The sequence below is a fragment of the Ruditapes philippinarum genome, unplaced genomic scaffold (assembly GCF_026571515.1).
Source record: "Ruditapes philippinarum isolate M1 unplaced genomic scaffold, ASM2657151v2 ctg4917_1_1_1_1, whole genome shotgun sequence".
In the NCBI taxonomy this organism is placed as follows: Eukaryota; Metazoa; Mollusca; class Bivalvia; order Venerida; family Veneridae; genus Ruditapes; species Ruditapes philippinarum.
The window spans coordinates 1-72,089 of record NW_026864838.1 but is presented as its reverse complement, the minus strand read 5'-3'; the positions used below and the strand labels follow the sequence as shown (position 1 = coordinate 72,089).

The 72,089-nt window shown below is 31.7% G+C and overlaps 5 protein-coding genes across 6 annotated transcripts in view; all 5 read left to right on the top strand.

Annotated features, from left to right (window-relative positions):
- The window catches only part of LOC132726990 (sushi repeat-containing protein SRPX-like), a 6,470-nt gene extending 886 nt beyond the window's left edge, over positions 1–5,584 (top strand). Inside the window, exons 2-7 of the mRNA XM_060712403.1 lie at positions 82–259; positions 700–843; positions 1,637–1,763; positions 2,024–2,148; positions 3,471–4,797; positions 5,324–5,584. Coding sequence (XP_060568386.1) covers positions 82–259; positions 700–843; positions 1,637–1,763; positions 2,024–2,148; positions 3,471–3,685 — 789 coding nt within the window. The 3' untranslated portion in view covers positions 3,686–4,797; positions 5,324–5,584. The remainder of the gene's footprint in view (positions 1–81; positions 260–699; positions 844–1,636; positions 1,764–2,023; positions 2,149–3,470; positions 4,798–5,323) is intronic.
- Positions 3,843–6,152, top strand: LOC132726989 (sushi repeat-containing protein SRPX-like). Its single transcript, XM_060712402.1, has 4 exons — positions 3,843–3,905; positions 4,608–4,797; positions 5,324–5,584; positions 5,938–6,152. Exons 1-4 carry the CDS (start codon positions 3,843–3,845, stop codon positions 6,150–6,152), a joined length of 729 nt encoding a protein of 242 aa, XP_060568385.1.
- Positions 6,153–12,131: 5,979 nt separating this feature from the next.
- On the top strand, positions 12,132–19,872 carry LOC132726985 (sushi, von Willebrand factor type A, EGF and pentraxin domain-containing protein 1-like). Of its 2 annotated transcripts, XM_060712398.1 has the most exons (10): positions 12,132–12,173; positions 12,687–12,857; positions 13,127–13,330; positions 13,836–14,108; positions 14,668–14,850; positions 15,656–15,811; positions 16,153–16,188; positions 17,958–17,986; positions 18,070–18,116; positions 19,169–19,872. In XM_060712398.1, exons 1-10 carry the CDS (start codon positions 12,170–12,172, stop codon positions 19,440–19,442), a joined length of 1,377 nt encoding a protein of 458 aa, XP_060568381.1. In that variant the 5' UTR covers positions 12,132–12,169; the 3' UTR covers positions 19,443–19,872. The 2 variants fall into 2 exon arrangements, with proteins under 2 accessions (XP_060568381.1, XP_060568380.1); XM_060712397.1 differs by lacking the exon at positions 17,958–17,986 and having other exon boundaries at positions 18,041–18,116.
- Positions 19,873–45,486: 25,614 nt separating this feature from the next.
- LOC132726980 (sodium/potassium-transporting ATPase subunit beta-1-interacting protein-like) lies at positions 45,487–54,648 on the top strand. The gene is made up of 4 exons (XM_060712393.1): positions 45,487–45,592; positions 45,984–46,196; positions 47,086–47,146; positions 50,444–54,648. Exons 1-4 carry the CDS (start codon positions 45,491–45,493, stop codon positions 50,893–50,895), a joined length of 828 nt encoding a protein of 275 aa, XP_060568376.1. The 5' UTR covers positions 45,487–45,490; the 3' UTR covers positions 50,896–54,648.
- Positions 54,649–59,468: 4,820 nt separating this feature from the next.
- Positions 59,469–66,198, top strand: LOC132726988 (glutaminase kidney isoform, mitochondrial-like; the record flags this gene model as incomplete). The annotated part of the gene is given in 6 exon segments (XM_060712401.1): positions 59,469–59,857; positions 61,121–61,574; positions 62,121–62,217; positions 64,401–64,546; positions 65,137–65,266; positions 66,119–66,198. Coding segments are annotated over 5 exon segments (902 nt in total), but the record flags the coding sequence as incomplete, so codon positions are not given.
- Between the last annotated feature and the right edge of the window lie 5,891 nt (positions 66,199–72,089).

The window sequence follows — 72,089 nt, the reverse complement described above, 5'->3', positions numbered from 1 at the left end:
TTTATGCTTGTCCTTTGTAAAGAAGTAAAAATGATTTATTTCTGAGGCATAATGTGCCTTTGAACTCTGTATTTACTGCAGTGTTGTGACTTCTCTGAATTATCTGGTACTATATTGGGATGTGTACATGATGACAAGGAAGTTCACATCGAATCTGCTCAAAATGGTACAATCGCAACAGGTTCTGTCTGCATCGTTGAAAACTCACTTGGTGTTCAACACATTCAATGTGATGATAAACAATGGATCATACATCAAGGTTAAATTTCTTTATATATTGAATGAGACTAAAAAGTGTTGAGGCACGACACTCAAACACTGTAGTTAGTTAAATCCTTATATATTTATCATAAGTATAAAGTTTTTTGACATGTATTAGCTGCATTGTACATGTATATAACCACTGCACAGAGGTCTTGGTCATAAAAATTATGAATGAACAACTAAATATACAATCTTTTTTTTTTCATTCCTAATACCTAGAACTTTCTTGACTTTGTTTGGCATTAATTATAACATTTACCGGTATATTTACTTTTTGTAATCGTAAAATATTCCGTGCAATACATGTAAAGAGCAATACGCTAGCTGCTGAAGAGTGTCACTTGGTACCCATTCCCGCCCAAAAATTAATTCCCGCTCCCGCCCACCAAAAATAGTAGATCTGATCATAATTGTAAGTTTATTTACATAATTCAGAGGTCATTGATAATAAAAGCCACAGAAGACGAAAAAGAGGATTTTGGCGAAGATTAGGGCGATTTTTTGGTAACGTTTTCAAAGGAGTCGTATGTGTTGCTTCACTTTTTACAGCTTGTGCGTTCGGTGACAGGCGTCCCTCTGGTATGTGCTATTTTAGAACTGTCATAGTTTTCTTTTTAATTTTCAACGAGGCTTGAGGGATTTTTGTTCTTTTTTGTTGAGGGGGGCATCAAATGTAGTGTGCATTAACTACAATTTCAAATCACAGACTTAATTAAACTGTTTTCTTCAAGTTTTAGGAGTTTTGTTTATACCTTACAGCATGATATATAACAAACGCTCATTAGTATCAACTCAGGAACGCCCAAACTTCATATAAAGACTTGTGACAAAGCTCTAACAAGAACTAGAGCAGTGTTGAGATTCACGCGTCATTAGTTAACAGTAACATAAGGTCACGGCTAATGTTTTTTGTGTGCTAATTTCTCGTTATATCTTTCAGTATTTGAATAACAAATATAAACCATGTTCAAGGGAATTTTTTTTCAATGTAGCTTTTTGAACTTTTTCCAATATGCTTGCAGAAATTGTGACCCATATTTCTATAAAAATGCCGCATAGAAACAAAATCTACAAGCATAACAGGAAAAGAAAAAGTTACATTAAAAGTTATACGTCTATACCATTGGAATTGGCCAATATATACCTGGAAGATGGTGTCTGTTTAGTATTCAAATAGTGGAATATCAAACGAACAATTAACAAAAACCCTAAGCGGTGACCAAATTTTACCGTGAAAAAATCACCCATCATGTATAGTTCTTCTTTACACATAGCAAAAATAAAATCGTTTATTTTCAAGAAGATCTTTTGAATGAACAAAATTTACTTCAAATAAATGTTTATATCATTTGAATGCTGGTTCTTGTTACAGATAGAACGCCCCCTGGAATGACATGCGCACCCCCGAAAATATTTGTAACAGCGGAACCGTTTTCTTACGTTGCCAGGGCGACTTGGCAAGAACCTGTAGCTTCTGATGAAACAGATGGGCGAATCACGTATGTTACAACAATTTCTCTTATATAGTATGTAATTTGTATACGCTCGGATCCTTAATTCTTGTAAAGGTAGAATTTTGATTGTCTTCACACAATAATGTAATGTACTAAGTGTGTGGAGGTCATACCTCGGCTTATTTGGTGTGATATGATGATGATGTTTTGGTCATTATACAAAATTTTGTTTTGCTGATACATGTACTTCTTTATCTCAAAAGAAATATTTTTTTAACATATAATTTATGCATTTTACATTATAGACCAAGACTAATACAGGGATACCCGCCTGGACATAACTTTCCCGAGAACGATACAACCGTCATATATAAAGCCACAGACAGAAGTGGAAATTCTGCATATTGTAAAATCATTGTCATTGTAAAAGGTACAGAATTTGTGTACATATGTCAGACATTAACCAAATATTCATTCTAAAGAGTTTATTAGATAGACCTATTTAGAGATATTTTTGCATAAACTACCATAAAAAATTAGCGTGAATGTTGTTAACAATTATCATTGTCTGCAGTTGTTGTTTATTTAACGTACAGAGAGACTCTTTATCCAAATGAGCGCCAAATTGAATGATAACAATAACTCAATACTGTCTGACGGTCTTTAAATTTAGATGATTCAAGTCTTAAGTTGTTCACACTTATTTCGAATGTGTTACCCCATCTTTATCACACTATCACATTTGTACACTAACATCGAATGTGTAATCACTATCACATTTTTCTATGGAGGCGCTTTTGTCAACTACTCTGTGTTTTCTATTAAGGGGCTTTGTCAACCCCATCGAGGTTCTTTTGTTCATTTTGTTGTTGTTGTTGTTTTTGCACTTGATGGGATTTGGGCCATTGTTCACTTTTCATCTGGGGGCTTTTGGTATTTTTTCTTAATTTAAATTGACGGACAATTGGTCGAGGAGCTCTTGCTCCAAGCACAAAGAAAAAAAGCGCACAGAAAGAACACGTGTTTACCACACGTATTCACTGTGTTGTTTTTAAAGCGGTTGTTCAAATTATTAGCGTTTTAGCAATCTAGCTTGGCTAAAAAATAGGACAAGATGCTACATTACATATATTTGATGTGCTGATGGTATGCTATTTCGACCCTGCCATACATGATATTTGTCGAGATGAAGCCCTAGCTGTCGTCATTGGCCGTCTTGCTTGATAGCACAATGCCAATGTGCTCAAAGGATAATGCAGAGGTTGGCCTCTCTGTAAATGTATATGTCCGACATAATAAATAAAGCATAAAAAGTAGAGAAAATAAAACTCTTAAAAATAAAAAGTATTGTTTTTTCCCTTGAGTGTTATGTCAAGTTCGGGTTTCTATTGTAAATGAGCTCACAAGAACTAATTTGATATGTTTTAAGATAACAGTCGTACAAACATGCCGATGTTTCTAAATTCAAAATTCCACCATTAGGATGTCTACAATGAGTAATTCTACTTCAGCCGGTGCTTGAGGGCGTATACTGTAGCTTGCAATAACCACTTCCGTCAATGAACAGGCTCAATCAAACCGAGCCTGCTATATTTTCATTTTTGCTTTTATGGGCGTTCTTTAGGATTTCTGTTTTTCTATATGATACATATTTATCAATTTTGTTCAGTCTATTTTTAGTGCCAATTAAGATCTAGCAATTTAGACGACCGTTGTTGACTTTGTTAACTAACCAGTTAATCATTGTTTTAGTTGTACGCTGTGATCCACCAAAGCATATAAACAATGGCTATTTCCAATGTTACCCTGTAACAGAACATTTGAAAGGAGGGACATGTAAGTTTGGTTGTTACGAGGGATATGAATTAGCTGGCGGACCAGATCACGTGTACTGCAAGGACAATGGACAGTGGTCAGACTCCCAGCCTTACTGCAAGCGTAAGATGAAGTTTGTTAGTTTGACGTGATGGAGAGACATCTAAGTTACTTTCCTATATGTTTGCATGTTTCAAAGCGCATACTATAGTTAGATTTATAATCCATTTATAATGATATTTTTATCAAATATATATGCAGTCATATACTTGTAGACACTTTATACTGCCTCTGTTTGGTTACTGAATCATGGTAATTGTCTCAACGGATAACTTCTTGATATTCAGAACTAAACAAACCTGCAGAACAAATGTTATCAAATGCTGACAGCTAAGGCGTGTGTTAAGATCTTGAAACAAAGTGATCCCTCGGAAGCATTTTTTTACAACAAAATTACATGAAAATTGCAGATTTACTTTGATTGAGTCTGTACATGAGGGATAATTCATGAATAAGGGCAACATGCCTGGAACGTAAATGCTAATGTTTTCAATAGACCTCTTTTAAACACAAAAACGTTCAAAACCGATTTTTGCAAAACACTTTTACAAATCAGATCAGCAAGAAGGTTGATTTTTTATTTCATGCTGAATTAGTATATCTTAAAAGAAAACACAAATCATAGATTAGTAACGCTTGAGCCATTACATAAAAAAAGCTTCTCATCTTACTTGTAAGCGTATTTATACTTAAATCATGTCTGCGGGTGTTTTTAAATTCAAATTTCGCCAATATCTTCTTCAATGTTTATGCCGGTGCTAGTGGGCATGGACGGAAGTTTGCAATTACCAAAATCGTTCATTAAAGTGAACCTGCAATATTTTCATTTTGTCATTTTCATTTCGTGTGTTCCTTAGGGATTATGTTCTCTGATTTAATTTGTGTAAAATAACTGTCTTTAAAGCAATATATGCAATATTATAATATATATCTATATGATCACGTTAACAAACACATTTTAGTAATATACAAATATACTATACTTCTATTTTTACCTGCAATAACTGATTGTAGCTTGGAAATGTCCATGCATTACCCCGATTAGAGGGAGCAGGAGAACCAAAGTGTACAGATGGGGCCAACTTTCGTAGCGTTTGTTCATATAATTGTGGTTCTGGGTTTGATATGCCACCAAAAGTGAGTAAAGCACTGGTATGTGACAAAAAAAAGTCCTGGCGAGGGTTTGGTACACCAAAATGTATTGGTAAAAACTTTGTTATTCTGTAGATTTTATTTCATGCGCATAATTAATTTAATGATGTTTTAAAAAAAACCTTTGTCATGAACATTCAGTTATTTTCATTTCTTTAAGTATTTTATTTGAGAATGTTTTGATATCGTATACGTTTATATTTCTTAGAGAAAATATGATTTTATACGATTTTATACATTCTAATATAATGTTATTTGTATAATTGAAACTGCTTAAGCAATAGTTCTGCACTCAAATAACGTTATTACTGTTTTGAGATCATCATGTTCAATTTTTGTCTCTGTTGGTATATACATCTTCATAAGGTAAGGTCAATGGTCCTTAGAAATTTTATCGTCAAAGAAATTTTATAACTGCAACTTGCCACATCTGGACGAATATGCTATTTCTTATGCTCTTTGTATGGGTAACCATTTTACGTTTAAGGCATCAGTTTATCTATTTTGTCTTGTAAACCATCAAATTCAGGTGAATTAAGTACATGTATACAATTCGGTAATTACTATTTATGTCCTAGATGTTGAACCACCGACATTTAAGAATGGAACGTGTCCAAGTATTGTTATAGCAGGCACTGATACAGGTCTGAACTCTACCAAAGTTAGTTGGACACCGCCGGAAGTGATTGATAATAGCGACAAGACTGTTAGAGACAGCCGAACTATTTATTCACCGGGTGACACACTTACTGCCGGCATATATTCAGTATGGTACGGAGCACGAGATGCCGCCGGGAACATCGCTTTAAACAACTGTTCATTTAAAGTTATTGTAAGAGGTTTGTAATGAAGTTACTGAATTATAGAAAAGCCAGAAGTTAGATTCCATATTAAGAAGACAATGAGTATTTTACCGCGTGTTATTTACGAGTAAAAATCGAAAATATCTTTGTATTTCTTCTATTTTAATATGTATTTTTATTTTATTATTGTACTGATACAGTTTTAGAAATTATATTAACAAGATGTTGTTAAATTTAAAAACTATTCATTTATTTTGACGCTCAGTCGAGTCACAGTAGTTATCATTTTGTTGTCCATTACCCAGACTAAGTAAAAATGAGAATTATGTCATTTTAACCTATTCTTACCGATACTTATTTATAATATAATTGTACAATTTCTGTTTCAGAAATAAAATGTTCTAAACTTTACCCTACACCATACCTTCACATTGATTGTCCCCATGGTTACCGGTCCGGTGCAAGGTGCAACATTTCCTGTGATCCTGGAAAGGTGTTGGTCGGCTCAGATGATGTCGGTTGTAACAGACACCTCACACAGTTATATGGTGTCTGGAACTGGAAAGGAAAAGAACAATCTACTTGCATCAGTAAGATATTTTAAGTGTTACTTTGGTATAAATATATCAGTTATAATGACGTTAAATGGTGAAGCCATGATTTCTGTATCATATCTATGAATACCTTCTCTTATTCAATCCATTGTTCTTGCTTCTTTTTGAATTGAAACGTGGGTTCTACTTTATTCAAACGTTAAGATGATATCAGGGAGGAAAATTGCCCCTTGGAGGGCACATATGTCATCATCGATTAGTTAGTCATAAATGATATGTTGAAGTCTATGAAACTCAAAGGGAAACATAACAATATGAGGATGGCGTAATATGTGAGGCAATATTGTCAACAAATTTAACAAAAAGGCAAGTATTTTACAATTTTCTATTTCAACCCTTCGAAATAATCTTCTCCTGCACAAACACGACGTTTCAGACGTTTAATCTTTCATCACAGTTCACATTAGGTTAACATTTAATAACTGAACAAATGGCCGACCCAAGTCCACCTCTACTCCTGCAAGATTTTTTTAAAGTCTATTGCACTAAGTACGCAATAAGTGATATAACAAATTGGGACATCAACTTTATTTATTTTATAGGAATGAAAGGCTTTGAATGTATGTTTGTAGTATTTTACCATCAAGGTCGATACTTCCTTCCAAGTGCCCGTCTGCCTGTCTATTGTTTTGTTATTTCGTTTGTTTAAATTTATATTGTTTTAACCTTATGGCAAAAGGAAATACAAGAATGAGATAATTATGCATTTTACGGCTGATAAGCAGTAAAATAAGTAAAAAAACTGTAATAGTCATTTGTAACAGATGTAGTTTTGGTAGTTTTGATGACAGTGGTGATGATGTTGGTAGCGGTAGTTGAAAATATTTGTAATCGTTAATTCTTTTGCTGTTGTCGTTTAATCATTTATTCAGTGTATCGATTATATCTTTATATGCTTTGCGGTTAACAATTTAGTGAAAGTTTTGCATCAACATCTTGAACAACATCGTCCGAACCCCATTACTCTGACATAGATTCTGGCAATATTATGATCCTTTTTGAACAATTATTGGTTAATATTTTGCTTGTTACACAAATTTTCAAACTACAGAATGTATTTACTTAAAACTTAATACATGTTGTCATTGGGGATCACCATACAAGGATTATAACTGACGTAAATTGAGTCGAACTTATGACCATTTTTAACTTAGAAAGATTTTCTTTAAAAGAAGTTTTGCAAACAACATTAATCTTCAAGTCTACTAAAGATATTTCACGTTAAATTTAATACATGTCCTTGGCATCAACGGCCCTTAACAGAGCATGAATTTGACTGAATAATAGTCTTTGGAAGATTGGATGTCAAAGTTATGCGTGCAGAATCAATTTTCATTACTATTTATTTCTTCAACAACGACTTGAACCTGGTTACCAGCGAACCCGCAAACGAAAACAAAGTAATATAATAACGGCGATAATGATTCAAGTCCGTGATGAAAATTACTGATTAAAAATTGTCGGTGAAGGTTTCGTCTGTTTTATGTCAACCCCTGTTTTAGACAATCACATTTGTAACACATTTTACACGTTACAATTGAGATCCCACACGTGTAACAAATATATTCAATTACTAATGTTCTCCTATAATGCGTTCACCTCGAAACAGTTGCATAAGGTATGCCATTGTTGCCATAAATATTACAAATATCATTAAAACTATTTATAGAACATTTTCATATTTTTTAGATGTGAATAAAAATTTTAACCTGTTGACTACACACATAATTTTGTTATCATTTGTAAGAAGAAGCTTCAAGCTTTGCACAGATTACACAAAATCAAGAATCACGAGCTTTATTTGAAAATTTTTCGTCATATTACATATTGATCAGTCCTCGTATTGTAACATGAGAAAGAGTTCTTTATCTACTGTTAATCAAATTTTGTGGTTGTCAGTAAGAATTATGCGTCTTATCATAATATGTTTCTTAATATCGCGAAAATATACTTATGGACATGTTTAAGAAAATCATTTAAAGAGTCTTTTCCAGATGGTAGAGCGTGTGTAGCTCTTCCGCCACCTACAAACGGTGCGGTAGTGTGTGACAACTGGGAAGGAGGACAGTTTTGTCAAGTACAATGTAAGAATGGTACACAAATGTCAAGCGTAAGTTTAAATAAACTGTACGTGTGTCAAGATGGGAAGGGTGAATGGTCACGACAACCACCAAAAGTAAAGACATGTAGAGGTATAACTAATTGTTTCTCAAAAGCGACTCTTTCTAAAGGTTTTTACCTGTGGGTTTTCAAGATCTTTAAAGGCCTACATGCCTCAATATTCAAATCTTTCAGTTTTTTTCTAAAAACCCATTTTAAATATATCTTGGGTGTCCTATTGAGGGGTTTGAAAAAGTAATTCAAGGTAAAATTTTTTAAAATTGGGGAAAAATTTAAAAAAAATTTTTATTTTTTAAAATTTTTTAAAATTTGGTTTAAATTTTAAATTTTTTTTTTTTTGAAAATTTTTTTTAAAATTTTGGAAAGAAAAAACGGATCCAACAACAATTTTTATTAAAATTTTTAACTCCCTTTTAAAAGGGGAATTTAATTAAAACACAAAATAAAAAATTTAAATTTGGTTTTTCAATTTTTTTTTTTTCCCCTTTAAACTATTTTTGGGGGGATTTTTAAAAGAGGTTGTGTAAAAAAATAAAATAGATTTAAAAAAAATTTTTGGTTAAAAAATTTTGGATTTTAAATTGTAATTAAAGATTTTGTATTTTTATCTTTTTTTTGGGTTCAGTAAAAAGGGGGTTTAATTTAGTTTTCTTTTAAAAAAAAAAAATTTCCAAAAAATTTTTTTAGTTTCTTTTTTTTTGGATTTTTCTTGTTTTTTTTTGCCCAAATTTTGTTTGTGTGGGATTTTTTTAAAAGGGGGATTACAAATTGGGGGTTTTGAAAGGGAACTTTTCAAAAAACGTATTGTCCCAAATTTTTGAAAAAAACTTTTTTTCCCATCTTTCAGTGTAAAGGAAAAAAAATTTACATCCCTTTTTTAAAATTTTAAAATTTAAAAAAAAAAATTTGGGTTTTTTGGGGTTTTTTTTTGAGGTTTTGATTTACAAAAATTAGTTTTAAAACTTTTCATTCTGTAAGGGAAGGAAAGGGGAAAATTTTTTTTTAAAAGGGGCCATTAATTGTTTTTTCCCAAATAAAACAAAATTTTTCCCCTTTTTATTAACTTAAAGGACCTTTTTTTTTGTAAATTTTAATTAATTGGCTTAAAAAAATTTTTTTAAACCCCTTTTTTTACCCAAAATTTTTTAAAAAAAGGGATTTTTTTTTCCTTTGTTTTCCACAGGGAATTAAAAAACATTTGGGGGGGAAAAATTTTTGGCCCCCATTTCTAAAGCCATAACTTTTGGTTTCGCATCCGCTTTTTTTTTGGGGATCAGGTTTTGGGAGTTTTTCTTTTTGGGGAAAGAAAAAAAAATTTTTTCCCTTTTTTAAAAAAATTTGTTTTTTTCCCCTTTTTTCCCTTTTTTTAAAAAGTATGTTAAGAAAAGTATTTAAAATTTTTTTTGTTTTTAAGGAGTTTAAATTTTTTTAAAAAAAAAAACAAAAATTTATTTTTATTTTGTTTTTTTCCAAAATTTAAAAAAAGGAATAGTTTGGGCTTTTTTTTTTTTTTTATAAAAAAATTTTTATGTTTTGTTAGGGGAAAAAAAAGGTTAATTTTTTTTTTTTAAATTTATTTTTAAATTTTAAATTTTTTAAAATTTTAAAAAATTACAAAAAAAAAATTCCCCCCCAAAAAATTTTTTTGATTTTTCAAAAAATTTTGAAAAACAATTGGTTTTTAAAATTTTAAATTTTATAATTTTTTTTTAATACCTTTCGGAGGGGGGTAAAAAGGGGAAAAAAAAAAAGGGGGTTTATTTTTGGGTAAAATTTTAAAATTTTTTTTTTTCTTTTCAATTTTAAAAATTTTTTAAAGCTTGTTATAGGAATTTTTAAAGGGTTTTTAAAAGGTTTTTTTTTTAAAAAAAAAAAAAATTTTTTTTTATTTTTTTTTAAAAAATTTTTTAAAAATAAAAAAAAAAAAAAATCCCCCTTTATTTTTTAATTTTTTTAGTTTTAAAAAAATTTTTTTAAAAAAAAAAAAAAACTTTTTTTTTTTTTCCCAAAATTTTTTTTTTGGAAAGCGTGGCCCTTAAATTTTTAAAAAGGTTTACCTTAGTTTTTTTTTCTGAAAGAAATTTTGCATACATTAAAAATTTTAAAAAAATTTTTTTTTGGTTTTTTTTTTTTTTTGGGGGGGTTTTGGGGCCCAAAAAAATTTTTATTATCATTTTTTTTTTTTTTTTAAATGATTTTTTTTAAATTTAAATGTTGGGGTTTTTTTTTGGGTTTTTTTATTAATTTTTTTTAAAATTTTTTTTTGGGGGAATAAAAAAATTTTAAAATTTTTTTTTAAAAAATTTGGGGGGAAAATTTTTTAAACAATAATTTTGGTTTTTTTAATAGGAGAAAAAATTCAAATTTTTTCCCCCCTTTAATTTTTATTAGCACTTTGTTTAATTTTTTTTTAACTTTTTTTTTTTAATAAACCCCGGGGGTTTTTTTTGAAAAATGGTTTTTTCATTTTAAGGGAAATTACCCCACCACCCAAACGGCGTTTTTTAATTTTTTTATAAACCCGGGCCTATAATTTTTAAAACTTTTTTTGGGAAAAAATTTTTTTCCCGTGTTTTTTTTTTTTTTAAACCAAAATTTTGTGAATTTTTTGGGTTTAAATTAATCAACTAACGACATATTTTAAAATTTTTAAATTTTTTATTTTTTTTTTAAAAAATTTTTTTTTTTTTTTTTTTATTTTTTGATATTTCCCAATTACAAAAGGTGGGTTCAAATCAGTTTTTTTGGGTTTTTCTTTTTTTGGGGTTTTTGAAAAAAAATTTTTCTTTTGAGGTTTGCAAAAAGGGGAAAGGAAAAAATTTGGATGTTTTTTTTTAAAAATTTTTTTTGTTTTTTTTATTAAAAAATTTTTTTCGGGGAAAAAAAAGTTTCAAAAAAAGGGTTTGGGTCTTTACTTAAAAAAAATTTAAAAGGTTTTTTTTTTAAAATTTTTTTAAAATGGAATTTCCTTTTTAAACGATGGCCTAATTTACCTTTAAATTTGGTTTTTTGGGGATTATTTTTGGATGGTTTTTTACCTTAAAAAAATTTTTTTTTAAAAATTTTTTGTTTTTTTAAAAGAAAATATTTAAATTTTTAATGGGAAAAAAATTTTTTAAAAAAGAAAATTTTTTTTTTAAATTTTTTGAAAAAGGGAAAATTTTTTTAATTTTAGTAAGTTTTTTTAAGAAAATTGGGGTTTACCGGGAAAAGGAAATTTGTGTAAATGGGGTTAGAAAAAATTTTTTTTTTTTTTCTATGGGCCACAATTTTGATTTAAAAATTCTAACACTTTTTTTATTTTAAAAAATATTTTAATTAAAACTTTTTTAAAAAAAATTTTTTTTTTTGTTTTTTTTTTAAAAAATTTTGTTATAAAAAAATAATTCAAAAAAACCCTTATTTTTTTTGGAATTTAAAAAAATTTTTTCTTTGTTTTGGGAAATTTTATTAAATTTCAATGTTTTTAACAAAAATTAAAAAATTTTTTTTAAAAATTACCTTTTTAAAATATTATTTTTAAAAAAAATATAAAATTTTCACGGGTTTTTAAAAATATAAAAAAAAAAATTAAAACCAAATTTTTAAAAATTTGTCTTTTTTTTAACCTTTTGAAAATAAAAAAGGCATATAGGCCCCCAAAAGGAGGGGTTTTTTTATCATTAAAAAAAAAAACCATTTTTGGTTTTGGGGTTTTTGGAAGTTTAAAAGTTTGGGAAAAATTTTTTGTTTTTTAAAATTTTTTTTTAAAAAAATTTTAAATTTTTTTATTTTTGTTTTTAAATTTATTTTTTTTCCCCTTTGTTTGGGTTTTTAAATTTTAATTTTTAATTACTGTGATGGTTCATGCACATCTAACTTCACGGGACAATATTGCGAGATAGAAATGGGTAAAATTACTTTTTTAAAAACAAAGCGTAAAACAACATTAGAAATATGATGATCTGAAATAAATTTGTGTCTCTCTACTTTTTCTTTAATGCCTTTCAAACAATATAGTTTGCACAAATTGTTATTGTTATTTATTATAAACAGCTAAGCATTATGCCCTTCTAAATGAAAATTTGAAAACAGATAAAATAAGTCAATATTTTGCAATAACTATCTTAATTTTGTATATAGTGTATATCAAATATACATAGATAGTCCTTATTAAATGGTGATGGAAGTAATGTTTTATGACAAACTTTTATATACAACGTGTTGTTTGTGTAATGGATTGTGAAAATGAATATCGTTGATAAAGTGGTCTTAAATGTAATTTCCTCAAACATTTTACATTTCTTACATCTTGATGCTTAAAGTTTTGAATTATGAAAAGTCTTAATTCCAGTACATCAAGGGTTATTTAATTGTATATTTCAATCTTATATTGTGTATTCTATATACGTATGTATATTAAGTGGATGGTGAATGGAGTGAGTGGGGAAACTGGTCTGAATGTTCAACAACATGTGGTGATGGAGAGAAAAGAAGAAAGCGTCTATGTAACAATCCTTCACCAGATAACGGAGGGGAAGATTGCCATGGAGACACTTTTGATTTTATAAACTGCAACAACACCGACTGTCCAGGTAATGTTTACAGCATAAATAAATATTTCAGTATTAGGTATCTACATCGGTTTTGCTGAGTAAAATTGTAAAATTACTATGTATTTATTTGATTTTCAATGTCATATAATGCCCCAAAGTCCTTTCATATAAATGGCACATATGAGTTTTGTAATGATGTAATAATGGAGTAAGAACCTGTGAGATGCTTGATGTGTATCAGCTGAAGAAAAGAAAGATAAAACACTGAATATATGATATAATTGTTCAGTATTATTTTCCTTCTTCAGTATGTCGCGAAATACAACCTCCAGGAAATGGATCTATTGAGTGTGTCAATGATACAGATAGTATTAACTGTACAATGTCTTGTGATGACGGTTTTGACTTCGATATTGAACCTCTTCCACTATATTACTGCGGACCTCAAACATCCCAAGAATGGAACTTTCAGAATGACGAAAACCCTGACAGAAGGATACCAAGTTGTGTCGGTATGGAAACAAGTTTTAAAGCGGCCTTTAGCTTTTATTTTAGATTTGAAAAACAATTCTTTACTGTCTATCAAGGAAAAACATCTCTGTTACAACATCATATCAGATATAAAATTATATACCATTATTAATAAATTATATGATCTTCATACTTCAAACGAAACAATTTAATCAATTTGCAAAGAAAGGTAATCTCATATTTAATTTCAGAAATTAAAACGTATTGCATTTTTTGTGAACCCTGTAATTGCAACGTTTAAAACAACACTGTTGAACAGAGCAATGAATATAATTGGTACCGCAAAATAGTAAACATGGTACATTTAAGGTTGCTCATCAAGGCAAGATTGATAATGTTGAAGGGTCAATTTGATTCCGCTTATTCGTAAATAGGCGTGGCCTATGTCCCATAGCGTAGCGCCGATGTGAAATGTGACCTAATTTACAATGTAAACTCATATATAATGAATCAATAGTGTGAACTGTTTACTGTCATTAACTGCAGAAATAAAAGTACCAGAAGAGATAACGGTGATGTACTCTGCACACTATGAAGATCTTTATTGTGCAAATCAGGACCTTGAAGACTTTGCAGTAGAACAGATAGATCTCACAGTGAACATGGTTCTGTCAAATGTAGCATGTTTAGTACAAAACACGTGCTCGTTGAATTACGTAAAGACAATTGATTGTGACAGTAAAAGTAATGATCGAAGGCGACGCTCTACTGGAACTACAGCCGGCTTCAGTTTACAGATAAAAACTAATCCAACTGAAGGTATGGAAGAAATGGATTTCGATGAATGAAATAAAAAGTGGATTGGTGTACAATGAGCACTTTTTTCATAAGAATTTCAAATATTGATAAAAACAATAGAAATGTATCGTTTAGATATTATTATAAAGAATTGCTTGGAATAAAATGTTAATTAAGTTCTAAGAGACTAAATATGAGCACTGCATGATGAAAAAAATATTTTGTTCTAGAACATTTTATTATTATCTGCTGTATAAATATATGTAACATCGGATCTTGTATCTCAAACTTGCCAAGAACTTCCATGGATAATTTTTTCATAGTTTGTTATGTCTGATACTAAATACTATCAACGTATTTTTTTATCGAATTACAGACCTTCTAATTACAGACCTACAGACCAATTCACTTTATATATTGTGCCTTTAGAGAAACATACGTATATGTCCAAATAAAATCTAAAAAATATATGATATTAGATAATAAGACAAAGGTTTTAAATCATTAAACTCAACACTTGTTTGCTGTTAATTAATGATACATTCACAAATGAAAGTCATTCAAGCACTTCCTATTTTAGGAAATCAAAATGAAACGCTGCAAGACCTTGAGGACGCTTTTAAAAACATCCAGAATGCGGCAGATTCCGGTGATCTCACAGTTCAAGTTCTTGACGATGACTATGAATTGAGGAGCAATTCTACTGAAATACAAGGTGACGTCAAGTGTGGACCTGGACAAACAAAAGTCAAGTTTTATTGTGGTATGTTTATATGTTTATCGTTTCACATCCCCTGCATTGTTAGATACGGGCAAGTATTCGTTTTCGCTTATTAATATGTATTTATTTAACTGTCTCCCTTTGAATGTTGGGCATATTGTTGTCTGCTAAAAGTGTTGTCTGCTTAATTTTGAATTTTATCAAATTTTCTAACAAGTTAAATACATGAATGCCTATCCTTCGGCTTGGTATATGAAACATCGCTGAGGTTTCTGGTCAGGTACCCGACAAGAAGCTAAGGTTTTAGTCTGGTACCTGCTAACAAATTAGACTAAACTGGGGACCCCCGACCCAAAACTGTGGGGGTTTTTCACGGTATCGCAAGCGAGGGATTGGTTGGGGACTTGATAAAACGTGATGAATTTGTCTTGGGAACCCAAAGCTAAGAGTTGGTCTGGTACATGATAGAACGGGGTATATTGAGGTTTGGCCTTCTACTTTTGGTTTTTACAGACTACTGTATCTCGCTCGGCAGATTAAGCGTTAAGTTTTGTTTATAACAGTAGCCTTCATTTTTAAAAAAAAGTCATAATCATGACTTGGGCCAAAAAAATATTTTAAATTAAGTTTAAATTTAAAATTTAGAAAAAATTTACGATAATTGCTTTTTTTGAAAGAATATATTCAGAAAGAAAAAGCAACTACGAAAAAGACCATATCAGATTTTGAACTGAAAATAATAACACTGTTTTTGATAGACCAACATTTTCGTAAAACATAATGACAAACTGGTTCATATACAAACAATATTTAATAATACATGTACAACTTTCTGTTGCTGTTACAGTTCCATGTGGAAAAGGTTCCTATCTGAACATGGATATATGTAAACCATGTCCAGTAGGAACTTACCAGTCTCTTGAAGCACAATCTAGTTGCGTGAACTGTCCAACAGGAAAAAGTACCATTGGAATTCAGTCAACAACTATTAATGAATGCACAGGTACTTCGAAATTCTTACTTACATATTTTGCCATTGTAGAAAATAATTGGCATGCATCTTAAATAAAGATTTCAAAAAAGGCCTCTCATTGTAATTCAAAATCATTTCAGATCAGAAAAAAAGAAGCAAAAAAAAAAAAAAAATTTGGACATGCATTTTATACAAAAATGCTAAAAATGGCCTAAACAGTACCAGCTTATATGCGTAAAAGTTTCCATCAAGAAAATTAAATTTTCATTCGTAGACTTTAAAGCAAACGTCCGGAAACGCACGCGCTTGTCGTTTCCATAAATGTGAGATTTTAATTTTACTAACCACTTTTTTCTAACCTTACTTTTCAGTTAATGTTGTAGTGCCTATTGAGGAAGGACTGAAAGGTAATATGAGCCGCGTCACGACAAAACCAACATAATGGGTTTGCGACCAGCATGGATCCAGACCAGCCTGCGCTTTCGCGCAGTCTGATCAGGATCCATGCTGTTCGCTTACAAACTCTTTAACAAGTAGAGAAACTGACAGCGAATAGCATGGATCCTGATCAGACTGCGCGGATGCGCAGGCTGGTCTGGATCCATGCTGGTCGCAAACCCATTATGTTGGTTTTGTCATGACGCGGCTCATATCTTTCTTCAAAAGCTTCTTTTATACACATGAAAATGTTTAGAACAACAACTATATAAGAGGAGCATTGGATTGGTGGTTAAGGTGTCTGCCTTTCAAACTAGAGATTATAGGTTCGATCCCTACTCGGGGTCACGGACATGTTTCTTCATATGACACCAGTACTGGTTCGTTCCAGGAAGCGGACTCGAAAATGATTAATATAAAGTGCAAGAACTTATTTCGCAGTCGCGCTTCCATTTTCACTATAAAAACGCAAACCAGTTTAGTCAAATTGGTGTATTAAGCTAATTTTCTAGACTGGAAAATGTGATGCATCTGTATCAACTACGAAATAAAGTTGACGATTGTCTGGTTACATTATAATCTCATTTTTAGACATTCTTCATTTTAATATTTATTATTTTTATTTGATCAAGTTTATGTATGCGTTCTCTTCTAAATTATTACTGTAAAGATATACTTGGCTCAAATTTGATATTAGAAAATATTGATCGTGACTACACAGTCTCTTTATAAATATAAAATAAACATGTTTTGAATTCAAACAAAGTAGATATGCTATGTTTTAATCTCTACATATTATATGTGGTCACAGTATGAATACATAGTGTCATTAAAAAACTGGTAGGTTTTTTAGGAAAAGACTAACTTTACTTGACCTGAATAGGGAACGCAGCTTCCCATACATAGTTTATTCGTTCTGTTATTTCAATTAGACATATTCATTAAGAATTTCATAGATTTCAATAAATTTCTGTGAGCATAGTATATCTTAAAACTAGGCTGAGCATAGTATATCTTAAAACGAACGAAATGTTATATGGGTTAATGAAATAATATGCATGTTTTTATGAAAATTGTATGTATATTGTAGTCACTGGTATATGTTTTATTGTAGTCACTAATATATGTTTTATTGTAGTCACTTGTATGTGTTTAATAGTAGTTACTGATATTTGTTTTATTGTAGTCACTTGTATGTGTTTAATTGTAGTCACTAATATATGTTTTATTAATGTCACTGGTATATGTTTTATTGTAGTCACTTGTATGTGTTTAATTGTAGTCACTAATATATGTTTTATTGTTGTCACTGGTATGTGTTTTATTGTAGTCACTTGTATGTGTTTAATTGTATTCACTTATATATGTTTTATTGTTGTCACTGGTATGTGTTTTATTGTAGTCACTTGTATGTGTTTTATTGTAGTCACTAATATGTGTTTTATTGTAGTCACTAATATGTGTTTTATTGTAGTCACTAATATGTGTTTTATTGTAGTCACTAATATATGTTTTATTGTAGTCACTAATATATGTTTTATTGTTGTCACTGGTATGTGTTTTATTGTAGTCACTTGTATGTGTTTAATTGTAGTCACTAATATATGTTTTATTGTTGTCACTGGTATGTGTTTTATTGTAGTCACTAATATGTGTTTTATTGTAGTCACTAATATGTGTTTTATTGTAGTCACTAATATGTGTTTTATTGTAGTCACTTATATGTGTTTTATTGTAGTCACTGGAGTCGTAGTTGGGTGTGTGTGTAGTCATTAATATATGTGTTATTGTTGTCACTAATATATGTTTGTTTTATTGTAGTCACTGGTATCATAGTTGGTTGTGTGTGTGCTCTCGTTGTCATAACAGTAGCCATATTTATATACAGAAGATACAGGTAAACATTTTAAACTCGTCAAAATACTGTAAAACTCGTCAAATGTCGCGTCTTATAAAAATAGAATTAAAGGCCAATTAAGCCTCCAAAATGTTGTCAGTTTTTTTTTCTATCAAAAGCTGGTATCTTCTGACCGTTTCCAAAAAGTCACTATATGACAAACGATCTATAGTTTGATGATTATTTTGCTCTTTAGCAATTATTATAGTCATAGTGTTATATTTTTTGTATGGAAGAAAAAATATTACATTTTGCTTTTGTAGTTTATTAACATTTTGCTATCTTTACGACTCATAACGACACATTTAGCACTTCTTTCTTTAGTTGCTTAATTTCTAACATTAAATCTATTATAATTAACACATGCTTGACCTATTTAATTAATGATTAAAATACTGGTTTCTGCGGCATAATGTGCCTTCAAACAAACATAAGTATAATGAACGAGTTTTCAACTTAATTCAGAACTAGGCCTTATTTAGACACCAGTTTTTGCATATACATTGTATAATGAAACAAAAAGAAACTTTCTCCAAGTTTTAATGTAGATATGTTAGTACAGTTTTTTCAATCCTTTTGAAACTCGATTTTTACGTTGAATAAACATATCGGGCTTTTATACAGGCTGACCAATTTTGCAAACAAAACGAGTTTTACAAGCTACTACATGTATATAAGTGTGTACATCTAAGTGGTACCCTTGAACAACTGGCACATACGTTGCGAAAGTTTCTTTTTTGGTTCAGTATATATCACAGAAACTGATATACACACATATGATATTAATTTACGGCATTGGGGACACTTCGCCAATAATCAATTATCAGTAAGGAAACAATATTGATCGAAATTAAATTTTGTGGTCACTTTAAAAAACAAACAAACACAAGACATATTATTTGCGTGTTATGAAAGGGATATCGAAAAATATCTAACGGAAACTGGCGTTTATGAACCTATTTGCATTAATTTATAGAAAGATTTATATATTTTATGTGAAAAACAAATTGTCGAGAAAGTGGGACTCATGCAAATGTTGTGTCATGTTTCAGATCTACAAAAGCTAAACTCGTTGAGGTAACAGATATTAACATGGTTGCTCGGCCAGAGTCCAGTCTTAGCCAGAGAACTAGCGATCTTGGTCCTAAGAATAAACATTTTGAAGTGACTTCCCTCGCTTGTCAGTCAAACTCGTCTCAAATGCCACAACTTGACACCGAAAATGGAAGGATCACTCATGAAACTAGGACAGGATATCACACGAGCAGGTCGAACACATCTGTATCTGAAGATGGAAAGATTCTTCATAGTAAACCTTGGAGATAGGATGTTATTGCGTCATGTAATTGACGATTTAATTGATCAATGACGTCATTCTCAATCGAACTTAACGTTAACGGATAAATTACGTATGCTGAACTTAACAAATAAAAAATCCTTGACTCTATTTTGTTGTAGCCAATTAGTGTAAACCGATTAAGGCTTTTGTGAGTGAGTGAGTGTGTGAGTTGGTGAGTGAGTGAGTGAGTGAGTGAGTGAGTGAGTGAGTGAGATGGTGAGCGTGTGAGCGTGAGTGAGTGAGTGAGTGAGTGAGTTGGTGAGTGAGTGAGTGAGTGAGTGAGTGTGTGAGTGAGTGAGTGAGTGAGTGAGTGAGTGAGTGAGTGAGTGAGTGAGTGAGTGAGTGAGTGAGTGAGTGAGTGAGTGAGTGAGTGAGTGATTATTATAGTGACAGGTGTATATGTTAAAACAACAACATTAGTCATATAATAAAACATCCCATTCAGTGGGTCTATATGACATTTTTAAGATAAAAATATTTCAAATTATGTTCATATTATTTTATTAATATCTGTCATATTTTGCGGATTATATTGTATTGTGTTATATTGAGGTTGAGATATTTTTTAGACACTAAACCAAAAATAATAAAACTTGTATATTTTAACAATAACTTGATAAAAAATTACATTCAAACTTGGCGTGTTAAAAGCTTTAAATCTGCTCGTAGTTAACAAAATAAGTGTTTTAATTTTTGAAAAGATATATAATTCCATAATACATAATTTACAGGCCTATGATTGAAATATGATTGTATAATTATTTCTTTAAAAGGAAACTGCGCATATACAAAATTATAGATAAATGGTTAATTTCTGACTTTTAATAGCAGAATAATGTTTTGTTCCGGAGCATTTTATTGCTTTAGATCGTACTTGATTGGGTAAAGGCTACAACATGGATTTTGTTATAACTATAATATTGGACTCTAGAAATGGAAATGGGATCACTTTTCCTTTCGCTGTACATCATATATACCGGACGGAATCCTACATGAATGTCACGTGATGAAGATTGTTGGCTTTTGTGATCATTTTTGTGATGTTTTAATAGGAATCATTATTGGGTCCAATCTTATCAATTAAGCTTCCTTTCCATGTTCAAAGCCCAAATAATCCATTTCAAATGGATATCATACCATATACAGCTTTTTTTCATTTCGAGAGTCCGAAATATCGACATAAATGCATAATGTGCGACATATAGCCCGTGTTTTCATTTTCAGAGTTCAAGGAATGAATATCAAATGCAGAATGTACTTGAAATAGCCTCCGTTTTATTTTCATATTTCAAAAGTTCATGTCAAATTCTTAACATGCTTGAAGTAACAAAGTTCTGTCAAAATGTCATAAAAGTTGAAATAAAGAAATAACCACAGTCTCAAATTGATGCCGGTTTCAGCTTATCGAATGCCCATGTCATTTGTACTTTGATAGAGATTCATCAATGTCCAGATATTTTCAGAGATTCATTTTGAAATGTACTTAAGGTGTTCCATTTACAATCATGACACAAAGTGAACAACATGTACAACAAAACACGACTTCATGAATACTTTAATTCTTTCAATAAGACAACAATTAAAGTGATAGATATTATACTGAAGGAAACAAAATAGATTAAACTGTTCACCTTCAAGAAATTTGCAGACTATCCATTGATTTTGTGATTGTATATATGTATGTATGAATGAATGTATTAATGTAATTGACTATGTACTTTGTATACGTCAAAATAAACTTTCTGTTCTGTTCTGTTCTGATATTCAACAATGAGATTCTATCCTTCGCATTATGCACAGTACAACAAACAATATCAATGCTAGTCGTGAAAAAATATAATATTTAAATCAGCAAAAAATAACGTACACTTAATTCATCGTAAACTTAATTCATCGCGAATAAAACAGGTGATTAAAAATAATTAAAGTAAAGCATTAACATTAAGCTTGCAAAGTGACTGGGAAAATATAGGCTATTGTGTTTAATTATTGTATGAAACGATGCAATTACATGTATATTGTACTTTTAAAGGTAATGACTACAAAATTATATAAACAAAACAATCTTTCTTATCTCATATCTCCTATTTATTTATTTTTTATTGAAAATAAATAAAACTGCAGGGAAAAGAAATCTTCAAACAATTATAAAAACTGTAGGCAAAAGAAATATTCGAACAATTATAAAGACATTGTTTAGATATTTGTTATAATATGTGGCCTTAAAAAAGTTATAATTAGTTAACTACATCAAATATATAATGCCTAGCTTATAAGTATGATATAGTTTTAGAGGTGTACTAGTATTCTGAAATAAATTCACGGATATCATTATCATATCTACCTGATCCCAGATTTTTTTCCAACCACAGATGTGACACATGCCTATTTTGAGTAATTATGTTGCCTTTTCTTTTTTATATTGGCTGCTGTAAACATGTTTAACTGGGGATTTTGTCAACTTTTTAAATAAATTTAAATTTTAAATTTATCCCAAACATGTTCAAATATCACCTATTGGTCAAACACCATTTTAACAGTCAATCTTTTGAAATATAAAGTCACTTCAGCTCAAATTGACTATGAAAATATTAGCATAATGTCACTTTAACTTGCTTAATACTTAAAACTGAACATGAACTAAGCATAAAGTTTTAAATTATATTTATGTTAACAACACTCAGTTTTGGGTCTTAAGCATACATTTTAAGCATACAATGGCTAAAATATAATACCCTTGAATCATAAAACATAATTACATTGACAAAGTGAAAAAAGGGAAAATGAAAATGAAACAAAATTAGCAGGCATATTTCACATAAAAATGATAATTCAAAGAACACATGTAGCGAGTTGTTTCAAGATTGATATTGACATAAAAATTAAAGTACATGTAGATGTTTAGCAAAAATTTAACCCTTTATAACATCACACTTATCTTATATATAAAATATGTCAATACTATTTAGAAAATAGTTTTGTATTTTTTTCTTCATTTTGAATATTACAAAAAATATATGTTCAGATAATTCTGATCTTTAAAACTTTGCCCCAGGAACATCATCTTATGTTAACTTTACAGAAAATGCTATCATTGTTTACATGTGAATGTACGACCTTCTAAGATTGTGTGTATACGTAGTCCACACAGCAGTTATCAGTGACGTGGTGGTAAATCTCTCCTATACAGTAAAATATCTACATGCATATCTGTCTTTAAAAAAAAAAATTTGGGGTCAGGTGCAGTAATTAATATATTTGACGAAAATGTATCGTTGGTCAAACGTTGGCCCAACATCTGTTTTAAAGTACATATTTATCGTTATTGGGCCAATGCAGAAATGTCGCTGGCGTTAACTTATGGTTGGTTCGACGTTGGGCCAACAACTGCATTTATAGTACATATTAATTAGAGTTGGGCCAACCATGGTCCAACAACGATTTTCCTATGACGATTTTCCGTGGTTGGCCCAACCACTGCATGTTTACAGGGGGGCGTGAGAGATGTTGCACATTCTCATATTCCCTCAGGCACGTATACAGACTCAATCAAACCGAGTTTTTAAACATATATACATTAGTAATATTCACACATGCACATACATGTATAGAGAATTTGACTGTTTTGAAATTAAATTTAAATTAGGCTTTTAACGAAGCGTTAGTGGCTCAACTTAGTGCAACTAAAATGTTTATCAATCAGCATTCTTTAAGAGTCCATCATATAAACAAGCAGATAAAAAATAAACAAAAATTAATTATGAGTGTAAGTAGTTTTACTTTTAAACAACAACAATTAAAAAACAACATTTATTTCAAACACACGTATTTAAAAATCAATAAAAAAACATACAAAAATATAGCTATGCTGCTCCGCAAAATTCTGGCACATTCTCTGATAAAAATCTGGGAAAAGACTTTCTTGTTTCACGACCGAACTTAAAGCGCATTATGCCTTAGAAATGATTTTATTATTATTTCTCAAAGACTTCTTAATTTTGGTGTACATTTATAGAATACAAAAAGTTACTTATTGGCCAATTACTTGAACCCAGCGTTTTCATCTTTTGCTTTTTGGCAATAAGTACAGTTATAGTGAATTATCAAGAATCTAATAACATATTCGTCAATGCCACGTGCATTTTATACATGTGTTTTGAGAAACAAAATAATTACTTAAAATGTTACAAGTGCACAGCCATTTTTTTCCAGTTAACCTCGCCGTCGTTTAAATTCCATTTATGTATTTTGGTCTCAGGTTACATCCATTATACATGAATTTGTTCATTAGCGTTTAGGTAGAGTTCACCTCGCAAGCGTTTAATGTCCATTCGGAAGTTAATCACTATATATTTTCATTTCTGTTTATAAAGAGTTCGATCGTTCCCCTCTCCGTCGTTTATCTTCCATTAATGTATTGGTCGGTATATAGTTAATCATTATATTTGTTCATTACTGTTTTGCAAGAGTTCACCTCGCCGTCGTTTATTCTCCATTAATGTATTTTGGTTGGTAGTTAATCATTATATATGTTCATTACTGTTCTGCAAGAGCTCACCTCGCAAGCGTTTAATTTCTAATAAAGTACTGGTCGGTAGTTCTTCCTCACATTTTGATAAAAACGATGAAAGTCGTCTAGAGTGATTGTTCCTTGAACGCCATCTTTCTTCAGAATGGCGCCCTCCAAGAGATGGTGTAGGCTTTTGACCGTTGTTGGAGAAAGAGGATTTTTCTATGGCGCACGTATCGTTGACTCTACCAGTAGCAGTGCAGAAACTCTTTCGTCTATATGGATCGAGTTCTGTAGGTTTAGAGAGATGAGTTTTTTGCGTTAAGATTTCAATGCTTTTCTTCAGTTCACTGGTTGCGGAGGCTAAACTATTGAGAGTATTGCTTTCACCATTGTCTACCTTCTGCTGTTTGAAAGTTTGTTTTGTTAAACTTCTGTCTTTGTTAAGAAGGATTCGGCCAACATCAATGCTGTGCCTCTTTCCTAAATTCGAGTAGCTTTTTAACGTCACTGTGTTATGAACAAGGTTTTCAGCAGAAAGTGTATTGCCCATCATAGGTTCACACAAATTGTTATTATTTGCATTAGCATCATTACACTTGCTATCATTAGTGTGTTCTTCTTTACTTCCCACACAGTATGTATTCAGCTTTGTGTCATAATGCTCAGATGAATCTTTCCTTTTTGACTGTATTGCCTGTTTGCCTGTAGTTCTTAAGGAAGGTAACATTGTTTTGGCAGATGTTTTGTTGAAATCGCTTTTCTCCAGTTCTCTTCCATTAGAAAACGTTGATCTGAACTCCGAAGAGTTTGACAGTGGCACTAGATCTGGTGTTACAATTATTCTTGGCAAATGGTTGCATGCACTGAATGGCCTTGCTGAGGTCTGTGTTTTCGGTCTAATGTCCGTTTCGAGTGACCCAGACTGTTTGGAATGTGGCGACACATTTGAATTTGCTTGTAACATTCTAGATGGTGATAAATTGGATTTTAATGGCGATTTCCGAACCTCTGGTGATACAGATCTTGAAGGCGATACGTCTTGTCTCCGAACTTCGGGTGATATAGACCTTGATGGAGATACACCGTGGCTTAACAGCGATCTCCGAACCTCGGGTGATATAGACCCTGATGGAGATACATCGTGGCTTAACAGCGATCTCTTAACCTCGTGTGATACAGACCTCGATGGTGATACATCGTGGCTTAACAGCGATCTCTTAACCACGGGTGATATAGACCTTGATGGAGATACATCGTATCTTAGCAACGATTTCCGAACCTCGGGTGATATAGACCTTGATGGTGATACATCGTATCTTAGCAACGATTTCCGAACCTCGGGTGATATAGACCTTGATGGTGATACATCGTATCTTAGCAACGATTTCCGAACCTCGGGTGATATAGACCTTGATGGTGACACGTTGTATTTTAACAGTGTTCTTTGAATCCCGGGTGATATAGACCTTGAAGGCGAGACATCTTTTCTTAACAGCGATTTCCGAACCTCGGGTGATATAGACCTTGATGGTGACACGTTGTATTTTAACAGTGTTCTTTGAATCCCGGGTGATATAGACCTTGAAGGCGAGACATCGTTTCTTAACAACGATTTCCGAACCTCGGGTGATATAGACCTTGATGGTGATACATCGGGTGTAAATGATACCCTCTTGTCTGCTGATGTTGGTGATTTAGATGGTGATATTTCAGTTTTTAATATCGATTTCTGTTCCTCCGTTGATTTTTCACACATGATTGAAGTTGCCAGTCTGTGTTTCGATGAAATAGACGAATGTCTAGATACCGTTACTGGTGTCTGTTTCTGTAATGCCGTCTGCGTGATTATTTTATCAGGTTCTGGTTGATTTCCATTTCTTTTGGGTACATCTGTTTTTGTTTTACCAGTCGACTCATTAGATCCATTCCGAATGTAAGCGTCTTTTCGACTACGGCCTTTTGTCGCGAGTCGCGATTTATCCGACATATTGACAACCGGGTGTTTGCTTTCTTTACATAATGTAGAATTATTTGAACTATGTAAATCCATTTCACTATTATTGAATCCTTGAATACTTGAATCTTGAAACGAATTTCGACGTTGAGGTCCGACATTGACTGTTTGTTCGAGTCTGCACATACTTCTGCTGCGGCTTTGTTTCGCTACTTTTGGATCCTCATTGTTTGAATCATTTTCATTTCCATCAACATCTAATGTATCTCTATGCTCATTTAAAGAAGATATAACACTATGGAACTCCTTTGACATCTTTGTAAAAGGCTCAGTAGCTTTCACCCTCTCAAAATGTTCCATCCTCTTTTTTTTTATCTTTTATGTAGTTTATGCAATTATCCGCTATGTTGAATGTCGATAAGGTTTATAATTAATTCTGTATATAGAGATGTTTAATGTTTGTGATTTCAAATCACAGTGTCGTTTCTTTTTGTATTTCTTTCTTTTTTGGATCATATATGCGTGACTAACAATGACAGAGATCATATCGTGGCATTTATATAATTTTATCTATAATGTATTGGTAATTTAACAAAAGAATATGTCCACTTTAAGAATGAAAATTTACCAGCTTTTACAGTATATATCGCAGTGTGACAAACTTGCCGCCACATTTTGTTAAAGTCAACTTACTTTTATCATGTATAAACACAATTTTATATATATTTTATCAATATTTTTATTATTATTTTTAATCTTTTGCAACATTAGAACATAAAGATACAAAATAGCAAATAACGATTTAACGAAAAAAATATCATTTCATAAAATTAATATTTTGATTTGAATTGAATAAAAAATATGGACAATAATGTAGGTTAAGGCATAGATTGCAATTATAAAAAAAACGATTGCAATTATAAAAAAAATCACAGATAAGATTATGATTACAACAAACCAAAAACAAAATAAAACTTGGACCACAAAAATATTTCTATCTCTAAAGATTTATTTAAAAAGGTTACTTGGTTAGATTGACTCTTGTATACTTAGGTTGGCTCGTTGGGACGGGAGTTGAGTAGTATTGTGCCTAGTATTGTCCATCCGGTACACGACGTCTGGTAGAAAAAATTGAGCCGCGTCACGACAAAACCAACATAATGGGTTTGCGACCAGCCTGGATCCAGACCAGCCTGCGCATCCGCGCAGTCTGATCAGGATCCATGCTGTTCGCTATCAGTTTCTCTACTTGTAATAGAGTTGATAAGCGAACAGCATGGATCCTGATCAGACTGCGCGAATGCGCAGGCTGGTCTGGATCCATGCTGGTCGCAATCACATTATGTCGGTTTTGTCGTGACGCGGCTCATTTGTATTTTGGCAGCTGTCTATATGATAGTAAACCTTTAAAGGTCCATTATGCCTCATAAATGCCGTCATTTTATTTCTCAAAAGCCTTTTATATTTGGTATTTTGTTACAGTTTCCAAATAAAAATCATTTGCTATATATAGATGAAATGTCTTTTGCTTCTTTTTGTCTGTTTGGTAATTTTTATATTTAAAGTGATTTACAATTTTGTATAGAAGTCAAAATACCACTTTGTTTACATTTTGCAACCTGTACGACACATTTCTGCATGTTCAGTGCTACTTCTTTCAGTCGTTAAACATCTAACATATGCTCTAGCTTAATCCATGACTAAAACCTTCTTAAATACATGTTTGACATTTCTAAAGAATACAAAAAATATGGATGTATGGGGCATAATGTGCCTTTAAGTGCCCTTTTCATTTATCATATCTTACCATTTACTCAATATGCAGGTAAAATGATATTTATCTTCAATATCTAAATCATTACAACACAAACAATCTATGTCTTAACAACGATCAATCATTTTAAATTCTTACAAATCTACCAGATTTATTGTCTAAATGCTAATTAAGTGTATGGCAAAAGGGGTCGGTGATCTGCAAGCAGCATGATCGTACAGGTGTCCGTCTGTGAAACCAAGCTAGGTTCCTGGACCCGAAGCCTATTAGGCGGACGATCATGTTTCCTTATTATTATGACACCAGTACTGGTAAGTTCCAAGAAGCGGAGTCCAGAGCGAAATTTTCTTGAATTAATCTATGTACAGCTTTCTTCACAACTAAAGGTCAAACAATGTTTGAAATGAACACATAACCATTTGACATATCGTTTTAGAATCACTATAAGTAAGGCGAGTTATGTTCCGATATAAATCACCCTTGTTTTCATAATCTTTAAATGCGGTATCTTAAAAGATGTTATTTTTAGACCATCTGTGTGTTAAATTTATATGTCTACTTTCAACGCAAAATAAAACTGTTTAAATTAAGTTATCAAAATATATCCAAGAATCTTTATCGTTAAGAAACACAATCATTAACTCTTAACATAACTTAATTGCTATTATCTTCTTCCTTAAAGGTTGTCCTCTTATATCATTGTTTATTTATTTAAAAACGTTGTTTATAACTTGTATTTTTCCCCACCTGCCATGTGACTATATTAATTTAATCAAATATTTGTCAACAAGACGATGTACATATGTATAGGTCTGTAAATAAAATTATGTTCTGTTCTGTTCTATTTTCGATATAACTTACAAATGGTCGTCATGTTTGTAGGAAGAATTTAAGAGCCGATGATGTATGTCAAAGAAATAATGACAATGATGACGGTGTTGACGATGAGGATATGTCATGATGATGATGATAACATGATAATGATATTATCTAACGATGATATAATATTTATGATGATGATATTTAAATGTGATTATGATGTTTGGTTTTAAAATAGTTATAAATGAGAGGGATATTATAATTATGTATAATTATATGATGAGTTTGATAATGAGAGAATTATAATAATAAATATGATAATATTAAAATTATGAGAATATAAGGATTGATTTTTATAAAATGGTGAAATTTTTAATAATAAAAATGATATTATGATGATAAATGATGATAAATAAAATAAATTTTTGATTATATTTTTATTTTTAATGGTAAATCATAATTAGATTTTTAGGAATAAATAAATTATATAAAGTCAGATAAAAAAAAACATCAGCAAAAGGGGTTTAGTGGGGCTTTTTTAAAATTTTTTAAAAATTGGTGTGATGATAAAGATGACTTTTAGTTTCAAAGAAAACAAAAAATTACGTAAAATATTGTAAAAAGGGTAAAAAAATGTCCTTGTTAGCCAAATAATCAATTTTTATATGGGGCCCGTAACTCAGCAAATTTTTAAACTTTTTTTCCATATTAGACAATGATCGGCCTGGCGGGACTGGGCTGCAAGTTTCATAGAAAATCTGAACTTAGTTTTATGACAAAAACTGATACAATTTTGCCTTTGAAAGAATTTAAAATGTCGTACATGACTCCTATGCTATTGCTCATAGCAATGAAGATGAACATTTACACATTATAAATTACATTATCGCATGGTTTGGAATTTTTCCTTTGTTCTTACTAGTCCATTATACTCGATCAGTACACTTCAACGAGCATTTCAAAACTGTATTGATATATAACAGTACAGTTTTTTCATTGATTCATATAGGAAAAAAACTCGACTGTTATATATATCGGTCGAGTTTTTTTCGCACCTGTTATATATCAATGCAGTTTTTTTTCATAGAGGCTCCACCCAGCAAACATTACATATAGGACCGATGTCGGCCCGATATCATCTTCAATGTCGGCCCGACATCGGCATCCGAAGTCGGCTCGAATCGGATGTGCAACCCGGCTGAAAGTCGGTCCGATATCGGATGCCGATATCGGGTACCGACTTACAGCCGATTTTTTACCTTCATTCATAATAAAGCTTTTTTATTTCTTACAAGCATATTGTGTTTGCTTTTCCTTTAACATATAACAGAACATTTATTTATTTTTGCGATACCCTTTATTACGTCAGCAAAAATTAAACATTCATATTACATAATATATTTTCATAATTTTTACACATACATATACTTCCAATGTTTAAAAACCATGTATGTTTAACTTACGATTTTTCCTTGCCTAACACACACAATAGAAATTTAAACATTAATCTTTACATGTTTCCTATAAAGATCAGTCAAAATTAAATTGTTTTAACAAAAATACTTAAGTCATATTACTGGCATATACAACCTTGCTATATTCATACTACTTTTTGTAGGTCGAAACCGGTAGATAATTAAATAATACAAACATCCCTGGTGTTGACGTGTAATTTTCTTCCTACTTTACCTTATTTTGATACTTTTTGTTTAGATAAAATAAGCTCAATGGCATCTTTCTAACTTGTTCCTTTGCTTTTTTACATCCTGTAGACTTAAAATCTATCTAGAAATTCTCAAGCTATTATCTCTGATATATTTAGTAACTGTATTTTAGATTTTCCATATTAGACAATGATCGGCCTGGCGGGACTGGGCTGCGCGTTTCATAGAAAATCTGAACTTAGTTTTATGACAAAAACTGATACAATTTTGCCTTTGAAAGAATTTAAAATGTCGTACATGACTCCTATGCTATTGCTCATAGCCTAACGGCCTCGCCATTTTTTAGCAGAAACACCCCTTGATGTCGCCCCAGCCAGTGTTATATCCTCGTAACAAACTCGTTTCATGTACTATAACTATTACGTATAGTGCAAGCCAGATAAATTTCTTAACTGTCCCACAGAGCTATATATTTATTTATATACAGTAATTCTCTGTTCTAAATCAAGAGAATGAAATTAATTTTAAAAAATCTGTTAAAGTGTTTGACTATAGTTAAAAAAAAAAGGTTTATTGAAACATTCTGAAGACAAGTTAGTCCCAAAGCTCGGTTATGTCTTAGCACTAAGGACATAATTAGGGTTTTCTATAAAACTCAGCCCAGAATGTATTTTGTAATACATTTTTTAAATTCGCTAAATGTTATTTGAATTCCTTGATGAGATTTTGTTTTTATTCCATATGAAAATTTAGTCGATGATTCGAAGAGATTTACACCTATAAATATCGCTTTACCAGGATGATTTAAAACCATTACCCCAGAAGGCTTCCGTTTTTTTCAACTCGTCTCGATGTAGCATGATTGATATTTTTTTACCCGAAATATAATTAATCCGCAAACTAGCAACGACGCACTCACTTTGCTAAAATGCGAAATTGACAAATGACATAGCATTTAATTTAAAATAATTAAAAAAAAATCTCCTCTCACACGTTCAAAATACATAATATATCTACTTTTTAACACGAGTAACAAATAGCTTTACGGCTTCTGCATTAGTTTTTTTTCAAAATTTGCAAGAGAGCAATATTGCTTTAGAACTATTTTAGCGAGACTTAAGTTTATCCTGTACGATATGAAAATGTTAGGATCCAAAAATTTCTAAATGTGTTATGGATCCGAGAGAAAGAAACTAATTGAAGAAATACATAACCATCGAATATACATCATCATATTTATTTCTCTCAATTGAGGTTGTCCCCAAGACAGTATTGACAATGTGAATATCAGCAAGCAAAAAGTTATTGCTGGGGCTTCTATCGAACAATTTATAACTACCACGATTATGGTGGATTTTATCCCTACAATTGGTAAGAATGTTCATGCATAATTGTTTGGGTTCAAGATCTGTAATGTTTATGAAAATGAAGCTGATCACTAGGTGGCATATATGTTTGATGTTTTTTGTTGAATTTATTCAAGTTATTGTTAGTCTTCAATATGAATTTTCTGTTTTACATATAAGACTCTATCACTGAAGACACATCAGAATATATGTAAATGGGATTGATGGATATATGAATTCTTAAGGCACGTGGCTTACGTTTCTGTTCTTGAAATAATCTGCGCAGTGAACACTGGTGAAAGGTCAGCTAGCAGCCACAGTAACGCTGAGAATTGAAGTCACAGCACATAAGACATCTCCCTACAGTTAATCCCCGTGCAGGTGAAGCCCAACCGATAAAAAAATCCTAATTTTTGTAGGATTTAGGAAAATATCTATTATTCCACAGGGCTTCCGTTAACGGGCGTACGGCCGTAAATTACGCCGAAAATGTACTCTGACGCCGAAATTAAGAAATCAATGACGTAGCGCGGGGGCTGACTTTTTCCACACAATAAATTTTAGGAATAGGGGGAATGGTTCCGCCCCACATTCGTTTAATGCACTCGTTGGTACGTACCGTAACGACAGTTTTCCCAGACACATTTTCTGCACTTTCCTGGTACGATTGGATTATTTATTTAAAAAAAATCACGCTCCCATAGAATTGAAAATATATTGTCTATGATCTAGCGTATGAAAGAGAATATTCAATTGCGTATATTGCTACCTCGCAAGCAAGTCGTGACGCCATTAGCGAGTGTTGATTTATAACCTTGCTAAGCGTGAAACAAAGTGATGGATTTAATTGTTTGTTTGTACGGATAATGGATAGTTTTTTAATTGACGTATAACTGTGGTAGGTATCTGTTTTTAATTAAACTTTAATTAGATATAAAATGATTTATTCTTTATTGTGCGTGCATCGTAAGTTTTGAATGTATCGAAGTTTTGCCTGAGTCGGCGAAGCGTGTTTTTTTGTCTTTTTGATTTTTTTTCTTTTTGAATTAAGACGTTTTATTTTCACACATTCCTATTCGATGTTTATTTATGATATTAATAATCTCTCTTTTTCAATCGCTAATTCGAATACGAATAGAAATTGATTATGAGAAGCAAAGTCTAACAATTTAATAAAATCTCTTATTGCCTCGTACCTCCTTCTCCAAATGTCTGCAATTTGGCGTGTAGATCTACTCACTAATAAAAACAGTTATTGTAAAAATTAATCATGGGTCAAGAAAGTAGTAGAGGAATTACTTTACATTATACCACTTTCTAATATATCTTTACTAAGCTCTGATCTAAATTTAACTCACGCATTTTCGGTGTGGTTAATTTTTTTGTGTGTTACTGATTTCATTTTTTGATACATTGAACATTGTGTGTATTCGGCAAAGTTTACGTTTCCAGTAGTATTAATTTAAAAAATAAATAGGACAAGACGATATTCTAAAAAACAATAGTTTTTATTTAGCGGAAATAAAAACATATAACAATGCTAAACAAAGGATGTCATAGATTTTTTTTGTGTTTCAGGACCACTCCTACCAGAGATCACCCTTTTTAAGAGCCACATGAATCCACGGACCACAAAAATCGACTGTGCGGCTGATACTGAGACAAGCGAGCTGTATGGTACTGTTCCAAAAGGTTATGAAAAGAAAACTCCATCAATACGACATTTTTCCTTCAGAACTCTACTTGTACATGATTGTATTAATGAATATTAATAAAAGTTTTAATGAGAAACTAGTGTTTTGAATTACTGATTATATATTTTAAAAAAATGCTTTTTTTTTAAAAAGCCTTAGAGCTAGAAGCTAAGATATTTTTAAAGCAATGTAGCAATTATTTGAATGTCACTGGAAGGGTTTCTACAAACGGTTACCCTTAGATCCCGTTAAATAACAACAATACAGTTCCTTTTCAGGGTAACTCTCTTACTCTATTGCAATTATTTTTACCCACAATCAGTAAAGATCAGCTTGAAACATATTATAAAATTTCGTTTATACTTTATAAACATTTACAAAGGAAATTGAAATTTTGGCGAAGCACTCTTGTATTAAATTATTGCTTTTGTTACTTGTACCTCCATTACCACTACCTATAATTAATAATCAACAATGAACATCTTGAAATTATTACAGACACGTTAAGAACAACTCGACTTCAAGAATTTATCCAAAGTTGATAGCATTACATTTTCCAAAATTCCTTGAAAGGAAGTCCTGACTTACTAAAAAAAATTCCTAGGGAAGCCCCGATTCCAGAGACCTACATGTAAATACAACGAAAGGGATATGGAGGGGTTCAAACTTTCAACAATACCTTTGGCCCTTCCATGTAGGAATTTATAGGATTTCCAAACAACAGCTGATGGTTATTACATATTGTGAACATTGAATGGTATCTTGGCTCGTGTTTACTGAAATACAATACTCAGAGTTTCAGATATATTTGTTTTATTAACTCGCACTTGGGGTATATTTCCTCTGCCAGTTATTCAGAACTGTATGTGGTTATAAATTATACTAAATTTGATATATACGTAATCAAATATAGGGTTATATCGAATATTTTATATACTATAAAGGTGTGTTTGTCACCACACAATTTTTATATGTATACACCATATGAATAGATTAGAATTATATTAATATAATGATATAGCATTATAAGATATTGTATTTTAGGTTAATTTAGTGCAGATCACATTCAAGTAGTGAAACACTTCGCGATGAGAAAGGGCCTTTAACAGATATTATAATTATTTTTATATTTGTGTTACAAAAAACAAATCGAGTTTGTGACACTCAAACATTATACAGAAAGATAACACAATAGTCATAATCAGCAGTCAATTGCCGATTCTGCATTTTATCTAGACACTGCCATTTAGTCCCATACAATTTGCTCAATCATATTTCTATATATTATACATCGTTTCTATCTGACATTGTGATACACACATGTAAATCGGCACATCTGGATTTTCAATCTGGATTTTGAGGCTCCAAAAACTGGATTTGTTTTTGATCGCCACCCAATCGAATTTCAGTGGGCGTGTTTGGCACTATTTGGTATTCTAAGTAAATCTATTTACATACTCAACATATTACATGATTATACTTTTATGATTTTTTGTCTGTTGATACAAATATTAAGTTTATACACACACGATAAAAAAAATGACTACACTAATAGCTATATTTTAAATAAGTGTAAAAGAGTTATAGCTGAGCTAATTCTTCTAAAACAGTCACCTTTCACATTTCAATTATTTCAGTTTGAAGAGATTATATATGTCTTTTTCAGTCATTCAATATTATTAAACACAAGCTATTTGAAAACGTTGCAACAACTATTCATAAACATAAGCACTATGACAGTTATAATTAACGTACATTAGAAAGTACAATCGATCACAAATAAATGCAGAATCGTTCTGTTCATTAAAATCCACATTTTGCAAATATCGATGAATATATGGCGATATAATATTTCTTAAACAAAACAAAAAATTCACCTTTCCCACTTCACTAAAAACATTATTTGTTATTAATTATATGCCAATTCTATAAACAGAAGTCTTTGAATTCGCACTCACTTTGAATGATTCTGCGTCGTCCCTTTTTATATCTGTTATCAGTGCGGGCACTTCATAAGGAAATCAAGGCTTCAGCGAAATTCACATACATGTAAATTTACCAAGGGTAGTTGTTGATGACGTAGCGTGTATATACTACTGCAATATTAAAAAAAGGTCAATTGATTGACACACAACACGTGAATAAGTTCTAAACATGTGAAGAATAACTTTGGGTATCTGGAACTGTTTTATGTTACGTCAGCCTTGCTGTCAATTAGCAGACTCAACATTTAAATAACGCTATAATTTAGATATGCGGAGAAATAACAATCAATGCCCGAGGCACGAAGTTTTTAAAACATTTGTGTACAGGTAATATAGGATGCTGTTGATTTTTCGTTATGTTGATTTTTTTTTAAATATCGGGAATTCAAGCTGTAAATATCGGGAATCGGGATCAGCCAGTGTTGAAATATCGGGATTTTTTTTAAAATCCGCCGGGATGTCACATGTATGACTTCAGTAACCAGTTTTATGAAATTTGAAGCCACGGATAAACATTTTTCCGCCGAAAACTCTTCCCAAGTGTTTGTGTTGCGATTCAGCAGTTATGTGCAGACACTTTTATCTCAGTTTAATATAACACGATCTAAAAATGTGTATCTAGAATACAATGAGGTTCACAATTGTTTATTAAGCGAGGAACTTGGTTAGCAGTTAAAAAAATTGTCAATTTCCTCTTGTTTGCCCGTTGGAAGCAGCATGTGGTTAGGATTATTAACAAATCGTCTCTTGTGTCAATTACACGAGAAGTGCAAGGCCACACGATAGTTTCCGCATGCGCCTACGCGATAAAGACTTATTTGACTGGTTTAACCAGAATTGAAAATCTAGTGGGTCTCGGTATAAGTATTTGGCAGGTTATAAATCGCATATAAAAGATACATTCATGTCATCACTGTAATAGAACCAATTAAGGAATGAGCATCAGCTGCTTATGTGAAATAAAATCCGAAGTACACACACATTAAATACGCTTCACGATTTTCATTCCTAATGCGTATTTGATTTAAAGCGTGGCATAAATGAACGGCAACAAAAGTTTTGAAAAATAATGGTGCGTATTTAGTTTGCTTTTAAGCGTAAAAATAGCCGATCTACGCAGTTTATCTGGAACTCTGAATACTTATATCTGTACAAATTGTGTGGAACAAAATACACCTGGCACAGTCAATTTTTGCTTTTAAAATGTTCAAAACAGCCCAATGTCCAGTTTCATAAACAAGAAGGTGGTTATAATTAGCACAGTATTTAAACAACAGAATAGGAAACTTCTGAAAATAGCATTGAGTACCGATTCCAGACCCCAATCATTTAGCATGCTTGGAGTAATTGGGCTTTTCCTCTCTCTCACCTATGTTCACTATAATTCCACTCACGATTTTCACGCTAATTTCTTTTCTTAAATCGTAACTTTAGGTGATTCCTAATTGTTGCTTTTAGCATATGAGCCAATTTAATTCCCTCGAATAGATTTTCATATATGTAAGGAGAATTATATTGTATGAAAAACGTCGCTGTCTCTTTTGTATCTGATAATTTTGTGAGATTAAATATAGGGAAAATACATTGGCTGTGTATTTATAAAGATACATTAGTAACAAAATGTTTATCTTTTCTTCTTCTTGTTGAATATTACCTCTCCGGGAATTCAGTGTGGCCTTTAGTGTATTATATTCTGTCTATTCATTTGACTCGCCGGGGATGCATCAAATCCAAACATAAAAATGCTCGCAGACAATATGATACTATGGGTGGAACAAACACGCATTTCCCGCCGATATAACTCGGAGTTTAATACTGTGTGAACACAAGATATTATACAAACAAGTCCTATAACATCACATACTAATATAATATATCGCTAACATGTAATTTACTAATTCAGAATTATTAGTTGCTCAAAAAATTTAATGGCCTTGTTGGATGAGCCCCTCTCACAAAGTATTAAACTCTTGTCAGATTCAATTTTTACGTTTATTTTTAGGCTGTTCATGCGAATTGAAAAATTTTGGTGATCAGTTTCTGCAGCCCAAGATCAATATTTAACAACTACTGAAGGTCATGATTCACCACGTCCCTATGAATGAATAAGTTAAGTTCACTGCAAAGAATTAACGACCATAATTTTTTTACTGAAGATATTGACTGAATTATTATATTTTTAAAAAAACCCTAGTTGCAGAAAAACTTTTATCTTTTTATCTTTGAAACTTCTGGTTTGCTGAATATATTCAATAATTCATTTGATAAACTTGGAGATCTATCATAATTTAACCATGAAATCTAGTATGATTTGTTGAGACTATTATTCAACATAACCTGACTTTGAGAAACTATAATTAAAAATTTCTGTGTCTTCAGAAAATTGGTTCGCAAATGAAGTATTCAGTAACACAACAGCTAAAACTTAAAAATCTACACATCCATTAGGTGTCAATCATAATTGAATGAGTTAACCTGAGTCATGACACCATAACCATAGAATCATGTAAGCTCTTGTGAACTTAGATAAATTTGTTACTAGTGTTAATATACGTTTCAGATTAATTGAATATGATAATGTAAGTTCTTATCTCAACTGGACAATTCTCTCTTTGGTTATGACAGTTGTCCCACATAAATAACGAACAAAAAATGAAATTGAAATGAAAATATAATATGTATAACAAAATTTTCTCTATATATATATGTATTTTTATAGATAATTTTATATAGGCTGTCATTTCTTGTGATTTAAATAAAGTAAACTCATTTGTATCATATGCTTATGTATTTTTGTTTCCTAGTCAATATAGTTACATATTGGTATTGAGCAATTTTAGACTTTCCCAGGGATATAATGTGGGAAAGGGCACCCTCTCATTCTCATGTATACTTTTTTTTCCTATAAGAGTGATGTGTTTACTTCTGCGAGATTTCGAATAGCTATCAGTACGACCACAAATTTAATAGCTGTTGATAGATTCCTTTGAAACTTTTTTTTTAAAATAACACTAATATATATGAACAAGTACAAAAAGGGAGATGCCTCGCTTGTTCTTTACAAATTGACCACCCCCCTCAAAACCACTACACCACTCTTCTTTCTTTTGCCTCTCTCTCCCCCCTTCTCCTTATCAAGGAATGAAGCCGGTCAACACAACAAAACAACAGATACTTGAACGATTAATAGAGGTTCAGCATAGGTCAGACCCAAGCCTGCGCAATCCCGCAGTCCCTCGAATCAGGATCAATGCTGTTCGTATCAGTTTTCAACTTATACTTGTAATATAGTGCGTATCTATAACGAGATACACAAGACATGGATCTCTGATGCAGAGGTGCAGCGGAGATGACGCAGTGAGAATCTGTGATTCATATTGCTGGGGTTTCGCAACAGGATCTTAAAGTTTGGTTTATTGTCGTGCTAGACCGCAAATCAATTTTGTCATTTATTAAATTTGTGGTGGTAATCTATACAATGGAAAATTTACAGTCACAGAGGTCAAAATATCGCCCTGAAATGATAAATAAAAAAGTGCAAGCCTTACCAGGAATCAACCTAAGAATATCATTTGACATTTGTCAGTGCTTCATAGTTACTGCAAGGCTAGACATTAACTTTGAATCAAGGTTGTCACTGGTCGGGCAAGTAGTTTTTAAACTTAACTTGCCCGTGAAGCCTATAGACTTTACTTGTCCTGACCCTAAAAATGGTAAAATGTACATATTTTAATCAGAGAAACACAAACAAGCATACAATAAATTTATTTTTTTTGATATATTAGTAGTTTATTCGTATAGAAAACAATCGAGTTTCAATCCTGTTTATTCAAATGTGAATATAACTACGGTCCAATAGTACATACTTGAATTGATTATAAAAAGCGAAACGGAAGGAAAAATATGAAGCATAGCGCCGCGGGTAAGGAAATTCCCAGTTCAAACTGCATCAAGTCCACATAGGACCAGATTGAATCGAGACTCCTTCGTTAGGCTAAGTAATAATCGTATGTTTATATCTAATGATTAAACAATAAATTATTTTTATGAAAAACTTTATTTAATCTCAATTAAATATTCTTTACATGTCACTATAGAAAATTATACTATCATATTTTCATGATAAATCTTTACATGCCAACAGGAGAATATAAAAACAAACAGTGTAACCCGGGAATTACCATATTGTACAAAATTAGGATTATCCAAATTGAACAAAGATAGTCTAATTATTAGAACAGAGAATTCCTTTACGGGCGGCATGCTCATATTTGCTTCCGTTTACCTATATCCCCAATAATGTACATTGAACCGAGTATATTCACAATTATTTCAAGATTTATACTAAAATTTAATAGGTAGCTACTCTTTTGTTGGGAGATTTGTCCCTTTCTCCATAAATTTGAAAGATGTTTATTTCTATTTCATTTCTTGTCGCTCATTTGTCATGATGCTCTTTTTTTCCTTGCCCTGGTCGGACAGTGCTCCTTAATTTACAACAAAACTGAATGCTCCGTTACCAAACTTTTTTAGTTGTCCCGGGCAGTCCGGACAACCGTTATGTCGAGGCCCTAGTCAAATTTGATGATATATTGTGTCAAATACTCTGTCATTTTAAATTAATAAGACGATAATTTCTTGTCGCTTATTAATTAAGTCAAGCCACAATAAGTTGAATAACATCAAGTGATGCTATTAAAGTAAACAATCAGGATATTAAATAGTCTAATACTAGTGACATTTTGTTCACCAAACAACACTACTTTGGTTGAGAATAAACTGTAACACTTACTGATATTGGGAGATTAAACTCACACGGACCAGACCAAAATCAGTGTTTCGAGAGGGCATATTTTTTTCATTTTATTTTGTTTTAATCAGTTATTTTTGATGAAAACTTCAACATTATAAAAAAATTCAGCTATCTTAGATATTAAGCCGTTCGGACGATAAAAGTTCATTTTAAAACAGAACGGCGGGTAATTTTGATGAGGAACCCTGGAAGAGGGACAGTAAAAAGAAAGAGATATTTTTTTAAACGCGCGACGCGAGTAAGAATAATTCCGGCTCTTTGTTTTTAATATCTTCTATTAAAATGAGTAAGTTAAACACGTAAAATAACATGTTAGACATTTCAATTATTTCTTTGCAGTTCATTTATGTCAAATAAAAAATATTTGTACCAAAACTGTTGAGCATTAATGCAATAATGAATATCAATGATAACACAATATTTTTAATAAATAGCAACTATATGTAACAATAACATTTTATAAATCATTTTTACGTAAAAACACAATGCATTATCATTTATTAACGTATAACGAAAATATGAAGTTAAAAAATTTAGTGATTCAAAGGAATACATTTATTTGCTTACATATAAACAGAGTGAGAGAAGAAACAATATTTTTATTGTATTCGCATATCAATTCCCTTGGACACAGTTATTATACCTATGAAGGATTACCTTATTTGTATATAATCAGATACCTATATTTTCTTGTGATTATTGCAAGATACAGGTGGAGTCTCCTCAGATGTTTATCTATAAATGTATACGTAAATCTCGGTTGTGCCTTTAGCGGGTAGCGGTCAAGTTTATATGCTGTTTTAGTAATTTTTTCATCTGTGCGGGAGTCCTGCATATATATTAAGAGAGAACATAACTGCTCGCACGATGCGCACGACATTGGAGGATTCCCCGTACTTCTTTATAGCATGTTTTCGTAACAAACAGGTAAAAGTTCTGTGTTATTTTTATTAATGCCCTGAAAGGGCAATATTAAATGTTTATATTTTTCCCCCTGGCTCGTCAAAGTTCTGTCTGTCGTTTCCGTACTCGTTTTAACAGCGTGATTTTTAACAGTGAACTCGTTTTAACAGTGAATTTCTTACACATAAATAAGCTGCTTGCAAAACCGCTTAGCAAATCTTGATTTTCCGGTCATCAACTTTAAGTTCCTTTGCCCACAAATAGCTTAAAACTTCACATAGGAATGATTAGTCCATATATGGGTAAAAAGACCCTATTGATTTTTGGGTAAAAAGGTCAAAGGTCAAGAGTATCACTATTACCTTTCAAACTGAAAACGGTGTTTTCACAGAAGTGCATAACTATAGCGATTATCCATATTGGATCGACCCAAAAAGTAAACAAAGGTTCAACTTGATAGATAGAATTGTCCATGATTGGAAACAAAGAACGATGCTATTTTGATTTTGGGGTCACAAGGTCAAAGGTCAAGGTCACTATGACCTTGATACTGAAAACAGTTTCGGGAGCATAACTTAATTCCAATTGGCCACATTGTTTTCAAACTTCAATAGGAATGATTGTCCATATTGGGTAGAAGACCCCTATTGAATTTTGGGGTCAAAAGGTCAAAGGTCAAGGTCACTATACCTTATAACTGAAAACAGTTTCCAGAGCATAACTTAAGTTCCATTCGACCCACAATGTTCAAACTTCATAGGATGATTGTCCATATTGGGAAGAAGACCCCTATTGATTTTGGGGTCACAAGGTCAAAGGTCAAGGTCACTATGACCTTGATACTGAAAACAGTTTCCGGAGCATAACTTAAGTTCCAATTGGCCCACAATGTTCAAACTACATAGGATGATTGTCCATATTGGGTAGAAGACCCTATTGATTTTGGGCGTCAAAGGTCAAAGGTCAAGGTCACTATTACCTTATAACTGAAAACAGTTTCCAGAGCATAACTTAAATTCCATTCGACCCACAATGTTCAAACTTCATAGGATGATTGTCCATATTGGGTAGAAGACCCCTATTGATTTTGGGGTCACAAGGTCAAAGGTGAAGGTCACTATCACATTGATACTGAAAAATATGTTTCCACGCATAACTTAAGTTCCATTTGACCCACAATGTTCAAACTTCATAGGATGATTGTCCATATTGGGTAGAAGACCCCTGTTGATTTTGGGGTCAAAAGGTCAAAGGTGAAGGTCCACTATTACCTTGATACTGAAAACAGTTGCCGGAGCATATGTTAAGTTCCATTTGGCCCACAATGTTCAAACTTCATAGGATGATTGTCCATATTGGGTAGAAGACCCCTATTGATTTTGGGGTCAAAAGGTCAACGGTTAAGGTCATCCTTACTAAAAAAAAAAATACTTTCGGGCATATAATGCTCCGCCTAGCGGTGCTCTTGTTTAAATATCTTACCAAACTTGACAAAACTTCCAGATATTGTCGAATTCCAGCGATAGTATGAGATGGTGAGCTTGATTATATTAAAAATTCCGATCACTCGATTTTATTATAAAGAGCCGAGTTTATCAACCAGCCGAAGTTATCTCCCAAACCAGTATATATATTAATGTATAAAGAGTGTATAAAGCTGAAGCTGATGAAATTTTGTATTGAAAAAAAGAAAGAAAAGGTAAAATTATTTTGTTTTCGTAGCCTCATGGTTGAATGTCTATGTAATTAAATATAATCGAATATAGTACATAAACAAAATAAAATGTTCCAGTACAAAACATTTGGCAGCTTTTTTTAAAAATAGGTTTGGCTATGATGCCCTTGCTTTCAATAAAATATACTGACAAATGTCTTTCATTCTGTTCTTTATTAATAAATTATTAATAATCACAATAAAATAACTTTACATTTCACTGACAGCAAAATATATAGCTGTATACACTTTAAGGCTGATTATTTTTGAACTTTTGCAGTGTAGAAAAATGATTTATTTGATTTCATTATTGATTTCTAAATTTCCGGATGAATAAATTATATTTTCAGAAAAAAAATTATTTAAGTAATTTTAACATGTAAATTATATATTGTTGTGCTTGCTTTAAGACCAAAAAATGTTCAGTTTCAGTCCCTGTTGCCTACTATAAACTTAGGCCCATTTATTATGCTCCAGGAATGCTTTTGTTTTTATTTCCCTAAATCTTTTTATTTTTAGTGTCTTAATATATAATATATTTTAGAATATATGTTACAGTTTCCTAAAAAAAGATACTTATTGGCCTATTACCTGAACCTTCTTTTGTGTCTCTTGCTTTTTGGCAATTGGTAAAGATTTAGTGATTTATTATTCTGTATGGAAGTCAAAAAACTACTTTCTTTGCATGCATTCATAACAAATGATTTAACATTCAGTGCTACTTTCTTCAGGCTATAAGCATCTAACATACATAAAACCATTAAAAAATGTTATAAAATCATGTTTGCCCCTTAAATGCCCTTTCTAAAGGAGGTGAATATTTTTTTTTCTGAGACATAATCATGAAAATGTTCCTTTAAGTAAATGTTGACCCTAGCTGTTTGTATTTAACTTCGGACTAAATGCACATGTATTGTTTAATTTATTGTTAAACTTGAAGTAAGTATACTTTACTGTACATACACTGCATTATCAGGGTGACTAATTCATGACACATTTTTGCTACCCTTGTTTGTAAATATACCTTGCAACACATTCCTTGGACATTCTTAATTTTCTATGCAAACAATAGCTGGTCTCACATCTAAATCAGTGACACAGCAGTCACTAGTAAGTTGAACCATTGTATTTCCCGTAATTTGGACGACCAGTCAAACAGAAAAAGTTTCATTCTGATAAGAAAATCATTCAGCCGTTACACTTGGTTGTGTGTTTACATGCAATTATGTCACGTTATTTGTTATTTTACCTTTTATATCTCGTCTGATCAATAAAATTGTCACAAAGGGAAGTAGGTAATTGATAGTTTTATAGTATAATAGCTTTGATTGTTGTCTTAGCCAGACACCTGTTTACTTAACAAGCTTACATCATACTAAAAGAAATCATACGATTATTTCAAATTTATATACATGCAGAAGTTAAGTTAGGTTAGCCATTATGTTTTAAATTATTTTGATTACATCATAATTCATACTAAAGAAATCATACGATTATTTCAAATTTTATACATAACTTACGTTAGGTTTACATTTTATTCTGTTCATTGTGTGTTTGTTTACATGTACGTCATGTGAAAAATAAACTTTAAAGGCACGGTATGATTCAGTATGGCAGGAAGTGTGGGAAAAAATGACATTTGAAACTTCTTGTATTATAATGATATCTATTTTGTGTCTTTAACAATATTGTTAAAGATTAAAAAATTGAAGGAAATTTTTATGAAACTTCATGACTTGTTAGTACTGACTGACATTCCCGACTGTGTTTGATTGTAATCGGTTATCACATACCGAATCTATAGAAACAATAAGGTTTAATAAGGAAGATTTTTTTATTTTTTTTATTTTTTAAAAAGTAGTAAAATATAACTGTGCTATTTACAGATATTAAAGAAATAATGATTAGATATTAAACAAATAATGATGTATAATGATATATTAAAATTATTTAATACATTATGCATTTACAGACAAGTAGGTTAGTTAAAACATATTTTATTTCCCAGTATATATATATATACATGTTTCAATTTACAATATACACAAAATGCATTTCATATACATTGTATTCTTAAAACAACAGGATTTGAATGAAAGACACAGTGTCTTATGAAATTCTTCTTTTAAGTAGGTTGAAAGGTAAAGGTCAAAGCATAGAGTCTATGGCAATAATACTATTTAATTTGATTGAGGCACAATAGTATTTCAGGGTATTTAATGCAAACATACATGTATTTCTATCCATTTCAAAAGATTCAAAAGAAGATAAGATTTAGTAGTCACAGACCTTGGCTTGTTGGTAATTTTCTTAGGATAAGGCATTTTAGGCAATAAAGTCACTACATTTCAAGCTTTTTGCTCCTTAATTTTGTATCTTTACATAAATTGACAAGAAAACTGGGATAATCACTTAACAGTCATACCCTCCTTAAAACAAAATAGAACTGTTCTTCTTTTTTCCTCAGTACTGACTGTGAACATGACCTGATCCCCAGAATTGGGAATTTTTACGATGTTTTAGACAAATTGGGAAAAACAGTATTTAACAATAGCCTCCAATAAACACAAAATTCAATTTATTGCTAAAACTATGGTAAACTGCCATTTCCTGTTACCCTGCTCCACCCTTAGGACATTTGTCGTCCACTCTAAAAATGAATCACTGTACATTGTACGGCACCTCTCAAGTGGACATTGGCCCACCCTAGTCTCACACTGTTTGGACTTTTGCTAAATTCGGATCAGTTGTATTGTTAAATTTTGTACATTTGTTATTATGTATTGGAAGCCATGAATTAATTTTCCACCGTGCTTGAAAACAGTGTTCTAAGAATCCAGTTGCTTCAATGACAGTATGTTTTATTTTATATTTCAGTATTCCACCTGGAGTTTAATATGGCTTGGTTGGAACATATTTGTTATTTGCCTTTATTTGGAAGTAGGGGTGCTAAACCGGGTAAGTACATGTAGTTCAGTTCCCATTGGAGCAAACAAGTAAAACACAATTTTCTTTATACTTTCTTGATTTCATTCATTAAAATTAACAAAAAAAAAAGATTTAAATTTCAGGTTAATTCAGAAGTATTGTGATTTCACAGTTTCTCGCATTTTGAATTTGTTCACTAATTAGGGGAGAAAATGGGTAAGCAGCCAAACTGCTTAGTCAGTAAACCAGCATATCAGTTTTCAAAGGATCTCTGGTTCAAAACCCTGTCATGCTGCAGGATATTTTTCTTATCCTTCTGTCGTAACACTTGCTATCACCAATGATTTTGTACAAATTAGACTTGGCCTTTTTTATATGCAAAAACGAAAATTTTAATGCCATATTTAAAACATTGTCTTAGGATCGTCAGATGTATATTTTGAGTATTGGTACCAAGAGTAAAAGTTGGTGGTTAGAGCACGGGATAGGATGTAAGATCAGCAATGATTCATGGGTAGAGGATGACTCGTCTAACGCAGGACGTAAAATACCGCCTGAAGAGTTTGTCGAAGGGTGCATACTTGCATACTACTATGTGGAAGTTATACATGCAGGCGTGCAGTGTTTGTTGGCGGTAAGTGTATACATGTTTAGTTTATACAAATTTACTTTTGTTTGATTGTGTTGGAAGATATAAGCTTATTTGAATCACTCTTGAATCCATTCCTGGAACCAACCAGTACTAAGCAATGAATGTAAAGTTTTTTCCTCAAGTTAACAACGACTTGCCCCTGACAGGGTTTGAACCCCTGTGCTCAGTAATCCTTAGATTACTAGTCTGATGTGTTAACCTCTCGGCCAATGTCGCCATGTATATTCAACTGAAAATGTAACTTGTAATAGTAAATAGAAATGATTGTTATAGTTGAACTATTTTGGGTGCCATCTGTAAATGGAACAGAAGAGAACAATTAACTTCATTATGTTACAATATATAATGGTAGTGATGTTGGTAGTTTACCCTCTGTATCAAGGCCGTAAGCCTCATTGAAATTACCAGTGCACAGTTCAACCTGTATTAACTGATCCTCTATATATAACAGAAATAGCTCCTAAGTGTCTATTTAGATAGCATGCCTGTGTTGTGAAAGTTTCTGTCTGTTGTGCCAAGGGTTTTTAAAGATCATATGGAATTACTTATTAATAGGTTTAACTACAGTATAGTATCCAGTTAAATGACAGACGGCTACTATTATTGCTTTTGATAACAGTTAACTGGTCTCCTGTTTGGCATTTGGATATGGCAGTCAGTGTCTGCTTCTTGCTACTTTTATATTGATCTTGACTGAATCTGTTCTAAGAGTCTGTATTATTTTTGAATTCTAGCCATGTGTGTCCATCTTAAACCATAAGCATCTTTTCATGTATTTCTTAGGAAAATAAAATATTGTATCAATAATTCATAGATTATTATGCAGATAAACATAAGGTTGTATATACATTGATGAGATATCTACTTACAGTTGACTGGTTTTGTGTTCACACTTATGGCTATATACATCTACAGCGAGGAGCAGGAACCTTGTAAGTATCCAGCTAGAACTTACGTTAGTCCTAAAGACTATCCTTCTACCCACTATGCCTCACTCGAGGCTGTCCAACACGCCAGGAACAGCTGGGGTCAGCCTACATTTGTTACATATGCAGATTCCATGGAGTGGTCTAAAGGAGAGGAAGTGGAAAAATGTTCCAGTTATGACCAGTCTGGTGCCTCTGGCAACCAGACTGGGTATGGATATAGAATTAGTGATAACCAGTCTGTGATAGATATTGGGGACCAGTCCATGTCAGGGGGAGTGAACTCCTATAGTGTTTCAAAGGGAGGCAATCCTTACAATGAGTACATGACTGGTTCCACTAGAATGAGGAATTGTGAAAATGGGACAGTAGATCAGTCTATTTACAGTTCAAGGGCATATAACTCTGGCGGTCTTTGGGCACATAACCCACATGGCGATGGTTGTGAGAATATATCAGCTGTGTGAATGACAATATCATGTTGCACTTTAATCACTCCGCTTGCTAAGGTGTGTGAGGGTTATTGTATCTCTATCTTTTTCATCTTTTCACAAAGCATGCTCATTTTATTAAAGGCACACAGAGGGCGTATTGCAACACTGTCAAGGCTAGTTCTTTCAGTTCTCCTAGTTTTGACAGTGTTACTTTATTGCCTTAAAATAATAAATCATTGTAATCAACAGATTCTGTGGAATTCTGTATTCTTAAATGCAATTTTACCTTCTTTATCTTGAGTATGTATTCACTTTGATGTCAGCGTCACACATGGTTAAGTTTTTGCATGCAAGTTTGTATCTCCGAAAATACTGATGGGAAACTACCCACACTTATTTGATAGCATAAAAGGAGGCCATTGTCCAAGGCCCATAACTTTAACTTTGGATTTTCACATAATTATGGCCCTTTTTGAACATACAAATTCTAGTTTACCCAGGCTCTTGTTTTACTCTTGTTTTACTATCAACCACTGAGAATAGTTAAGCATGCTATCATATCTTCCCTGGTGTTAACCTGACTGAAACATTTTTAACAGTATCTTAGTAGATTAGTTTTATAGTAAAAAAGTCAAATTGCATATTAGAATACAGTTTTTAACAGAGATCTTTGTCGTAATTGTCTGTTTTTCTTTATGAGGCTTATTAACAAGATACATCAAGTATTATGAATAATAAGAAACAAATTAATTACATGATTTACATATAAAATAAATATTGTTCTCTGCTATTTGCCTGACATTTTGTTATATAGTTTTCACAATGTGCCCGGCTTTGAATTGAGAACTAGCTGGCAATGTTAATTGAAAGAATTTCAATTTCAAAGTTTGAAAAAAAAGAGCAGCCAATAGTCGAGTATATAAAGCATGGTCAGACTGGCTTAATGTTCTGATTGCATACAAATAGTCATCACTAAAATTTACAAGATTCAAACAGTCCTTTATAAATGTTATAAATTGAAATAACTTAACAATGTAATTGATTGTCAAAATAAATAACTTAGCATACATTATGTGAAAATATGAAGCATGCTTTGTGGGGAGTTAACTCTAACCAAGATAACATTCTTTTTAACTCTAATTACCTCCCCCTTATTCCATTTATATTACATAACATTTTATTTATTCTGTAATAACTTTTATCTTATATATACTATGTAGATTATTTTGCTAGTTAATCATATAGTTACTAATAAATGTATCCTGTAGTTTTAAATCATGTCTTAGAAATGTAGTGTTCTTCTCTATGTATAACAAAATGTTAAAGTGATTATAAATGCATATATGTATTATAATTATTAATAGTATTATGCATAGTATGTTAATAGCAGCTAATCATAGCTAAACAAAGAGGTAGGAATGCTGTTTACAGATTGTTTCAAGTCTGCGACAGAAGTCTGGTGTAAAAGAAAAACCCTAAATATTATCTAATACCTTTTTTGTTTGGTGCTATGTTTTAAATATACTTGTCCAGCTTCAATTGGAATGCTCCATTTTCAATTATAAGGGATATCATGATGAAAGTATAAAGATTCTCAGCTGACTGTATAGAACCCTATAAGACTGCACGGATGTGCACGCTGGCCTGGCTCTACACTCGTAACTGGCGGCCAAGTCCAATCACTTTTGGTTTCCAGGGATTTTATTTGGCTTATTTTATAACTGATATTTGGTCATATTCCCAATTGAAAATAGTATATTATTTTCCAAATCCACAGGATATATTCCCAATTGAAAGTTACAAAATGAAAAAATCTTTGAAAATATGGACTTCACTTTTAAGTGATGCTTAAATGTTTGAAGTTGCCATCCTAGACAGTGATTGTTTGCATTCATTTAATCTCTGCAAAATTTCAGTCATGCATTTTTTCCCAATTTTAACAAAACATTGCTGAAATTCCCAATTCCATCGGTATGGGTCATGTTCCTAAAATACTGGGAAAATTTGTTGGTTTCTGCAGGTTAATGGTTAAATATAGTTGACATTTTCCTAGTTTGTAATGTCTCAGTAATTGTTTACTTTTAGATACGTGTGATAACAATATTGAATGTAAAGATATAAAGTGACATTTACACAAGCTGTTAAATAGAGAGAAATATAGCAATGGGAGTATTGATTCTCTGCTATCATTTCTAAAGCGCCTTAAATAAGGTGATTTGCAGAAAGAATTATGGATTTAATGAATAATAACAATACTGCGAAAATAAGTTGTGAAACAAATTAAATATATTGTTTATAACTTTTTTCCTCAAAGTTATTGAAAGGTTACCATCATATTACAAATTTCTTGTTAAAGTTTTACTTTTTAAGTGAATGATTTTTTAAACTTCCTTGTTTTTGTATGTAAGAGAATAATTAATCTGAGATTGACTTTAATTTAGTTTTTACTATCACTATCTCTTTAGACCCTGAAGTCCATCACTATAATGTTCCATTTATTTTAATACTTATTAATATTTGTACAAAAAGAATTTGTTGTTTAAATCCTTAAATTAAAGACAAAGTCATAACTTCTAATATTACTTTTAAACCTTGTATATTGGATTAATAGTTGTTTCTTAACCTAACCCTCATGTGTAAGTGAATTTTCGTTTAGTTAATTTCAGAAAATTGCTTTTAGTATCCACTATTTAATTGTCAAGGTACACAACTCTTACAGGTATTTTCAGGGACCTGCATGCTCGCACATAAACTGTCGTTACTAGAAATATTTAAACTAACAAGTTTATTTACCAGTATTTTTTGGCATGCGGATATTGACTCTTTGAAAGTTTTTTAGATGTTTTTTTATGTTTTATTTTTATTTCAGCTGCTTCGAATGCTAATGATGAACTTGAGTTTGTAAAGATGCATACATTAACGCGAGGAAATACAGAACTTAATTCTACACCGTCTCACGCTGCCTCGAACCCCGGTTACGAGGCGGACACCCAGTCTACACATACACGTACCACACATACGGAATATCAGAACGATTATCCGACACTAGACAGACCACCTAGTTACGAGACCAGCATGAGAAACACTAAACAAGCTAATGTAAACAATTGTTACGGCTCAGACCGTCAGAGTGTTCGAAGTGCTAGGAGTGCGAGAAGTGCACGTAGTACGAGATCAAAAGCAAGCGTCAGATCTAAACGACGTCAAGAACAGCGGCAGGAAAGACGGGAAGATTTGCCGTGGGTTCAAATCACGCCCTCAGCAAGTAATCTCCATTCTGATCAAGCTGCTGCGTACGGTCATTTTCCACACTTACAATAGAGCTAGTGTATTATGTTTTTCTTTAAGGTATTCAATTGCCTGCAATAAAGTGTTGAATGTGTCGGTACTATTTCAGTATACAGAGATCATAAACTTTTGTGGTTTAGTGTATCACCCAGACATGAATTGTTTCAATAATTGTCATCAGTTTTAACTTGTTGTAGATCTACCTATATTGCAGGCAGTTGAGTAATCTGATTTAGTTTATTTTTTGAATATTTTAAATAGTTTTTCTTTAGTTTTGTTATTAATGAGATATATTGTTATTTTAAAACAAGTGAAAAATGCATCAAACAGCGCCAAGCTCTTGACTTTCTGTATTAATTCTTCAAACAAGGACTTCTCTGATCATTTAAAACTAAATGTTTCATGAAATTGTACATAAGGAGTGAAAGTGAAATTAGTTGATATATATCTCACAATGGATGGCACGATATAAACTATTATATTGATACCGATCTACCATTGGTCAGTCTGATTGCTCATGCAAATTAATAATTTAACACAAATCTTGTTAACATTTTTGAGCTCAATATGGAATATTAACAATCTTCATTTAAAAAAATATCTTCTTTTATACAACTTCTATTGTTCTCATTTACAACTTCTACTCAAATTGTACGTTTATATAAATTAAATACTGTATACATTTCAAAATTCAGCTCATTGTATTCTTTTGTAACAATTTGCTTTTTAAGTTTGTGTTCTTATTATGTTAATTTATTATATACCTGTATGTTTTCTATTGAAGTTACTGTCATAATTCAGCCTGGATGATATTTTCTGTATTTCTCACCTTCATAATGTTGCTCTTTACATTACAAATAAGTATTGATAAAAAAATTCCGTCAGTTTGTTGTACACATTTTACAGATTATGTACAAAAATTTACACGAGTTCGCTATTCTGACAGGATATATGACACCTGGTGATAGTGTCAAATTGTATTCACACATGACTTGCAGGTATGTGAGAATACCAATGTATAACTTGGCACAATCAACTGCAGCTAAATAACCAATCAGGATAACACGCTTGTGTAATATTTTCTGTACATTAGTACAAGCCTTTCTTGAAGTGGTGCGTAATTTGTCATCTCAGTGCAGAACTATTGTATATGCATATAAGATAAGATTTAAATACACCAGTATTGTGCAGTATCTATATGTTACCAGTCAGTAAGTCCCAGTTAATGAGATTTTATTATGTATTCTTAGGTCCTTCAGAATTTTTCATCAGCATCAGAGTATTAATGATATATTCTGGTTTTGTTGTTTCTTCCGTCGTTTAGTTTTACAAACAGTTCATATAACATCTGCATTTATTTGGTGTTTTTGATACCCGTCATGTACCTCTTACCTTTGCTGTGGAGTGTCTGGTTGATTGGGGTCAAGGTCACTGTGGCTTACACTTTCCATCATGTTTTGGCGTTGTAAAATTTTTATTCAGAAGCATTCAGCTGGGTAGATGATATATACTTATATGTAAAATGTATCAAAATGTTTCATGTTGTGATAATAGGAGGTGTAACTGTAATGTGTTTTACTGTAACATGTGTTACTGTAATGTGTTTTACTGTAACATGTGTTACTGTAATGTGTGTTACTGTAACATGGGTTCCTGTAATGTGTGTAACTGTAACAGGTGTTACTGTAATGTATCTTACTGTAATGTGTGCTACTGTAACATGTGTTACTGTAATGTGTGTTACTGTAATGTGTGTTCCTGTAAAGTGTGTTACTGTAACATGGGTTCCTGTAATGTGTGTAACTGTAACAGGTGTTACTGTAATGTGTGTTACTGTAACATGTGTTCCTGTAATGTGTGTTACTGTAACAGGTGTACTGTAATGTGTGCTACTGTAACATGTGTTACTGTAATGTGTGTTACTGTAATGTGTGTTCCTGTAATGTGTGTTACTGTAACATGGGTTCCTGTAATGTGTGTAACTGTAACAGGTGTTACTGTAATGTATCTTACTGTAACATGTGTTACTGTAACATGTGTTACTGTACCATGTGCTACTGTAACTATGTTACTGTAACATGTGTTACTGTTCCATGTGCTACTGTAACATGTGTTACTGTAATGTGTGTTACTGTAATGTGTGTTACTGTAACTTGTGTTACTGTACCATGTGTTACTGTTACATGATGTCTGTTATTGATTCTGTTGTCATGACGATGCTAGACTATCATGTCTACTGTCATTTGGTGATTATTTTGTATCTGATTTAATGTAAGCTTATTATATAAGAAGATTAAATGTCGCAAAAAATCTGTGCTCTCTATCTAGCAGAAATGTATTCCTGAAATAAATGTTGTTTTTATGTAAATCAGAATTATGCATCTTTTCAATTCAATGATTAAACAGGTTTCTCAAAGCTGTTACTGCATGTGGTGCATTGCTGGTTTCTTGTTTCTTTTGCAACATTATTTTTCAAAAACATATACATGATACAGTAAGGCACTTTGATTAAGAGTCTCATTTCACTCGCTTGTTAAATTTGTTATCTTATTTATGTGGTTTTCCTTTGATATTTTTAGTCCTTTCCTATAAAAAATAACAACAAAAATTAAGCTTTAGACTAGTAATTAACTGGTCAAAATGTCAAATTAAACGATTATAGTCACTTTTGAATTACATGTATAACACAAACAACCTTGGAGGGAAAAAACTTGTGTTAAATGGTACACTCTACCAAACTCATTCAGTTTTAAATTAAGTTTAAAAAAAAGTGCAGATTGAAGCTAGGTCAAAATGTGCAGAATAGAGGTCTATATATACAGACGGACACATATAAAACATGAAATTATTCATTGATATTGTAATGAATGGCTGAAAGAATGGTTGGTAAGAGTGCTAAAAGTTCTTTTAATGCCAAAATTGTACAAAAGGTCTTGTAAAAAAAATTGCTTATTAAATAGTTGATGTTCTTTGGAGAATTTTGAAGTACTTGTACATGTGCATTGTATATGGGAGATTGATTTTATCACTCTATACTGTCAGACAGTCCATATGTTAGATCTCAATATCTTTACAGATTATCTTAACTGGATGATTGCACAATTGAAATAGTATGACTTATTTATACACCCCCCTCCCCCCACACACAACAAAAGCAACAGTTTCGGCCTATTCCTGGAGACTCATAAAGTTAACTATATTTTCATATTCTTGTTGTTTGTAGAAAAAAAAGAAAATGTTTTTTCACATAACACTTGGAGGACTGAAAGAAATCTCATGTTTTTGAATTGCCCTATACTGAATTGCATTTTCTCTAATAAATCAAGGTTTATTTTTTTTAGTATACATACTAAAGGAAAAATAAAACATAACAGCCATAACCATCTTGAATCATTCATAGAAATATAAGCAATGTAAGCAATTAGATATTCAAAACTGGGAAATAATCAGTTATGCTATTAATTAAAAAAAACCCCAAAAAACCCTCACTCATCTGATTATTATAAATAATTTGTGTGACAGATTTTTGCTTAAAAGAACACTCCTTGCATACATGCATTATCAGTGTTGAATGTTTATGATGGTATGTATTTTTATGAAAATGGAAATAGTGGACCAGTCTTAAAATGTTACTCATCCATTGGCTGATTCAAATTCAGTCATCAGAATCGACCAATAAAAAAGATGTGTTCCAGACTGGTCCTCAATTTCTAGTTTGATTTTCTTGAGTCCTGTATTGATGTGTATAGCACAATTTAACTGAGGACTGGTTTCATTTCTACCAAATTAGAACAATGCAATTGTAGATCTCATAATTAACCTTATTTCATACAATTCATATAAAAGAAACAAACTTGCAATTTTTATTTATATTGAAATGTGTTAACATATATTTAACATTAAGGTTTATCATGTTATGTAATTAAATGGTAAAATTGAATGATAAAATGTTTGCTTGTATTTTTCTCTGTATTTAAATTCCTTCTTATTGTGAATTAAAGTTATCAACATAAATTATCATTTATAACTTATCATGCTAAGAATGCCAATTTGACATAGTATCATAAAATGTCTACAAGTTTTCTGAGAGTATTCTATTACAGGTTGATATTTAACGTTTAATCTTTAGTCTAGTTAAAAAAATCACCAGCAGTTCCAGTACTTTACAAGTATAGAAATTATCTGTTCAAATAATGGATAAATTTGAATAATTGAACCTTATGTTAAGACAAATTAATTTCTTCTTCAAGGATTTAACAGTACTAGTGTTATATATAAGAAACATTGAAATATTACTAGAATATCTTAAGTACTTCGTGTATAAAATAGGTTTATAGCTCTTACACATGAGAAATGCAGCCATTAATGGTTTATTAAAGGCACATTATGTCTCCAAAAGTGATAATTTTTTCAATTCTTTAGAATTGCCAACACAACTAAAGATGCAAAAGATAGTTCATGTATATGTATGTAGCAAATATGTATGCTATTGAAAACTGTAACAAGATACCAAAAATAAATAGTTTTTGAGAAATAAAAATCTAATTTTCATTTCTGAGACAAACATGGCACTTTAAATTTTGTATTTTACAATTTAGTTATTCACCTATTCAAACTGTATGTTTAGTATAGATACATGTATCAACATGCATTTTAAGTAAAAGAAGAAATAATGTACAATTGAATCAATGCAAGTTTGTGTATTGTCTCTTTTTAGGTTATATATGTAATAATAGTACATGTATTGTTTAAAAAATGTATATGTTGACCAAGTTATTATTATTATTGTGAGTAATGTTTAAGCGGCTTTCAGCTTTTCTAAAAGTTAAATACCGCTGAGAAAACCGGACAAAACCCTCGGTCCGAAAGCTGTCCAGTTTTCTCAACTTTCGCTGTATGTTATTTTAGATGAACGGTTTCATAAAATGGTCAGATTAAAAGAATGAATGTGTAAAATAAAATTTGCCGTCAATGGAATACAAAAACAAAAGGGAAACCCCTCGATAACTGGTCCGCTCTCTATATGTAAATTAGTAAACTGTTTCCCGATCTTCTATTTTTAGAAACAAACCCTATAAATAGCTCTTGGGACACTGTTTTGAGGAAGTCCTAACAAGTGAAATGATGCACTTTCCTAAGATAAAGTTACTGACACACTTAGTTAGAAACAACACAGAATTGTTTTTCGAGCTGAAGGCTGCTTTAAGAGTTTGAACAGCTTGTATAAGTTTGAAAGACATTAAGTTATATCTGTCTCCTGTTGTAAGATGGTTTGTGACAGAAAATATAAAGTTTTAATTTTGTCAAAGCCCATGCACTGGGAACTTTTTGTAAATATTTAAAAAAAAAACATTCCTCTTATGTTGTAATTAAGTATAAATTTTTGTAGTAATCATTTTTTACAAAGCCTATAGCTATTATTTTGTCTCTTTTCTTGTTTAATTTAGCATAACTTTATTTCTAGTTTCATATTTTTATAAATACAATTTCATATTTTTTTTCAGAGTTGTGAATATTAAATCTAACACTTATTAAATAAATTACTGTCAATTAATTAACTGCAGTTTAAATTTGAATATTTCTGGTTATAAATAAAGCATAATATATAAGCATCATGCAAGCTTCTAAAAAATTGGATAATACTTTCTTTGAATACATCCCAAGCATTGTTTTTGGTATTTTAAACAGAGTTGTATTAATTGTAATCTGTTCAACAGGTGTTGAAAAAAAACAGTGTTAGTGCTATACAAATCAAAATGAAAACTCAGTGAGCTATTTTAAGATATTTGCCAGGTTTATATTTTTAACAGTTATTGCCATAACATCAGTATGTATAATAGATGGTTCTACATTAAATTTGTGTTAATACCAAGGTAGAAAAAAAATGAAATTGTATAACATCACCAATACCTACTAGCAGCTGTTTATATATGCTTCCAATTTTGTTTTTCTGAGACAGATCGTTTTAATGTATCAGTGGTTTTCTCACTTAGATGCTTAGAGTCCTTAGCATCTTGATTTTGGGAAAAAGTATCGCTATAATTGCTATTTAGGGATGGAAAAAGCTGGTATAAGTTCAGATTTTTGGGAAAACTGCATGATTATAGGAAAATTTCAATTGGGAGAGAAGAGGTCTTATACATGTATATGCCTTATGTGTTATGTAAGGTGAAAAATCATTGGATATTTATCATGAAGCATTAATTTTCTTCTGAATATGTCAAATGTCATTTTGAATTAACTATTATTACATTTTTTCATGTCTGCTATTGCAGTATTAGGATTCCAGCTCTATGTACATGTACATGTTATTAAATGGTGTACCTGATGATGTTATGTATATATTTTAACATGAGGTCTTGTGTATAAAAAACTGTATTTTTATGATGATAATTAAAAATTTTGAAATTGTGATTGATATCTTGTTTTGTTTATTTTAAGAAACTGATCACAGTCATATTAAATACTTGGCTTTATTATATACTTATTATATTACTTATTATATATAAAAAAGAGAAAAATATATATATTAAACAGAAGAAATTATCATATTTCACTTGTGGCTACCACCACTCAAGAAATATTTATTTTCATACCACTCTATGAAATTCAGTCCTGTATTTATAAAAAAACAACTGAATATCCTCTATATATCAGTATGGTATATTTGTATCAAAACAGGAAAGATAGTGTATGAATTATGCATGTCTGTGTGACAATTTATGTTCTGCTAAGAAGGTACTAAAATCTAGCATTACTGTACTGTAGATAGATCCAGGGTCCCATCATATTTACGGCTGTAAGTCCGTTTTCATCGTACGATTGTCATATATCAATCGTATATCAAAATCATATGAAAAGAATTCCAAAATTGTACGATCTTTGATAAGATCCCTGGTCCTTAAAAAAATCAATTTTGAAGCAAAAAAGTGGTTAGAAATTATCTTTATAATTTCACTTATTCTTTTAAATAGGCCCAACTGTACTTGTTCTGCAGACATTTATGATTAATACATGAAGTGTATAGAAGCCTTAGACAATAGGCCATGGTAAGGTAAGATTACCCCGACAATGTTGGACCAGCTAAGATTGCTGCCATTCAAGTTGTCTCGTGGGACACAGTATGCCAGTCTTATACCCAAGTAGAGGCGTCTGTGGCCAAGTGGTTATGATAAACCGTTTAACTTCAAACCACTTGCCCCTATGGGTTTGAATCCTGACAGGGACACTTTAGATTCTTTCATGTGATGAAGCTATCCAGCTTCTTACAGAACATCGGTTGTTCTATTCGGTTGGCTGTTTGTTCCCAAAATAATGCATGGAAAGGCACCTGAGGTCTTCGTCAGTTAAACGGGAAATTTGCTATATGACTACACTATGTTGGTGCAATGTAAAACTCAACAAAAAACAAAAAGTAGAGCAACTGTCCACAGCCATAGTATGTTGGAAATAAACCATCATTAAATAAGTGAAGGTTTTTCTTATTCTTTTCTTATGTGTAGAAAATTTACTAGTACCATGTTCAGTCTCACTCATATGTTAAGTGAAAAAAGTGTTTATAATAGTCAATAAAGAATAGAGAATGGATCTTAAGTCTAATAAGCTAATACTCTTCTGTATACCCATGAGGTCCATTTCAGCACAATGCATGGGCCCTGAGGAACTTCAAACTTTGTATGTAGATGCACCATGTAAAATTCTATAGTCTACGTTACCTGACACATTCATTTTCAGGTCAATAGGTCAAAGGTCAAGGAAGTTGGTACTGTAATATATTAACACATAAAACTTAAATGCTACTTTAGTCTAAACGATTAATGTACATTGACCGAAGAACTTCAGATTTTGAAGTTGATGAGCTCATTGACGCCCGCTTTACTTCAAACATTGAAGGTACTGGTAGATGAAATTCTATAAGTTTAAAAGGTCATTTCCAGTTGAATATAAATTTTTGGTAAAAAATTGTTATAAAACATAAAACCCAGGCAGTTCAACAATAGTGCATATTGTTCTAGGATATTCAAAGTTTTATGTTAATGTACCTTGAATAGTTCTACCTGCCAGTCACCATCTATTTAGGTCAAAAGTTCAATATCATTGGGACTTTAAAGAACAAAACATAAAACTCACCACGGCCATATTATATATTATTTAAGTGCATTGACTTTGGAACTTCAAACTCTGTACCACACATTCAAGATGTTTCTTGATTATTTATATCTGCCATGCCCATTTTCAGTTTAAAAAGTCAAAGGTCAATATGTGACTTCTATGGTACGTTCAGATTATCTCTTTTATTATGTAGAAACTGTACGTTTAGTTTATCATGTAAAATGCTCCTTCAGGACTTGTGAGCTGAGCTGTTAAATGTATTTACTTCATTATAGACCTTGCCAATGATGTATTTTTAAAAAGTTAATGTTCTACTTATTTGTTTTAATCACTTCATTAATTATTAAACTTATATTTTGGCAATTAAATGAGAGTTAAATTTAACCAAGGTATAGAGGTTTTCAAACTTTAAATCACAATGCTTTATATACTTTACATTAGTGGAAGAGTGTAATAACGTGCCGTAAGTTTAACACTACATTTACATTTGTATCCGAGTTCCTTCCCTTAAAAACATTTTCAGTATACCTTGTTATGCATGGTTTATCAGAACACGTGTTCATTGATAAACAAAAACATATTAAGGTGGGTCATAAACAGCCAATGAAAACGCTCTTCATAGCGCACACCTCCAGATAAGCGCCGAAGCATTCCGGAAATACTTGATACAGAGGTTGGTGGGGAAAGAAAAAGAAAAGATATTTCTTTCCGCTTACCAAATAACGGCCACATGTTGATACTTATTTTTTTCCACGATAATCCGTCAGTCGATTAATCTATAGACCACAGTGGTAAACCATTCGTGATTCCGTAGTATAAACCTTTGTTTTCATCGATTATAGAAGGAGTAATTAGTGGGTGGAGTAACAAAATAATTGTAACGGTTAGTATTATCATAATTATTATTTTTTCCCCACATGTTTCAACTTTAAACGTAAGTAAGCTAAAGGTAGTAACATGTGTATTTTGAATATTGATTTTTATGTTGCCAGTCTCTACTGTATTTAGTTAATAAATTAATACATTAATTGATAAAATCAGATATATACTGACATGTTGACATTGAAATAAATCTGTTATCAACACTGCAATTGATTTTTTCCCTTTCTGATTCAACACTTAAAATATACCGTAATGATATTTATCATCTAATGTAGTTCTGGCTTCCATAACTTTATATGTCGCTTTTACTTATTAAAGCCTAAAGGTCAGTTAAGCAGTAGCCTACCATTTAAAATCTGTTCGCTAAAGTAGACTCTTTCAATTTTTTAGCTTACATTTAATGCCAACAGACCTGTGCCATTTGCTAAAGACTTTAATCAGCTACACTACTCTATGGCTGAAGCGATTTAATTGGGACAAAAGATATTATATTTTAGTCCTAGAAGCAGTAATTAAAGCATTAATAAATTAGTATAATTAGCAAAACAGAGATCGAAAATTCCACATGTCTGCTCTTAATTAAGAGTTAACTCAGAATTTAAGAGAACTTGATGCAGGACCAGTAGAAAAATATTGCCTGCACATTGGATTGAGAAGCTAGTCCCATTCTGCAGGATGACTGAATCTGAAAAATATTTTTCGATGCCAGTACAATACATTTCAAAACATGTAATTATATCGTATTGCTACATGAATACTGGGACAAACATATTAAGCCCCTTGTCATAGTATAGAACTGTTCACTTACAGGGGAGAGTATTTTGCAAGGACATAGATAGCTACCTAACGTAACTAAGGTAGATCTGCTGACAATTTATATAGTAATTACCAAGGTTGTCAAACATTAAGTTTTTTTTCTTGGATGTTATACACCTAATGTAGTGTCTGTAACTTGTGTTAAACTTATTAAAACTGTAGACAAATATATGGTTGATAAAGAAAAATTCATGTATTTTCACAATAAAAAAATTAAATGTATGTAGGAGATACAATGTACCTTAAACTTTATGATTCATTCAAAGGAAATAATAAGATATCTGAAAATTTGTGTTTTTTGTGTAAGTAATACTACTTTTTGCACAATAATACTGTTATATTAGCTGCATATGAAATAATATCCAAGCAAGTTTGATGAGACAAAAAATTGTTGTCATGTAATTTTTAACATATATATATTTATAATACTGTTCTATTTTACTTACAGATATAATGAAGCAACTGTCTTTGAGAACCCACCTTACATTCTCTGGAATATCATCATTTACTTCAACATGTCACAGTTGTATTATAAATCCAGTTAAAACAGTAAACATGCTAAAAATAAGAGCATTTTCTTTCCATAGACATGGACATATTTGGAAGTCTAAATTTACTAAAGATGAAACCAGGTGTCCGAAACATTATTTAGCTGGGAAAAATCATAGTTTAAATATTCATTCCAATGTAAATAAAGAAAGTTATTATTCAAGGAATAATGTAAGGAACTCCAGGGATCATTCAATGACTTGGAAGAAAAGTTTGCGCAATCTAACAAACTGTTTAAGGCTGGTACCAGGCTCAAATCTAGATATATTAGGAGGTTGCAGATCATATCATTCTGGTTCCAGTATTTATCTAAGCCCAGGAGAGAAATGGCAGCCAGGAGCAATTCCCCTTTTGTAAGTATTAATTTTATTCATTATTCATGTTTTACTTATAGTAAATTATATTTCATGTGATAATTAATACTTAGTACTCAACTGTTTATACAATGTTCATCCTGACTTTAACTGATTGTCACAGATTGTGATATATTTTCAGCATATTTTGCAGTTGTTATGGTAACTGACTTCAATATTTCATGTGATATAAGACTTTAAGTACTGTATATGCAATGTTCATCCTGTCTCTAACTGAAAGTGATATATCTTCAGCATTTTTGGTTGCGTTTGTAAGGTCACTGACTTCAAATCACTTTCCAATTACGGTTATGGGTTCAAATCCTGTCAGGGATTTTGGTATCATGTTAGAAAGCTATCCAGCTAGCTTATGGAAGGTTAGTGATTCTACTCAAGAGCTGGCTTGTGCTTAAAATAATGTTGGAAGGGCCACCTGAGGTCTTCCTCCACCAGTAAAACTCACTGGATAGTCATTGTATGTCACCTTAACAGTTTAGATGTGACTAAAATTCGGACAAAAATAATTTGATTGATTTTAATTTTCAGGGATGAAAATGCGAGTATAATAGAAGATATTGAAGATAGATTGTTTGACTATTTAGGGGATAAGAATGGACGAGTTCATATTACAAGATTTGTAAATGTATGTATGTTAGTTTTATTTTATTCATTCTTTTTTTATTAACATATTATGTTGAATTTATTGGTACAAAATATTTATTGCTATACCCATCAGTTTGCACAGTTTTCTACTTTTTATGCACTATATGACATAGCCTGTCATAAATTACATGCTTAACCAAAACAATGCTAGATTTATACCATATTGTTTCCATTAAATGCCCTCTTCCTTTTATTAGTGCCTTCACCACATTTTGTAGAAGAAAAAAAATTACCTCATAGATTTGTAATGCATAATGAAAGAACAACCCAAAAAATTCAAATATTGTTATTTGAAAATAACAAGTAATGACACTCCAGTAATATAAAATCATTTATAAAAATCCTGCTTTATATATAAAATCATAATAATGAACAACGTTTTTGATAATTGAATTGCATCTTTAATAAACATTTGTAAATCACATATTTATAGTTCCAATTAGCGCCCCCCTTTTGAAAAAATGTCAGCCCCTAGGGGGCTTAAATAGAAACAATACGGTTCATGGGCTTTATAGGTAACACACCTGGCCAGCTTTGAATTTGAAAATGTTTATGAATTCAATAACTCAGGCTCTTTTTGCAATGAACATAGGAAAGCAATGCTGTGAAAACTTTTTCCATATTATATTTATATATACTAATTTTGGGAAATTAGATAAATCTTATACAGGATATTAAAACCCTGTCTTCTAGAAACTTGATTTTGCCTGTTCGAAATTTTAACCCATTTTCATTAAGACATTCTAGTTTTAGTACATATTATACAGGAATTTTTACAGTTTGCTTCATTTTCTTAAGCATAAAAGAAATTCTAGTCATACTGCTTTTTTCATCAAAATTTAAAACAGCCTACATTTATTTTGATTTTTAAATCATTAAGAGATTTTTTTAACAAGATCAATTTTAGCATATGGTGTCAAGTTTATCAAAAGACACAAAAGGTTGAAAAATCTTTGTAAAGAATCATGCACATTTTGTCAAAAAGACACATTAAAAAAAACGTTCAAACTGAAATTTGATCTTGCTGCTCTGATATTATAACATGTAGGGCGTCATACATGCAGGACATAATAGTGTATTATTGCAGTGTTATGTCAATGCTATTTATCGGTCTACTGATTGTTATTTGGTTGTTATAAACAGTTAGAATACTTTAACATTACATTTATGTTACAATTTTAAAAGAGTTTGATAACTCAGTGGTTTATACATTTACTGCGCCTTGATGTTTCGCCTTAGTTGATACAATAATTGGAGAGATAGTATTTAAAAAGATTTAAACTTGCCAAAGCATATATATTCAAATATTAACATCTTTTTAAAGCAGCAAACCTCCAGATTCATGCTTACTCTCATTAAAGGTTTTGAAAATATATTTAAAAGTTAAAATTTTTAATATTGTGAAGTGAACAAAGACAGTTGTTTACACATGACGAATGGTACTAACAATCCACTTAAATTACCAAAAAGTGATCAAAAGTGTTAGTCACGCAGTAGAAATATGGTGACCAATAAATACTGAAAAATCAGTAAATGTAAAACTTTATAATCATTTAATCACTGTTATTACACATTCTAATATGCCCTGCATTTTTTTCTCTATTGAACATTGTGTGTTATTATGCAATAAAATCACTGTTGACGTTCTATATATAGACATGTGATGTAATAATTATACATGTGACATAACAACTAAAAAATGCCACATGCTTAAAATAAGTACGGAAACAAATCGAGCACTATTTAGCTTAATATCAAGTACGGCAGCCTTTATTTGTAGATATCGTGTTAGAATCGAAATAATATATCCAAATCTGTGATTTTATCGCTTGATAAAATCACTGCTAGTCGTTCGTATGTGCATCATTATATCACTCGGGCTTCACCCTTGTGATATAATTCCTCGCATGCGAACTCCAAACACTGATTTTATTGGACGATAAAATCACTGTTTGGGATATATTATTTCTTAATTAAAATATATGTAGTATAGAACTCTGACTTATTCCAATAGTTGAAGATTGGCGATGTTGTATAATAAATGTCTTGAAGTCTTATTATGAGCTATGTATGATATATCTGATTTTCATGAATATCATACTAATACTATATATCATACTATAATAGTAAGATATGATTCAACGTTGTAATTTATAATTACAGGCACTTACATCTACGGGATTGAGGGAAAATGATCCACGGCTGGCAGAATGTTTTCAGGGGTTGTCTCGGTACCAATCGTCCGGGAGATTTCAGGACGGTGATATGTCTAAGTTCGGTCCAACCATAGATCGTGAAACTTTTAAACAGTAAGAAAATAGTTTACTTTATAAAGTGTCAAAATGGTAAGGTCAGAGTTGAAGGTTAAATGGTAAGGTCAGAGTTAAAGGTTAAATGATAAGGTCAAAGTTGAAGGCTAAATGGTAAGGTCAGAGTTGAAGGCTAAATGGTAAGGTCAGAGTTGAAGGTTAAATGGTAAGGTCAGAGTTGAAGGTTAAATGATAAGGTCAGAGTTGAAGGTTAAATGGTAAGGTCAGTAGAAGGACACAGGGATGAAAATAAGAGCAAGATTTGCTTTCTTTACCAGATTCACGTTCATGATTTTCATAGAACAATTGTAGCAGATCATCTTTAAATAAAACAAGACTCTCATTGAAGTTCTTATAAGTTAAGGACACCATTTGTGATTGAATACATAATTATTATTATATTCATATAATCATGATTGTATAGAAGTCTATTATGGGGTCCATACATTGTGTAAATGAATGATAACTTTTAGTAAAACTCTTTGTCATTCTAGAAAAACTCAAAATTGTCAATTTAAAAAGTACCTGAATGTTTATCGTATAATTTGTAAGATTTGTATAGAAAGGAACAAATTTATTATCATTTTCAGATGTATAGCAAAGAATATATCCCTGATCTCGACTGCGTTTAGGAATGAGTTTATCATACCGGACTTCAGTCAGTTTTGCAGTGATATAGATGAACTATACTGGCAGTGTAGAGAAAACATTAGTGGAAATGTAAGCTTTCTTGATTTATGTTACTAAATAACTGGTAACAGCAATGACCGGAGGGTTAAGGATCACACTTTATCTAGAGTTTTATATGTCACAGCAGCAAGTGTTAAATGTCATGTGACATGTACTTCACTTCAGTGAGGGATATTTTTCTGGTCCTTCCGGATTATTGATTCCAACATTTTTAAGTGTTGAAATTTCAGTTCCGCTCAAGCTGGTTATAGGGGCTGTGAGGAATGTTTCACTTTTTCATTATCCCTCATGTACATGTACGGACTCAGTCAAACTAAGTTATGATTGTGATTAATGCTAATGTGATCACACTTTAACCAGATTTTTAAGGAGTCTGCTTTTCAAATTGAACTTATCTAGCATGAGTTTGAGCTCTATTTATGTGACACCATGTTGTCTTATATGATGCCAGCGCAGGTCACTGTAAAATCAGAAAGTATTGTGAGTCATAAATGGCAAAATTTGAAAATTTCAAGCTCAGTTTGAATGATCCTGTTCATGGACTCAACTGAAAGTGCAAGTTACTGTTCATGCCCCCTAGCACCGGCTTAAACAGAATTCAACATTTAAACATGGTATTTCCTTACATCCCAACTCCAAACAGTGATTTTATTGAGCAATAAAATCACAGTTTGGGATATATTATTTCTTAAATAACGCTTTTGAGAATCAGTCATAACAATATTGAAACAATATAGTTTGTCTGTTGATAAATTTTACAAAAGAAATAATTTCATTAGATGTAGCATTATACCATTTAATTTGAAAAAATTCCAGTATTTATTGCCTTCTGTAATTCAAATTAATTCAAGTTAAAATAAAGTTTGGTTTCTATATTTTCAGGTAGCAACATATATACCTCAGCTTGCTAGATATAGTCCTAACTTCTGGGGTGTGGCGGCGTGTAGCGTAGATGGACAGAGGTACAAAATTCTTTCTGCAAAGTCTATACATGTATTGTAATTGTAAAGTTCATATATTGTTAAATGAATAACTTAGATAGAAATACAAGGTACATTAAAACATTTTATATTGAAGAATTCAGAATTTCGATGTTAAATGTTCTGGGCTGTGTTCCATGAAAGTCCTAAGTGTAAGTCTTAAGTAAGTCTTAGGACTTTTGTCAAACTATAGGATTAACTTAAGGTTGTTTCAATAACTACTTTCATCTTTGTTAAATGTTTTAGACATTTAATTAATTTATTCTTCTGAGAAAAGTTACAAACTACAATTGCACATGCTTCAATCCACAATTTGTAAGGTTAATTTAGAAATTGAAAAGTCTTCACATAAGAGTCATAAAAGTTAGGACATTTTCTTTAATACGAAAAATGTCTCACATAATTTAGACTTTACATGAAACGCAACCCAGTGTTTTATTTCTTTCATAGTAGGCTATTGTGAACAATTATCCAAAGATAGAAAAAGGAAAATAAAGGGACACAACTGTAGTAAATACTTTTAATTGTTTAATCACTTACATTTGACCTTTAATAGTTAAAATCTCAACAAGGGTTTTAAAGCTTTTTATGACAGGAAAAACACAAGCTGGACTGTTTATAGAAACTCCTAAGTGTATGCTAAGTACTAAGACATAAAACCAACTTTAAGGCTTAACTTAAGCTTTTTCAATAAATTATTATTTCTTCAAGTCAAAGACAGTAGACTGTAATTAAAATGTACCTATAGAAATAAAACAAATACAATGACAGAAAATTTATTCACAGTGTGTTATTGCTTATCTGTATTGCTTTTCCGAAATGAAAAGAGTCGTGAAAATGGAGTCATAAGTTAAAACGTTTCTTGAATTGCAAAATTGTTCCGTTTTGGTCTTAAGACTGATTCAGACTTAGGATTTTCTATGAAATGCAGCCCGGGTGTTGTATGCTTGCGAATTTGAATTAATTAAAAGAAAAAAAAAAAAATCAGGAAGCATTAATTATTGCTTTACTAAGAATTATTTAGTTATACCTGCATGTATTATTGCACTTGTAAAATTCTGTCTGCATTAAAACTGAATTAAAATTCTGAAACTGTATCAGATATTTCACTCAAAGTGCTTTCAAAAATTCTTGAAAAGTGCAAAATGACTGCTATATTATCATCTCTCATTTCTGTAGAAGTCATATGTTAATATTTTTGACTTTTTTAGATCACCTGTCACAAAGTGACAGGGTGAGCTTTTGTGATCGCTTTTCGTCCGGCGTCCGTCGGTCGTCCGTCCGTCGTCCGTCCGTAAACTTTTACTTTAAATGACATCTCCTCATAAACCACTAAGCCAATTTTATCCAAACTTCACAGGAATGTTCCTTTGGTGGTCACCTTTAAAAATTGTTCAAAGAATTTAATTCCATGTAGATCTCTGGTTGCCATGGCAACCGAAAGAAAAAACTTTAAATATCTTCTTTTAAAAAACCATAAGAGCTAGAGCTTAGATATTTGGCATGAAACATCTTCTAGTGAGTGTCTACCAAGTTTGTTCAAATAAAAGCCCTGGGGTCAAAATTGGCCCCGCCCCGGGGGGTCATTGATTTTCCTTATATACATATAGTAAAAACTTAAAAAATCTTCTTTTAAAGAACCAAAAGAGCAAGAGCTAAGATATTTAGCATGAAACATGTTCTAATGGGTGTCTACCAAGTTTGTTCAAATAAAAGCCCTGGGGTCAAAATTGGCCCCGCCCCAGGGGGGTCATTGATTTTCCCTATATGCATTTAGTAAAAACTTAAAAAATCTTCTTTTAAAGAACCAAAAGAGCTAGAGCTAAGATATTTAGCATGAAACATGTTCTAATGGGTGTCTACCAAGTTTGTTCAAATAAAAGCCCTGGGGTCAAAATTGGCCCCGCCCTGGGGGGTCATTGATTTTCCCTATATGCATATAGTAAAAACTTAAAAAATCTTCTTTTAAAGAACTCAAAGAGCTATGGCTAAGATATTGAGCATCAAACATGTTCTAATAGGTGTCTACCAAGTTTGTTCAAATAAAAGCCCTGGGGTCAAAATTGGCCCCGACCCAGGGGGTCATTGATTTTCCCTATATGCATATAGTAAAAACTTAAAAAATCTTCTTTTAAGGTAGAACGCGACACTTTGCGAACTTTCGAGTAGCGTCTTGAAAATTTGCATGCAAAAAGTTGACCATATTTCTGATTAGGTTCCGTTGATTTTATTTCAATAGTTTCAGCCAATTTTTGTACACACGGCGTCAAAGTTGACCATCAAAGCCCGTTTTTGAACATGACGTCGTTGCGTATCCTTGGAAACTGTTACGGGTATTTCAACGTCATTGGCGGATAAAATATCTTAAATTTTACAGCATTCGACGGAAATTATTTTTTCCTTTAAGCAGATATAAAATTTATTGTTTTACGCCGAAAATTGTTTGAGTAATGGAAAGAAAATTGTCAATTTTGTGTAAAATTTGACGTTCAGTTTAGTCGCATTTTTAGGCTTAAAATCGGCTTATTAAAAAATTCCTGAAATAAATTTTTGATTTTTTTCTTTAAACGTCCTTTAAAATGTATACTTAGTCAAAATAACTAAAAAAATTAGGGGGTCATCGACTCAATTTTTTCGGTACACGTGATTTTATTGCCCCCACCCCGTGAGTAATTTTGTAACAAAATTCGACGTATGCAGATACGTTTGAGACTTCAAAGTGCGGCAATAATGTTCAGCTTATCAGGAGAATTGTTTTAGAGTTTCACTTATACATATAAAACAACAACAACAATGTTCCATTGCAAATTTCCTAAAATTGTACGAAAAACAAACGATTTTTTTCTTGTTTTTAAGCATGATTAATAACTTCATAAGGATTTGTAAACAGACGCATGTAAAGAAAATGACGTTAGGCGTTCAACGGTAACGCTTACGCTGCGCAAACAAAAATAAATACAGCTGAGAGTAATCATTTGCGGTGTTCCTTTTTGATATTGTAATACAATAAGATTAATAAACTTGAATCGAGAAATTTGCCACATGGAACAAAAAGCAACTACATGTATATATTTTTATGTAAATTTAGAAATTTATGGAAATTCAATCATAAATTAATACGTAGTCTACAAGAAATTCTGCAAATATATACATTTTACATTACCCACACTATGAGTGATAAACTGTGAGTGATATGTATTTTATTTCACCTATTAAAAACCAAAATTTGAATTTCACTTGTAATCAAAAACTATTGCAACAATTTGACAGAATTGGCGAAATATTGACAAATTAAAATATACGGTTCATAAATGAAACTTAGTTTATTATATTAGCGTGAAGCAAACAGTCATGCTTGAAACGTTAGCTCAGCGGGTATTGGTGCTAGGGGGCGTGGACGGTAACTTGCACTTTCCAGTACCGTCCATAAACAGGCTCAATCAAACCGAGCCTGCAACATTTTCAATTATGTTGTGTTGGAATTTCTTAAGGGATTCTGTTTTTCTGTATTTTACAGCCAGATGTAGCACGTCCGATTCTACAAGTAAATAAACAATTGCAATACATATTCTCTCGTTTTGCTTATCATTTTAATTGAGGATTCACCATAAACGCTGTATTAAACACATTACTATCAAATCGGCCTTTGCAAAAATTCATTATTCACTGTATAGCCAAATTTATGGTAGAATTTATTTTAAATATAATGAAACGCTGTAAAAACACGTCTGCGGATTTTAGCGAACCGGCGGCCCTGAGCTATATACTGCACAAAGGAGTGTTGCATTTTTGCTACGGGCACTGTAGAGGATCTGCCGATGTTTCACTAACTATACTGACATGTTAATAAAACCGAGAAATATTACATTTTACTCAAAGTTTTACTATTTAATGTTATTCTGACAAATGTCAGATCAGACTATTATTTCTTACCTCTTGTAGAAAGTGGGTAATACTGAAGTACATCTTTATTCTTTGTTTTATATACAAAATCTGTATTTACGAGAATAAAAAAATCATATTTTGGTAATATCTGACCGTGTAATTAAAAAAATACGCATTTTAGTAAATACGGACTTCATTCAAAGTTCCCGCATATTACGAGTGTACGGATCACGGTATATTAGTCATATATACGTATTGCATGTATACGGTCCCGTTCATCAAATTTCACTTATTTTTACCTGTCTATCTATACTATACGGAATTCCGTACCCTTTATTGTATCAATATATTTTCCGCAGTGGTAATAATAGCTTAAAATGCCGTAAAAAAGGAATTTTGACACAGGGCGATCGTTTTAATAACATCAAAAACCCAAACGCCCCGTGATAGCGTGACTTTTATCCAAAGGGGTGGGGGAAATAAAATCACGTGCACCGAAAAAATTGAGTCGGTGACCCCCTAATTTTTGTAGTTATTTTGACTAAGTATACATTTTAAAGGACGTTTAAAGAAAAAAATCAAAAATTTATTTCAGGAATTTTTTAATAAGCCGATTTTAAGCCTAAAAATGCGACTAAACTGAACGTCAAATTTTACACAAAATTGACAATTTTCTTTCCATTACTCAAACAATTTTCGGCGGAAAACAATAAATTTTATATCTGCTTGAAGGGAAAAATAACTTCCGTCGAATGCTGTAGGAGTTAAGATATTTTGTCCGCCAATGGCGTTGAAATACCCGTAACAGTTTCCAAGGATACGCAACAACGTCATGTTCAAAAACGGGCTTTGATGGTCAACTTTGACGTCGTGTGTACAAAAATTGGCTGAAACTATTGAAATAAAATCAACGAAATCCAATCAGAAATATGGTCAATTTTTTGCATGCCGATTTTCAAGACGCTACTCGAAAGTTCGTAAAGTGTCGCGTTCTACCTTAAAGAACCAAAAGAGTTAGAGCTAAGATATTTAGCATGAAACATGTTCTAATAAGTGTCTACCAAGTTTGTTCAAATAAAAGCCCTGGGGTCAAAATTGGCCCCGCCCCGGGGATCATTGATTTTCCCTATATGCACATTGTAAAAACCTAAAAAATCTTCTTTTAAAGAACTCAAAGAGCTATGGCTAAGATATTTAGCATCAAACATGTTCTCATAGGTGTCTACCAAGTTTGTTCAAATAAAAGCCCTGGGGTCAAAATTGGCACCGCCCAGGGGGTCATTGATTTTCCTTATATGTGTATAGCAAAAACTTAAAAAATCTTCTTTGAAAAAACCCAAATAGCTAGAGTTAAGATATTAAGCATGAAACATCTTTTAGTGAGTGTCTACAAAGTTTGTTCAAATAAAAGACCTGGGGTCAAAATTGGCCCCGCCCGGGGGTCATTGATTTTCTTTATATGTGTATAGCAAAAAAATTTAAAATCTTCTTTTGAAAAAAACCCAAATAGCTAGAGTTTAGATATTAAGCATGAAACATCTTCTAGTAAGTGTCTACAAAGTTTGTTCAAATAGAAAGCCCTGGGGTCAAAACTGGCCCCGCCCAGGGGTGTCATTGTTTTTAACTATATGTGTATAGTAAAAACTTAAAAAAAATCTTCTTTTAAAAAGCCCAATGAGCTAGAGCTTAGATGTTTAGCATGAAACATCTTCTTATGGGTGTCTACCAAGTTTGTGCAAATAAAAGCCCTTGGGTTAAATTGGCCCTGCAACATGGGGGTGGGGGTGGGGTTGGGGGGCCTATATACAGGTAAGCGACCTCAGGGCCATCATGGCCCTCTTGTTAGGAAATGAAATTAAATGTTGAAACCTAGTGGATATTGTTGTTGTTATTTGTATTCAGGCAAAGAATTAAATAGAATATTTCAGTGGAAATTATTACAATTTTTTCAGATATTCTGTAGGTGACACAAATGTACCATTCTTGCT

Bases quoted from the DNA above. Each gene is read 5' to 3' on its own strand.
- LOC132726989 (XM_060712402.1), top strand. From the start codon at position 3,843: ATGGTAATTGTCTCAACGGATAACTTCTTGATATTCAGAACTAAACAA. The intron at 3,906-4,607 runs GTTATCAAATGC...AACTGATTGTAG, and splicing joins AACAAACCTGCAGAACAAAT to CTTGGAAATGTCCATGCATT. The intron at 4,798-5,323 runs GTAAAAACTTTG...TTTATGTCCTAG, and splicing joins TGGTACACCAAAATGTATTG to ATGTTGAACCACCGACATTT.
- LOC132726985 (XM_060712397.1), top strand. The intron at 12,858-13,126 runs GTAATGTTTACA...TTCCTTCTTCAG, and splicing joins CAACAACACCGACTGTCCAG to TATGTCGCGAAATACAACCT. The intron at 13,331-13,835 runs GTATGGAAACAA...CATTAACTGCAG, and splicing joins AAGGATACCAAGTTGTGTCG to AAATAAAAGTACCAGAAGAG.
- LOC132726980 (XM_060712393.1), top strand. From the start codon at position 45,491: ATGTTTTATTTTATATTTCAGTATTCCACCTGGAGTTTAATATGGCTT. The intron at 45,593-45,983 runs GTAAGTACATGT...ACATTGTCTTAG, and splicing joins AAGTAGGGGTGCTAAACCGG to GATCGTCAGATGTATATTTT. The intron at 46,197-47,085 runs GTAAGTGTATAC...ATCTACTTACAG, and splicing joins GCGTGCAGTGTTTGTTGGCG to TTGACTGGTTTTGTGTTCAC.